This window comes from Brassica napus, chromosome C5 (genome assembly GCF_020379485.1).
Source record: "Brassica napus cultivar Da-Ae chromosome C5, Da-Ae, whole genome shotgun sequence".
NCBI classification, from domain to species: Eukaryota; Viridiplantae; Streptophyta; class Magnoliopsida; order Brassicales; family Brassicaceae; genus Brassica; species Brassica napus.
This window is the reverse complement of record NC_063448.1, coordinates 39,635,458-39,704,933: the sequence shown is the minus strand read 5'-3', so window position 1 is coordinate 39,704,933 and position 69,476 is coordinate 39,635,458. Positions and strand designations below refer to the sequence as shown.

Genomic DNA, 69,476 nt, shown 5'->3' with positions numbered 1-69,476 from the left:
CTTAGTGCTATTGCTGGATGCCAAGTTCTCAATAAGTCTCACAGCCTCTTCTGGATTCCTAGTGTTGAAGTTCCCTTCGTTGGAAGCGTCAAGAGCCATCTGATACTGCACTATGATTCCTCTGAAGAAGGTATTGAGCAATTGTTCTTCATTGAATCCATGGTGTGGACAATCTGTCTTGTAAGACTTGAATCTGATCCAGGAGATTCTGAATGACTCTATAGGCCCCTGAGTAAATATAGCAATCTTGCTCCTCAAGTCTTCAGCACGTGCCTTATCAAAGAAGTTACGCATGAATGCGTTCTTGATGTCGGCCCAGGATGTAAGAGATCCTAGTAGTAGCTGCTTACGCCAATTCGAAGCCTCTCCAGCAAACGAGTACTTGAAGAGCTTGCAAAATAGGTAGTCCTCAGGGACTCCATTGAATTTGATAGCAGATATAAGATCCTCTACAGACGGTCCATAGGATACTTGTGAGATAACCCACAGTAGGGTAACTGTTAGTGCTGAGAATTTGAGTCATTATCCGCGGGCCCTGCCCCGTTTGACCCGCTGCGGGGCGGGTACGGGTCGAGTGATTTGAAAATTTTGATTCGCGGGTGCGGGTGCGGATCGAGTGCTTTTTATGCGGGGCGGGTGCGGGTCAACCAAAATTCAACCGCGGATACCCGCCAACCCGCAAAAGTAAAAAAACAAGATTTTTTTTCTACAAATATTATTTTTAAACAATTATTTTTTTTTAAATATTTAATTTAAATTATAAATAGATGATTATTATTATTTTTAATAAAAAAATATTTAAAATATTATATTTCATTATTGTTTTTAATAAAAGATATTTAAAATATTAAATTTTCTTATTACTTTTAATAAAGATATTTAAATTAATAATTTTTACTATTATTAATATTATCCGCGGGTCTAGCGGATTACCCGCGGGTTTAAGCGGGGCGGGTGCGGGTTTCATATTTTCTTCTTGCGGGTCAAGCGGGTCAAATTTTTTAGGCCAAAAAAATCATTCAACCCGCGGGTTGACGGGTCAAGCGGGGCGGGTTTGATCCGCAACCCAGCTCTAGTGTCTGTCCCATGAGTGTGTAGTACTACGGTTTCAACTCGAAATTGTCTCTCTGGATAGCTGGAGGGCGAATAGCTGATCTGTTGGCATAGAACTGATCCGGACGATTGTAATCATCCAACGTGATGGGTCGAGCAGCCTCATCTACAGGTTGAGCAATTCCTATAGCATCAGTATCGGGCTCAGGGATTACAGTCCCGTGAGCATCTATCCTCTGACCTGCTGCATTACGCAGATGACCCTCCTGGTTATGCATGTCTCCATTCTCATCTCGCACAAGAACCAATGTAGCAACCATGTCTTGCGGCTCAGTATCGATCGATGTTCGGATTGAAGTATCAATCAATGTCGGATGGAAGATATCGGTCGACGGAAGAGTGGCTTCGGTCGACGGTAGTGAGCGAGTGTCGGTCGACAGAATCGGTGTCTGGGTCGACGGTGGTTGGCGAGTGTCGATCGACGAACTAGTATCGATGTCGATCGATGAGGAGCGTCTTCCTTTGCAGATCAAACGTTCCAAGCTTGCGGGATCTGATGAGAATAGCAGTTCAGTTTCCTTGTTACTTCTAATACTGCTGGGCATGCACCTGAAAAGAAAAGAAAAAATTTTATGTCAGAAAGTGGTTTAAAGAAGTAACCTAGACTAAATCATACTAAATCTATAGGCAATCAAAGCTCTCCGGCAACGGCGCCAAATTTGATCTCACTCAAATTACCTTAAGGAGTGAATTACTCTCTCAAATAAGAGGTTTTATCGTAGTACTTAGGGATCGAATCCACAAGGAGCTAGAGAACCTAATAGATCTAATCAGAGTGATTAAGCTAGGTTGATTATGTTTAAATGTAAATAAGCAGGTTGTGAGCAAGGTAGTTGCTCGGTTGATTTGATTGGGTTTTTGGTACTTAGATGAAATAGCTAGATTTAGGGTTTCTATTTATGTAATCAGGATTATAATCTTATTGATGCTTAATATTTGTATGCATGATATTATAGAGCTCAAGTTATTAATAACAAACCGATCGGCATTTGCTTTCTAGGTTTGTCTATTGACCAGATGAATTGTCGATCGATGATTCTATAGGAATATCGATCGATACACCTTTCGCATTGTCGATCGATTATTCTATAGGAATATTGATCGAAGAGCGTTAGTCAAGCTTTACGCACGAGTTGAATAATGCTCACTAGGCTTCCTAGATCAGCTTTCGCCTTACTCTAGCATTCCTAGCTCAGGACGGATTCAGGGTGAGATACAAGTGATCACTTGAGTCTACAACTCCTAGGTCAAGTTTTAGCTAGCTAAACTAGAAACATGCATTACTGACAATCCTAATGATGAATATCACCACTAGCAATCTATAGTTGGGGCTAATCTATCATAACCTATTTAAACCATAAACCTAATGATAGAACTACTCAGACATATTAAGCAATTCATAATAGCAATGATAAGGTAAGAACATTGCATAGATAGATAGATAGATAATAATGGAGTTCCAATCACAAATCTCTTTGGATCTTCTCTCCAACTCTACTAAAATCCTAGAAAACATTTGCTGTAAAAATAAGAAAACAAGAAAGCACCATTTGCCTCTAACATGTTAGCAAATTATAAATATTAGGTTAAAACTCGTCAGGGGTAATCTTGTAAATTGGTGAAGTCTTCGGTTCTAAGTCGGCTTGGACAAAAACGGGCTTCTGCGCGCTTCGCTGTCGATCGATGTCACAGGGTGTGCATCGATTGATTATTTCTTCTAAATGTCGACCGCTGGTCTTGCTCGACGGTCAACTCAGATGCTCTCTCCAATTATCTCCAAAATGCTCCAAAATTATCACTTTCTTCCAAAACACTCATGAACCTATAAATATATTAAAAATACTCTAGAATATAGTAATTAGTTATTAAAACACTTATAAATCATGGGTAAAAGTGGGTAAAATCCATGGCCTATCAGGTGTCCTCCGAAGATAAAGCATTTCTTATGGTAACTCCTCTCAGGGTGTATAGTTGTACTGAAAAATCTAAAAGCAAGAGGAAGATAATTGGATATATGTTGTGCAAAGAAATCAATAAATCATGTGTTCATTGAATGTCTTCCAACACGTCAGGTGTGAGCGTTTTCAAAGATACCATCGAATTCTCATATTTTCCTTCTCAGTTTCTTTTCGCAAATATGAACCATATTTTTTGGAGAGTTAGTCCAAAAATGGATGATCAGCAATTTGCATGGATATTATGGTATATTTGGAAAGGTCGGAACAACAATTTTTTTTAGTAATTTGGATATTAACTCAAGAGATACGCTTAAATTAGTGGAACTAGAATCAACATTTTTGGTGGAGGCACATGTATTTTCTTAAAAGGAACATTTGAACAATCATAATATTCTAATTAAGCTGATTAGCATGTGACAAAGGTAAATATATTGGTAGTTAAATGATTACTTTCTTAGTTTATATTTGTTGATTTCTGAATTATTTATTGATTACAAATCATATATCTTCAGTAAATAAAATATAATTTTGTTGATATATTTTAGTTTACAATAAGTACTATACTACCACACCAAGTTAGAAAATTTGTTACATTTATGCACTATCAAAGGATATGCATTGTACACGTATCTATGTATTAAAATGATCTTTTTTTACAAGTTTCAAAAAAGCTCTCATTTTTATATGTTTAGAATATATCTATATTATTAAAAGAGAAGTACCCGTTTGAAAATGTTATTACTTCATTAATTAAACTCCATATTTTTTTCTTTATCTTTTTCAGTTGCATTTATGAAATATCCTGAAACGAATAAAACTGCCTAATTTATTACTTGTCTTTTCAGTTACATTAATGAAATATGTTTAAATGAATTTAAACTTCCTATTTTATTGTTTTTTTTTTCAGTTACCTTAATGAAATATCCATAAATAAATTTGGATATAATGTCATTTAATCAACAAAAAAAACTCATGAGTTATCCTTACGTGCATAATTTTAATAATGGAGATTTTAAAAAACGTGCATCATTAAAATGTTATATAAAACATACAACACTAATATATAACATGCATCAATAAAACTAGAATTTGACTCACACAACTGTACGTATATTAATTTCAGTTGATTAAATTAAAAAATATTTATTTATTCAAAAAATATTTAAGAATGGCTATGTTTTTAAAAATTATATGGTATTATTTGGTCATAACTCATTTGGCATTTGGTAAATTGTTAGAAATAAAATTTTAGCATAATATAACTCAGTTGTCATTTGCTAAATTTATGGTTTTTATTTATATTTTTTATTATTTAATTATAATATTTTCATTTTATATTTGAAAGAGAAATGAATTTTCTTTCAAACAATATTTTTGTAAATGTATTTTTTTAAAAATAATCAATTTAAATTGTTATTATCATTGAATATAATTATTTTTGACATAATTTGAGTTTTCGTTTACATCAAAACTTATCATATTTTAGGATAATTTTAATTTAAAATGTAATTTTCATATTTTACAAACAAATTCTAAAAATATTTTCTAAATATTTTGTTATAATTTTAAAAAAAATATTGAGTTGCATTTCAAATAAAAAGGTAAAGATATTAAAAATATTCTAATTAAAATATGTAAAATTTAATATAGTTTTAAGAAAATGGTCAAAAAAAAAAATTACACATAAAAAAAATCATGATTTTTGTTAACTGGGCGGATCATTATTTATATGATATCGCAAACGAATGAAAAATTTATGTTTTTACAATTATCTAATTAACTATGTATACTAATTTTTTTATATTTTTTTATATGATATCACACATTCGTAAAAAATAGATAGTTTAAGATGCAAAAAAAAAAAATATTTACTTAATGAATATAATATGAATGAATTTTACAAATACATCATTTAATAAAATAAATAATTAAAAACTGAAAATTCATATCCGCGCTGGCGCGCGGGTCAGGATCTAGTTGGTAGTTAAATAGTGAGATTATATATTGGTAGTTTAATTCATATATTATTTATATTTTTATAATATATACTATAATTATAAAATTTATAAAAATGACTTAGAAATTTTCTATTGTTTTCTAATAAAATTTTATATAAAGTTAATTTATAATAATATTATATTACTAATAACAAAATTAATCAATGCATTAACTTTTAATAATTAAAAAATTTAGTAAGATTTGTTAGATTTTTTTTCAACAAATTTTTTTATAACTAAAAGTAAAATTTAAATTTACAGTTCAAATTGATTAATTATTAATATCCTTATAATTATTAAGATTTTTTTAATTTTATATATTTAATAGATTAATTTAAATAATCAAATTGCTGTAATTGATATATTAGACATAATATGACTTTTTTTATGGTAGATAATAATTTTACTTCTCTTTAAATAAAGAAGATTCTATTATATATGATGATCAACTACCTCCAACGTATGCGTTATTGATGAACAACTTCACGGATAATGATTCCTCGATGAAGCTCTCCCCAAAAACTTGGATCGACGGATAGTTATGCGTATACGACATTCTCGATGGACATGCTCTCTCCATTGTAGACTACTGCAACGAACGGTTCTGCCTGCAATACTCTGGAATCTCCTATAAGCTTTGTATTCTATAATCTGCAAAAAATTGCATTATTTAGGAATCGAACTTTAAATTTGAGTGTATAAGATTTTAAACCTTATATTTGCTAGTTATTTGTTAAGTTTTGAATTTTTGTCTTGATCTCGAATTCACTATCTGTAAATCTCATAATTGTTTCTTTAACAATAAAACAACATTATCGACATAGAGTTATAGATTTTAAAATATTTATGAATGCAGAGGAGAAGGTTGGGTGAGAAGAAATAGTGGATTCGAGATTAGATATTAATTTTGGAAGCCTCATTGATTCAATGGTTTGATTAAGGGTTCATTAATTTTTATGTATTAGGAGGTATGGGTTATGAGAATTAATGAAAAAAAAGATTACAAGAGATTTGCAACATGGTACAAGAAGTACCAATCAAACGTGCATCTCATAGGGCGATGTATCAGCATTAAATGGTGATATCTGAACATAGGGATAGCACACTTGAATATATAAAGTAAATCAATGGAATGTCAAAAGAAAAAGATTGTTATTTTACATAAGTCTCAAGCTTCATTTTACACTTTTGTTAGGTTCTTAATTTAGTCTTCATCTCGAATGCACTCTGTTAAAATCTCCTAATATATTTCTTTGAAAATATAAATTATATTATCTGCATAGAATTATAGATTTTAAAATATTTATGAATCTATACTATATAAAAGTTGAGTTTATAAGCCGTTGAGAACGTCCACATAGGATCTAAAACGATCAATCAAAATATGACAAATCAGTTTTTTTAAATTATTATTTTTAAAAATGTTAATATTTTCAAAAACTGTTTATTTCATAATAAAGTATAAATTCATATCAAATAAGGCAAACTAACAATTCCTTTTTAAAAAATATAGATATATTAACATAATATATATTATAATATTTCGAATTTAACATAAGTAGTTATGAAATATAACAATTAATTTAAAAATGAATTGTTTTTTTAACATTTATAACCAAATAAATTTAAAATATTTTCCTTTCACGTTTATGCTATATGCTATTGAAGATATTCATAAATAACATATACTATATATAAGTTGAGACTATAAATCATTTGGAGTATCTATATATTATTTAAAAGCATTAAAAATATGTAAAATCACCATAATAATTTATTATTTTCGAAAATTTTAATATTTCCAAAAAAAATATTAATTTCAAAATAAAATCGAAATTGATATTAAATAAGGTAAGTTAACAAAAGTAAAACAAAAAAGATTAACTTTATATTCATAATATTTTTTTAAAAAAATAGTTATAGTTGATAAGAGTTACTTTGAAAACAAAAAAAAGGAAAGTCATATTTTCTCAACCAATCATAAACTTTACTGAGATAGGTAAACCAAGGTTCCTCCCCCTCCAAGAACTGTATATGAGAATTTCATCTCGTACAGACCAGTAGACTTGAACCTTGTTCCTACATGACCTGATCGGCCTTTCGCCTCTGAAAGCGTCCTTCCTTCTCAATGCATTTAAGAGAAATAAAGTTAAAAATAAGAATTAATTTTAAAATGTAAGACTTTCAGACAAATATATGTAAATAAATTTAACTCATTATTTTCAAATATTATGATATATATGCTACTGAAATTATTTACAAATAATCATTGAGAATATTTAAATATTTACTTATATTGAACTGATAGAAATTGTAAACAATTTCAGATATAAAAGTTGAGGCCTCATAGAGCGTGCACATCAGCGAAAAATACAGTTTCCGAGAGATGCCACGTGGCATTGTTACAAAAAACAAAAATAAAAAATAAATAAATATACAATATAAGAAAAAATAAATAATAAGTAAATATGCAATGTAAGAAATATAAATATTACATTAAACAATAATAAGTAAATATACAATATAAGAAAAAGTAAAAAAATAAGTAAATATACAATATAAGAAATAGAAATATTACATTAAACATCTATCATAATATTATCATTTGATATAAAACAAGAAAATTAGAATATGTAAATATACAATTAAGATATAAAAAACTAAATTAAACGTCTATCTGAAAAATATATAGTAAAATAAATAATAACTAAATACACAATATAAAAAATAAAAAATTATATTATATATTTATCGAAATATTAGAATAAGTAAATTTAAAATATAAGAAAAAATAAATAATAAGTAAATATAGTATATAAAAATAAAATATTACATTAAATATATATCGTAATATTATCGTTGATATAAAAGCAAGAAATTTAGAATAAATAAATATACAAAAAAGATAAAAAGTAGGTAAATATACAATATAAAAAGTGGAAAACTAAAATAAACCTATATCTAAAAAATGTATAGTTAAATAAATAATAATTAAATACACAATATAAAAATATTACATTAAACATCTATTTTAATATTAGAATAAGTAAATATAAAATATAAGAAAAAATAAATAATAAGTAAATATAGTATATAAAAAATTAAAATATTACATTAAATATATATCCTAATATTATCATTGATATAAAAACAAGAAATTTAAAATAAATAAATATACAAAAAGATAAACAGTAAGTAAATATAAAATATAAAAAGTGGAAAAATAAATTAAATAAATATCTGAAAAATGTATAGTTAAATAAATAATAAGTAAATATACAATATAAAACTATTACATTAAACATCTATTATAATATTAGAATGAGTAAATATAAAATATAAAAAATAATAATATGAAAAATGTATAGTTAACTATACTATATAAAAGTTGAGGCTATAAGCCATTGAAACCGGGACATTTACTAAAACCAACCCAAATATTCAAGTCAAACCTAAAAGTGTACCTCACTTTCAGTCAAATGCAAAACCAACCTAAAGGGGTACTGAAAGTACTATTTAACCCTTATGACCAAACAAAAAAACAGAAATGTATTTTATGTTTCTATCCTTTGGAAGTCTACACGTAAAAAACGAAGTCTACAAATGTTTTGACTTTCTAAAAAGTCTACCTTACAGACTTAGTTTGTAGTCTACACTCTAATTTGATCTAAAATTTTAATTTTGAAAATGTATAAAAATAATTATAGTGATATTTTTAACTAATCATCAATATAATGGATAATATGAACTAAATAGATTAAAATTTCATATAATTGAACAATTTTCAAGAATATATACTAATTTGGTTATCATGTGGTAGACAATGTTCATAGTTTAGAAACAAAAGGTTCTAACATGTTATGTCTTTTAGTGGTTGATTTCATAGGGTTAGATTTTAGATTTTGTTTTTTTTTGTTTTATTAACTTAAATCTGCATATTAATGTTTAGTAGTTTATATTTTGTATAATTGAGACTTTTTGATTATCAAGCAAAACATTTAGGGTTTTAGATTTGTGGTTTAGGGTTTCGTAGACCTACAAAAAAGTCTATTTAGCTGGAGACGTCATTTTCACTCTATTTTATTGGTGTTTACATAAAATCTATTTTAAATTAAATTTACATATTTATGAATAAGAATGTTAAATCATATATTATAAATATTAAAAATAAATAAACAAATTTAGTAAGTTATTTTTTTTAATTTTCGCAAATAATAAAGGGAAAGAAAAAAATTGTTGTAGACTTACAAAGAAGTCCACACATCAAATTTAACCTAACCGGATTTAACGATTATAATATTAACCAAATCGAATTTAAACCAAACCTCTTTTAACCTAACCAGAAAAGTTACCGAGAATATAAATACGATTTGTTAAGCTTTTTGGGGTAAAAAAACCCTAATCCCCGCCGTTCTCTCTCTCATGCGATTTTCGGGGAGATTTCCGGCGAACTCTAGCCACACCGTTTCCGACGCTTAAACTAGTCGTTGTCCACTCCGTCGCTCTGGTAAGTTAAATGTCTTCGGCTTAGTCCGCTCCGTTGCTAAAAGTAACCACCTTTACCTTTTTCTTTTTCAGATCTGAGTCGGCGACTTCTAGCGAACGGTGCTTATCTTCCAAATCTCTGCTTCCTGTCAGTCTCACGGCTTCTACTCTAGCGAGCGAACAAACTGTGTTTCATCTTTCCAGGGAACGAACGGTACTTCATCTCTCTATGTCTTCTCTCGTTTAACTAATAACCTAACTAGTTGACTTATATTCCTGTAACCTCTCTCTTAGTTTGTTAACTAACCTATTAGTTTCTTCTCTAATCCATTTTCTGCTTCCAGTCAGTCTACTTTAAGGTAGACATCATTGTTGATATGTAGACGTCTTTTTTGAATTGTTGTATATTGTTTTTGGCTTCCGTTGAAGGATGACAAATTTAGTTTGGTTAGATGGTTTCGTATTCTCGATTTATGATAGAGTTTGGGTTATTAATTTAGTTTGAATGGTAGAATTCTCGTGTAGACTTCATTTTGATTTATACACTTCTCGGGTAGACTTCATTTTGCATTGTAGACTTCTCGTGTAGACTTCATTTTGAATTGTAGACTTCTCGTATAGAATTCATTTTGAATTGTAGACTTCTCGTATAGACTTCATTTTGAATTGTAGACTTCTCGTGTAGACTTCTTTTATTCGTTTGTAGACTTCTCTTGTGTAATTTTTTGTTTGTGCTTTTTCGTTGCAGGTTTCAAAATGAATAAACTTGATTTCCCACAGAGGCTGTATAGTGTAGGCCATGAACCTTTTCTGAATAAAAGCATTGCCTACTACAGCGATGACAGCAAGCTCTTCCCTGCTCTTAAAGAAGCACTCGAGGCAGATGAATGGGAGGAGCTCAAGAACTCGAAAGTAGGAGTGTTCTTAAAGTTCCACGAAATGAAGTTTGGATGGACTTCAAGGCTGGTGCACTATATACTGTGTTTTCAGCTTGACTGCAAGAAGAAGTTTGAGTTGTGGAGTCTCGTAGGTGTTGAACCATTGAGATTTTCTCTGCATGAATTTGAAGAGATAACTGGCCTGAACTGCGAGTATGTGAAGAATCTCGAGAATCCGTTGGTTGAGGTAACGACTGACATGAAAGCATTTTGGGCGCAGATGGGAGTGAATTTCGACCGAGGGCCAAGTATTGATGAATTAACTACAGCGTGTCAGATGTGCAGAACATGGTCTCGAGATGATCGGCTGCGTTTAGGGTATCTAGCCATCTACGCTGGCTTCATCGAAGCAGCAAGAACCTTGTCACCCACACGGGCTAGCCTGACAAGGTTAGTGATGGATCTAGATGCTTTTGAAGATTATCCGTGGGGAAGAGTAGCCTTTAAATTCTTGATGGAGTCGGTGAAGGGTGTAGACTTGACAAGACATATGCTATTGAAGGCTTTGTTCAGGTTCTTCAAGTCTGGGTCTACTGTTGTCTCCCTGAATTCGGAGCCGGGTTTGGTCACCCTATAGAAGGTTCTCCGACCCCACCTCTACTTTCCTTCTTAGGTGGCAAAGGCAAGGGAAGGCTCCAGGAGAATATGCTGAAACAGGTATGCTTCTTATGTTTATATATGCATTAATTTGATATAAAGTGGTTTTATACTAACTTAATAGTTTCATCTTCTGCAGACTAGGACTAAGAACTTTACTATGAAGGATTACTCTGAAATGTTCCCTCGCTGGGATGGTGAGCTGGAAGATGAGAAGGTTGATAACATAGTGAAGGCAGTGTTTTCTTCAGGCTGGGCATGGGAACAAAGTCACTTGTCTCTTGTCGGAACAAAACTGTGGACAAATGTGAAGGTGGAGATCCATCCGATGAAGACAGAAGCTGGTCAGATGATGCGAAGCTTGAAGACAGTGCCCCCTTCTCGCACACAATCTGATGCAGAATCATGCAAGAAGGCTCGTGAGTCCCCTGGCCTGGATGTTGAGACCATGAAAGGAGAAATAGTTCGTTGGCTAACTGGCCTGACTTCTAATATGGTTGAGGGGCTGAGCAGATGCGAGAACACTCTGAAGACACAATCCCGCATGATTGAGGGCCTTACAACTCAGATGGGAGCTGTTACGAAGATGGTGCGTGAAGGTTGGAAGGAAGACCACACCAAAGCTGATTCATCTACTGATGTACCTGAGGCAAACAAATCTGATGGAGACAAAGCTAAGAAGGACAGCGCTGAAGAAAGCAAAGGTGATGAAAGCGATGAAAGCAAAGGTGAGGGAAGCAGAGCCGAGGAAAGCAAAGCTGCGGAAACAGCTCCCAAAGGAATGACAACAAGAGCCAAAGCTAGAGACACCCAAGCCACTGTGGTTAGTACCAAAACATCTCCCAAACCACTCAATCCGAAAAGAGGAAAAAAAATCAGTGAAAAAGAAATAACTTGTTTGCATTTGCATTTGGATTTGGAACTGTGGAAAAACATGTGCATTTGAATGTTCTCTTTTGGTTTGTATAATATTTGTGGCTGTTATTAATGTGTTCTTTCTACTGAAAACAAATGCAGAGTGAGAGTGAAAATGAGAATGGAGGCATAAGTGTTGTTGTAGTAGATAAAGAACAATCACGCTTTGATTATGGTTCTGTGAAAAAACTGAAACAAGTTGGTAAAGTGAGAGCTGCTCGCATTGTGGCCCGTGCTAAGCGGCAACGTAGGCTTGCTGCAACTCAGCAGTCTCCTTTTGATGGAAACAGCACGGCAAAAGTTATTATACCTAACCAGCCGAAGCAAGGCCAGGGATATAACCCATTTGCTAATTTTGATCGCCAAAAGCTCTCTGCTCTTCTTGATTGGGTGAAACTTGACCCGTAAGTCATCTATTTCCTAAATTAATTGCTCTTTATATAAAGACTTTGTAGTGTTTTATTTATTTAATTTGATTATTGACAGCAAATGGCGACAGAAGGTCAAAGGTTCTTCAAGTCATTGGTTCTACATACTACTAACTCCTACAAAATGGTTGATTGACACGGTATGTAGACTTCTCTCTCATGTAGACTTCTCTCGCATGTAGATGTCTCTGATGTAGAAGTCTCTAATGTTGTAAATGCAGCACATGGATGCTGGCATTAATCTCTTAAGGCTCCGATACACAAAGCACCCTGAATGGTTTAGGTCCGACAGATTTTGCATGTTGGATGCTTTATTTACACAAATGTGGACAGCAAAGTACTCAGAGTTTCTGGCCTCTCCTGCCAATCCTGACGGCTCAGGTAAACTACTCCCTCCTGGCGCCTTAGACTACTACACAGGCGAGGAACCAGCGTATAGCATATCAAATAAGACATGGGCACTGGAGATTGATGATATATATGCGCCATTATTGGTCAAGAATGATCATTGGGTAGCTTCCTGGATATCAATCCCGAGGAGACGCATAGCGATTTGGGATAGTGATCTTGCTTACGCTACTGATGCAGAAATTGCTAAGGCCGTGAAGCCTATTGCACACATGCTGCCGTACATGCTGCGTATGTTATCTACCGGTGCGGAGAGGGAGTTGTACACAGTTGATTTCACACATGAGCATGAATCTGGGGTGCCACAAAACAAACAAAGTGGTGACTGTGGAGTGTATTGCTTGAAGTATATAGAATCTCATGCACTTGGCATGCCATTCCCACCTCATGAGCTGTGTGATAAGAAGATCAAGACAATCAGGTCTCAGATGGCGAGTGAGATATTTGATGAGACCAGGATAAGCGGCACAGAGAAACGTGATTACAAGTATCTCGGTCTCTATGACTAAGGTTAGTCCACTTCTTTGGGTAGAACTGAGGGAAAGTATGAAGTTTTTTGGTGACTTTCTTCATCGGATATATGTAGGTTGATGTAGTAGGCTTTTGTACCAGACTATTGTATTGTGCTGTGAGTAACAGGCTGATGTAGCACGCTTTTGGTTGTAACAAACTTATGTAATTTGCTTGCAGCAGACTTAAGTATTAGTCTTCTTTTACAGAAGACTTTTACAGAAGTCTGCTACTCGACTACTATCTAGACATCATCTTTTTATCAGTATATTAGTCTTTTTTAGCTCATATTCGACCAAAAATACAACTTCGAGACAACTCAGAGACTTACGTATTAGTCTTCTTTTTAAAAAGACTACAAAAGAAGTCTGCGGTAAGTAAAAGAAGACTATAAAAGAAGTCTGCGTTCTGTAAAAGAAGACTACAAAAGAAGTCTGCGTTCTGTAACAGAAGACTAACACATTAAGACATAAGACATAAGACAACATCCAAAGCAATAAGACAACTGATAAGTTCCACACATAAGACATAAGACAACATCCAAAGCAATAAGACAACATCCAAAACAACAATACAACTAATAAGTTCCACACAAGACATAAGACAACATCTAAAGCAATAAGACAGACAACACCGGTTTAACCTGGACAGTTAGGACGAGTGTGACCCGGTTGTTTGCACTGGGAGAAACTATAATCCTTGTGCAGTTTTCGCGGTTGGTTTCCCCTCATCCTGGAAATTTCTAGCCAAGACTGCCACCTCGACTTCTTTTGCCTACCCCTTCCACGCTTGACCTCTGGAGGAAGACATTTACGTGCCTTATCAGCTCCTTCTTCATTAGCAGGTGTTGTGTCATCAGTGTTGGGAGCTTCTTCTTCATTGGCAGGTGATGTGTCATCAATGTTGGGAGCTTCCAAAACGTCACTTTTGGGATATATATTTGCCGCGTATGCTGCATAAAGATAATTCTTTGAATAGGATGGGCATACAAGCGTAGTGACATGAATATTTGCATCCTTTGCAGCTGCAATGGCATGTGAACAAGGTATCTTCTCAATATCAAACACACCACATTGACACCTCCGAAGTTCCAAGTCAACAACACAATCTCGATGTCCTCCTCTCACAACAAATCGCCAACCATCAATACGCTCCACATTCATCATATTTGCATACTCTTCACGCAGAGATGGAAGCACTAATATGGGCAATGGATGTATGAAGAACTTACGGCAGTTTCAGGTCACGTTTGCAACGGATTGTTCTCAATTGGTGAAGATGGTTTCGGAACCAGGTGAATGGCCAGCTTTTGCAAGTTATTTGGAAGATTTGAAAACCCTGAAAGCAAGTTTCCTCCGATCAGAGATTATCTATGTACCAAGAACGCAAAATACCAAGGCGGATAGCCTCGCACGCAGTGCCAGGACACAACCGTCTTTCGTTGTTCACATGGATGCAGATCTCCCGATGTGGTTTACAGAGTCAGTATGAGTCTGTAAAAGTCGATGACAAAAAAAATAAAATAAATCATAGCTAAAATTTATTAATATTAATTAACTTTATATACATGCCAATTCTTTGAAAAGAATCTTCTAAAATATGTTAAAACATAGAAATATCCTATCTATCGAAATAGAATATATATATGTAATTTATATCCATATTGATATAAAATAAGATCAACCTGAGATTTAAATATATAATTTTTTATATTTCTTAAGTAGTTGTATAAAGTATAAATAATCGTCTAAATTTGTTATATACTATACAAGTTTTTGTTGAAAAAAAAAATTAAAACAGTGAATGGTTTCAATTTTTGTTCTTTCTACCTAGCAATTCATTCTTTGGATTTCGTTATATTAACAAAAGTTTAATTTAAAATGATAACTGCAAGTAATAATATTCAACTTTATGTGAGATACATATTGTTATGAATTTGAAATTGTTTCTTTCAGTCAAAAGAAATTAATAAATTTATCTACTCATAAATATTTAAAATTGTAAATGTAGTTGTTAACAATTAAAAAAAAATACATGATGAGTTTTTGTAAATCGATAATCAGATTCACAGATAAAAATATAGGCTCTATATAATAATACATAAACTAAAATTATCTTATATAAGTTTTATTTAATATGTCTAATAAGTTAGTTAAATAAGCCATTGAGATTATCCACATAAAATTTAAAACCACCAGTAAAATAATGACAAATCATTACAAAATTTAACAATTTTCTAAAATGTCAAAATTTCCAAAAAAATAGTTACATCAAAATAATAGAATTCCATAAAAATTAAAGTAATCTAAAAACTCATTAAAATACTAAACTTAATATATGTACTAATTTTGAAATTTAACTTATAAATAATATTTTTTAAGAGAATAAAATTTTTAAAATCAAAGCTATGAAAATTTAAACACTTATATTTTAAAATTTGAAGCTACATAGCACATAATATTTAATATCTACACAAAGAATTCAAAAATATCAAGATTTCCAAAACAATATTTTGAAAACAAATTAATATCAAATATTGTAAAGAAACATAGGAAAAGTTATTTTACAAGATCTTTTTAAATATTAAGGTCATTAAAATAATGAAAATTCTTTCAAATAGCCCTTTTTAAGTTTGTGTCACAAAATAGCCCTCAAGAAAGAAAATGACCAAAATAGCCTTTTTTATTTTGAAAATTTTAATGTTTTTTTTTTACTTTTTAAAATTTGAAATCCTATCCCCAAAACCTCACCCCTTAACTCTTAACCCTAAGTCTAGATTAGTTAACCCTAGGGTAAAAATACATTTTTACCGTTAAATAAAACTTATTTTGGTCATTTTCTTCATTGAGAGCTATTTTTGTGACAAAAACTGATAAATGGCTATCCTAGGGAATTTCTCTTAAAATAAAGCAAACCAAATGATAACTTCTTATAAATCTATAACCCGATTCACGGATAAAAACAATGGACTTCATATAATACATAAAACTAAAATAACCTCATACGAGTTTAGTTGCATAAATATATTTAGAGAATAATGTTTATAATAAATAATTTTAAAATAAAATGTCTAAAGACGCACATCAATAAATTAGATAAATTTTATACACAATTTATATAGAATACCAACAAGAGATTAGAGTATGAATGACAATTTTAAAACAATAGGAAGAATGGTCAATATGTATTTATAAGTATGATAATATAATATATAGAGATGCTAATCAATTTATCAAATAAAAAGATAGGTAAAATGTATAATGATTATATGTAACTATTATCATACATATTATCATACACAATATGAATTCAACAGTGTGCTGACAATTTTTAAATTATAAATTTTATCTAGATTAATCAAGCATCATGATAGGTAATTAATGTATGATTACAATGTATGATACAAATAATAAAATGTATAATAAAAATAAAAACACTTGCAGTATATTAAGCAAGCTACATGATAGGGAAAATGTATGATAAAATACTTACGATAGTGTATTACCAGTGTCTATGCATCGAGAAATTTACATAATATTAAAAAGATAAAAATTATAAATTATAAACAAAACAAATACATTTATAAATATAATTTATACATTTGTCAATTCAAAAAATAAATAGCTAAGAAGAAAATACATTTTTACAAAAAATATTTATATAAATTTCTATTTAAGAACTAAAAATTATTATAAAATATAAGCTAAATTATTAATACAGATTCGCGCTACGCGCGAGTACAAAATCTAGTGCATAAGAAAATGTTGGGTGGAAAGATAGTGGATTCGAGATTATATATTAACTGGAATAACCACTTTACAAAATATTAGCTTCACTAAAATAACTTTTATGGCTTTCAATAAATGATTAAATGGTAATATTACCATAAATATAAGAGTAGTACACTTGTAATATATAAAGCAAGTCCATGGAATGTCAATAAAAATTGTTATCCCCTTCTTATTATTTGAGGACTTATTTTTGGGTTCACCCCCTAGGGTGACCAACCAATAGGATTGTGTTATTTCATATTCGATATCTTTTAAAAAAGGAAACAAAATATTGTCAAATTATATTATCTTTTTAAAATTAAAAGATAAAAAGAAATAAATAAAAAAATAGTAGTAATTACAAAACAAAATATTTTTAACGTCGTCAGCAAAACATTAAACCCTAAATCCTAATCCATAAACCCTAAATCCTAAACCCTAAACCCTTGGGTAAACCCTAAACTCTAGGATAAATTTTAAACTCTAGGATAAATCTTAAACTCTAAATAAAAATCACTAAACACTAAAACACTCAAGGGTTTAGGGTTTAGGATTTAGGGTTTAGAGTTTTAGGGTTTAGTATTTTTATTTAGAGTTTAAGATTTATCCAAGGTTTTAGGGTTTACCCAAGGGTTTAGAGTTTACCCAAGGGTTTAGAGTTTACCCAAGGGTTTAGGGTTTACCCAAGGGTTTAGGGTTTAGGATTTAGGATTTAAGGATTAGGATTTAGGGTTTAGTGTTTTGCTGACGACGTTAAAAAGATTTTTTAAATTTTTTTTTCTGTAGCTGCTATTTTTTAAATTTTTTAATTTTAAAAACATAATATAATTTAATAATATTTTGTTTCATTTTTTAAAAGATATCAAAATTGAAATAATGAAATCCTACTTAACCCTAGGGGGCGAACTCAAAAATAACTCTTATTTGAGGGGAACTTTTATCTCATGTGTGATTCACAAGTTTGTCATTACTTATGTGTCATCACTACAATCTACCTCACATCTTTTTTTAAATAGCCCTTTTTGGCCTAGAATAATTACATGTCATGCTATTGTCAAAAACTTTTAGTATATGTTTCATTATATGCATCTTTATTCTAAATATTTATTCTAAGAATCTTACCAAAAACATATAGTCTCGTTGCAAGAACGTATTAAGTAAATTTAGAATATTTAGAATATTGATACTTTTTAACATCCATGTCATGACACTATTGTATGAAATGTAAACCATGTGGATAATCTAATTTATATGCTATGTTAAGTTATATCGATACTTTTTAACATCCATATCAACTCGAAATAACATTAAGTTTTTTAATTTATATTATATAATTTTTCTCAACTTAGTCAGAAAATTGTTTCGGCCTCGTAAGGTCAAGGAGTCAAACCTATGTATGTATTAACATGATCACAATCGATTGTATAAATAGTTTACTAATAATGAAATGCATTTATTTGCACAATAATCATATATAAAGCGTTAATTATAGACAACAATATACACAAATTTGTGTTCACAGAAATATTTTAGGCAAGTCAGAGTCAATATAACATTCGTATGCAAATTATAATAAATTTGTGGTTTATTAGTTTTTCCTTAAATGTAGTTAAATATATTTTATATACTAATAGTTTCCAATGTATGATTGATAAAACATCAGTACTTCCGTATAAACATCAACCTTTGGTCTCATTCATTTCATCCCAAGCATAAACAGATCATTTTATAACAGCTTGATTTGATACATTTCGAACCGTAATTGGTTTAAAGTGGATGGTCTCGATTTCGTGATTATATGACTGATTGAGTTATTCAACAGGATGTCCATATTAAATTAAATGCAATGCATTAACTCAAAAACCAAGATTTTTAATTTCGAAGTCAACATTAATAGTGACAGACTTTTATTTAGTCAATATATAAAACTCAAATCAATTCAAGTTTATAGTCAATATTATAATTTTCGAAATTATTTCCTGTATTTGTTTTCTTGCAGTTAATATTTTCCAAAATTTGATTTAGGAATCGAAAAATAAGGGATTTCGAAGATTGATTCTCAGATTAAATTGAGCCGGTCTAAACCTTAATAATTGTTAGTATATATATTATACTAGATTTCTAGCTACCGTACTACAACCTAGAACAGAAAAAGAAAATGAGTACCATGAATTTTATCTCAAACTTGAAACCAAAAAAGTTTATGTGGAAGATTAAAGTGAAAGTCATAAGACTTTGAAAATAGTACCTGGCTGATGGTGGAGAGATGAAACGATCTTGGTAGATGCAAAAGTAAGTGGTTCTTTGTTTGATTTTATAGGGAGATAAAATCTATGCATCGGTTAAAAAGTATTTGGTTTGACAGTTTGATCCTTTAATGAATCAAAGATGTTCTAAGCTTCTGTTTAACTTTCCCTTGACACATTCTTCCGGTTCATACGGACAACCAACCATAAATCGAAAAGCCCAAACTGTTTGTTTTAATTTTTTAATAATTATTAATTGAAAATTATAATTTTTTTAAGCCAATTTTTGCGCATATCGTCACTTAGTTTTAATAGTATATATTTTTATTTAAAGGAATAAAAAAGAAAAAGAAAATGAAATTAACAATGAATTCCTTCATTTCTGGTGTGCTGTTTGCACCTTACGAATCGTGTGAACTAAAGTCTAAAGTCATACCTCTCAGCTTTTACATATTTGTCGGCCCTCTTGTCCACAAATAAGTCTCAACCTTCAACTCTTCTCTCCTGTCCTTACGAAGTGTAAACATCTTTTTCTACAAACTGACCTTTTCAAACAAATTTCGTATTGGATAACCAAAAAAATAAACCATATATATAAACATCATATATCAATTCAGTATCCAAATTCCTCTGAGACTCGTCCACAAACATCAATTTGAACGAACCATCTATAAAAAAAAACCTTTGACAAAATAATTCAAAACAATGTACTCTTCATCGTCTGTATCAAAACGCCTCATTTTGATCTATGTCTTGGCCATACAACTACTCCTTATAAACAGTGAATTGTCCTTAAACACGACCAATGACTATCTCAACCACACATGTTTGGTTAGTCAAGGAAAATACAAGACGGGAAGTGAGTACGAGAAACTTATAAAACATATCATGAAAATGTTCTATATAAACAGTATCAGAGGTTACGACCTTTTTGGCGATTCTACTTTTACCGCTGTCCTCCAGTGCCGCGGCGACTCCTACGGGACCAAGTGCCGCGACTGCTTTGTCACCGCCCTCGCTGCGGTAATGTCACATCAAATATTATTGATTGGTTATTTGTTTTTAATTTGTATAAAGCTGCGCACATACGCTTTTGATTACGTTTTAGCATAAGATAAAAAAGACTACGTGTTTTATGTTATTAGTCTCGTGCAATCTCGTTATTGATTGTGGCGTAGATATTTAAAATGTATATTACAGCTTCGTAGGAGATGTCCATGGTACAAGGGGAGGATAATATGGTATGACCAATGTCTTCTCTCGATGGATTCCAAATATTCTGTTGGGCAGATCGATTATGACAATAACTTTTGTATGTCCAACGCGAAGAAGGTGGTAGAAGATAGATCTGAATATATAAAAGTTTGGAATATTCTCGTTGACGATCTGACGGAATTAGCCATCACTGGAGATAATTCTACATTGTACTCTGTGGGGGAGAAGCGGTACAAGGGTGGTGATATGGTATATGGAATGGTGCAGTGTGCGAAAGACTTATCGCGAAAAGCTTGTCAGGAGTGTTTGTGGTATAATAGCTTTCATTTTCAAGATTGCGTGAATTATTTTCGAGGAGCGAGAGTTGTAGGTAGGAGCTGTACTTTTAGGTTTGAATTTTATCCTTTTATTGCCAAGCAGGTCCATAATATTTAAAAGAACTAAAAGTATTAAAAATATTCAATTAATGTTAAATTAATTCAATCATAAGGTTTTTTTCTTTTTTTTTTTGCTGGATAAACTCACTTTTATTAAATAAAAATTACAAAGTTATTACAAAAACTACTGATGAATCAAATTTTTACACATGCACATATTATATATGCCATATGTTAAAGACAATTTAAACAAATAACTAAATTATCGATGCTTTTTTATCAAAGCCTTATGCAAAAGTTGTGCTTTGTGAACCACGCGTTAGTGGTCCAGTGGTGGTTGAACAATCTCGCTCCCTTCCCTTCCTTCGGGAGGTCTCGGGTTCGAGGGCCAACTCTGGCGGATGTTGCTCTTGAGAGACCTTTGGGCCTAATACGGACACTTCCAACTGCGAGTGGCCACTGGGCTTATTACATGAGGATACCCAGCTCCCGTGGATGCCTTCGGCGGGCTCCGGCGGGCCCTTAGTGGCTCAGATTTACTCGGACGGTCTTTAGGTGCTAGTCGGATCCCCTCGGGGCATTCGGATACCATGGTCATCAAAAAAAAAAAAAAAAAAAAGTTGTGCTTTGTGTTCTTTTCTTTGTTGAGACTTCTAATTGCACATTGCATTACAAAACCATTGATTCCATCAATACTTTTAAAAAGTAGACAAGTTGATAACAATCAATCTGTTACAATGTCTTTTTCGCAAATGATGAATTTGAATTTCTTCAGTTTGATATCTACTTGTAAATCTTCCCTAAATATTGGTTCCATGGTGGTTTTTCTTGAGGACGTCCTTTTGACAAAAAAATAATCAATATTTGAACAAAGCGATAGTGGTTTACTTAGCATTTACGACGACCACCGGACTCTATCCCAAAACTAACTATGAATATTAGAACATAAAACTGGAGAAACACAGCAGACCTTCACAAGCCATAGTGCTAGAATTTTTACTTTTGTAAGACAAGAAAAACAACCAAAAGCAATCTAATATATGATGACAAAGGAGAGCCAATAGAAAAGGTTGCTACTAATATATGATGACAAAGGAGAGCCAATAGAAAAGGTTGCTACTGGAAGGATGCCAATAAAGTTTCAGTCAAAGCATATCGATAAACGTTACTGGAACCACCAAATTACGATCAAGACACCATTACTGGAAAAAGATCACCATCAATAATGATAATGATCAAGATGATATAAATTGGATATGTATTCATCCATTCCTCTCACAAATTGGTCTCTCTTCCATCTGTATGTGTCAAATAAGATAAGTAAGTAACAAGATAGCAGATTTTGCTGGTTCTGACTGAAATTCTGATTGAACCCTTTGTTGTTGTTCCCTTGACCACCAATGAGGTTCATATCAGCCTGATCATCTGAATCATTAGCAGCAAGCTCCTGGTTAACCTGATTACTCTGATCTCCCACAAAATGAACCGACTTCTGATCCCTCTTCATAAGCATCTCAATCTTGGCACTCAGCTCTTCAATCTTCTGGGAATCTGACCCAAATTTTTTTTTGAGCCTATCAAACTCGGACCTGTGATTTGCTTGACTTTTTGATAGATTGTCTATCACGATTTAAGCTTCATCTACTGTCTTGGTCATGAAATCGCTATTACTAGCAAAGTCCATGGAGTTCTGATGATTCTCATTGACCCCATTGTAGAATATGTTCAGCAGGTTCACATCAGTGTAACCATGGTGAGAAGAGTCTAGTGTATACTCCTTGAAGCGCTCTCAAGCCTCATGAAAGCTATCAGAACCAAGCTGCTGAAATTTTCCAATCTTACTCCTCAGATATGTGGACTTGGACTTAGTGAAGAAGTGTCCCAGCAAAGCATCTTTTGTCTCCTCCCAAGTACTAAGAGAACCCGATGCTAAAGACTTCAACCATCTGACTGCCTTTTCAGTCAAGGAGAAAGGGAACAGTCTCCACTTCAATGTACCTTCAAGGAGAAAGGGAACAGTCTGCAAATGCAGAGTGAAGTAAACATTAGTAATACGGGATCAAATCCACAAGGATCGATGACCACACGTAAAGCACCACACAAGTTACTAGCTAAAGCGAATAAAAGAGATTGTTTGTTCGGTTTTTCAGTTTCTTAATTCAATAAAAACAGAGAACAAGTGAACAAGAGGCAATTAAAACGAGTTTGTAAACAAGTAAGACAAGCATTGGAAAATGGGAATTCTCAGGGGTCTCTCTTCAGTAATGATCATGCAACATAAAGACAGGGAAACATGTACATCAATGTCTCAAACTCAAATTACAATATTAGAATTAACCTACTTCCGTAGTGCTAACATCCTATGCTCCAAATCCTAAATAGTAGCGTCCATTGTATCTCAGATTTAAAACAAGCTTTTGGTTCAGGTTTGATAAGTTCACAAGGTGCAGAAACATTTGGTTATAGAAACCTTGCTCATCTACTGATATTTCGGGAATTCAAACAACATTTCGGTGCGATGAAATTTCTAGAATCAGAGGCTAGGTGATCAGATAAGTCTCAGCCTTAAGAACATCAGTAGACAAAGATCCAAAATCATATATCCTTAGTCTAACAGTATTCTAGATCAAGACATCGAGAAGTCTCCTATGAGAACCCCTTAATCATATATCCTTAGTCTAACAGTATTCCAAATGAGTATTGAAAAGATACCTAATATAATCAAGTCTTTAGGTTTTGGGATCTTCAAAACACGTCTTTTTGCAAAATTGGAAAGTTGCCCTGCTGTGGCAAGGATCTGGACAAGATATACGGAGCGGGCGCTCCAAGGCAGGGAACAGATGCTCCAGATCACACGGAGCGGGCGCTCTATGTCGCAGTTACAACATAGTTTAAACAGTGGTCCATTTCGCCCCAAAATCCTCTATAAATGCGTTCTTTTCCCACAAGCTAATCTATAAAATATATTGAAGAACAATAAAGGCGCCGAGAAGACTAAAATACCTTCAAAAACCGATAATTATTTGCTCTAAAATGAGTTTTAAAGTATTAAAAACGCAACACATCACTGGACCTTCCTCAAATGCTTTCTCTCCATTTCTCTTATAGAGACCAGCCTGTTCCTATGCTTTTATCAATTTTATTTATATTTTAAACTGTACAAGGCTTTAGATTCTTTTTCTCATAATTTTAAATTTTAGTTTTAGATGAAGTATATGTTTGCAAAGTGCAAATAATCAGGGACTGGAGCCAACAAGGCATTTAATACATCCGTACAAAAACAATCACATAACTATTCTTATCATGATAGTGTTCTTGTGACAGGAATATAACGATGAATCACTTAAGCATGACAACGCAACTAATTTTTCCAACAATAAATCAGTTAACCATCTAGTTGTTCTCGAAAATCCGTCTTAAAATATCAGAAAAATAATTGAAATAAAAATATATTAAATATATAATAAAATACAAAATTTAACTGAAAGTGTTTGTTCTTCAAAATTTATACAAATTAAATTGAATTTTTAGTCAAATTACTGATAGTTAGGTCCTCCTCTTTTTCTCTAAATTCCTCATGGAGAAAGGGATTTATAAAGAAAAGGTTCGCTTTGCAATTCAAATGAGGAACATAATGAAAAAAAAAATCTTATTTTCTTATTTTGTGAGTTCCTCAAATTAAAATTTATTTTTCATTTTGTTCACTTTCCGCAAAGAGCTAATGAGATGAATGTGAAAGTTGGAATCTCGTAACTATAGCTACTTTATCGCGTATCTTCCAAAATATTTTGTACTAGGATAAGACCTGCGCAAGGCGTATGATGAATTTATATGAAAATTATTTAAAAAATATTGTATGAAAAAATAAAATTTATATTCTTGATCGGATTAATATTTTTGGCCCTTAAACAATTTCTTAAATTTTTTTTAATTACATAATTTGTTTACTGATGAGCTAATCCCATTTTTAAAATATTTTAGGTCAAAAAAATCACTTATTGCATAAGAACCTAACGTTTAGGCCGAAGAATCTCAAGCCTACTATTTGGTTACAATGAAACTATGTCAGCTCGGTTTTACATCATGATTTAGCAATTTAAAGTTAATTATGGTTATGAAAAATTTACGTTCACGTGCCAATCCTATCTATCTTCAATATTTTCTCGTTTTTGTGTCGCTTTTTTCATTTTGGTTATTGCTCGATATACATATTTGTTTTTGAGTTTATTATCATTTTGTTGTTTTGTTTTGACCTTTGATTTAAAAAATATTTAAGATTAAAATTATTAAAGAGTTACATACTTAGGTTAAGATCTGCGTTTGTACAAAATAAATATTTTATATTTATTACTTATTTTATATTTTTCTGCATATTATGAAATAATAAAATAATAATTATATATTAAATAACTAAGAAATTAGTTACTATTATGTAATAAATTGGCGTGCGCATATAAATCAAACAACCACTATTGTTTATTTGTAATCATTTTAGGGTAAATAAATCAAAACAATCAATCTTATCTATCGTATATGATATATATAATTAAATTTAAATGATATTAACATAGATATATAGTATACTTTTAATATGGATATTTATCAAATGAAGTTTCTACTCATATGATTTTATGATTATTTGCATATTTGTGTAACAAAATTTTACACCAACGATTTTTTGAATGTGGAATGTTTTGTGGTTTCAATAATTTATACTCATTTTAAAAAAACAATAAAGATTTCAAAATTAAAATATTAACTTTTCAATATATGTTCAACGCATATATCAAAATATGAGTATGTATTTTTATATGATGTATAGTTTAATTTAAATGATATGATATATATATATATATATATATATTAACCTAAACACCTATTAAAATAAAAATATTTATTCATATGATTTTATAATCATTGTATCTTATTATAGAAAACAATTTAAACCTTGATCACAAAAGTTTATGTGAGACTTTTGATAGTTTTAGTAATTTATACTCGTTTTGAAAAATTCAAAATACAACATATACAAAAAAATCTAATTTTTTGTTATATGATTAGTGTAGTTGTGTAATTTATTTTAATAATAAATAATTATAAAAAAATGATAGAAAGTATACAGATTGTTAGCAAATCGTTATTATTTAAAATCATTAATTGTCATATATATATATATATATATATATATATCTTAATCACATTAGATAATTCCATAGGTTTTATTTAAGGAAAGAATATATAATAATTTTAATTTGATAAATGAATGGTCGATAATAGATATACCGTATAATATAACTTTTCTAGCAATATAATTTTGGACTAACAAAATTCTCAATTGATTTTTAAGCCGCCACGTAATTAAAATTAACATTTCAATTACATGACAACTCAGCATGAAACTTTTTTAATTAATACAAATTACGGGTTATAATTTTTTAAATGTTTCTCTAGCTTTCCCTTCTCTCTTTAAATTTAAAATCGCCGTCTTGCTTCCCCCTCTCACCGCTGTTATTGTGAGAGGTCTCTATTTTCCCTTTCCTTTTTAGTTTCTTCTTAACCTTATAGGCTGATCTTCATTCTTACTTGTCCTTCTTGTCAATGGCAGTGAGAGATCTAGATCTCAAGTGAGATTGGGTTGTGCGGCGGTCCATTGGCTGGGCTGAGGATCTGGATTCACAATCCATATCTATGGGGTAAGATATGGGGTGAGATACTCAAATTCCTCCTTGGTTTTCTCCTCTTGACTCACGGTAGTTTTGAGGTTCTCTTTCAAGCGGTGTGGTAATTCTGGCTTCCTTAGGGTAAAGGCGTGACGCGGTGGTGGTTTTTTATATTTAAACCATTGGTCTTCTCCCTTGGTTTGCATGCCTGCTCTCAAAACCGTGGGATAAGCTCGGGTTTGAGGCTACTGGTGGAGGTGAAGGCGAGTCGGTTGTGGGGTAGTGGTTTTGGCCTATCCACACACCGTCTCCGAACTAGTGAAACATGTTATATCTGTTTGCTCCACTTCGCCCACACTCCTCTTCTTTCTTATCGCGTTTCTTTCAGCTGGTTGGCCAACTGTTTCACTAGGTGTGGATTTTTTCTGGTTTGCTGTGCTTTTCTCTTTTGCTCTCCACCCAAAGTTTCTCCTTCCGTTGGCTCGTGTTTCGTTGGCGTTCTGGTAAGGCAATGACTGCAGTCAATGTGGTGGTCTCCTTGATGGGTGGCTCCGATGGGTTAATCAGTGGATAGTGGTGGTTCTATTCATTTGTCTCTCCTTGGCAGTTCCATCTTTTTTGTTTGGTCAAAGATTTATTCTTTTCCATCTATCCCTTGTATTTTAAAAACAAACATCCCAAAAAATTCAATACAAAGGCTTTTTTAAAAAAAAGAAGTAAAAATGACTATTTGACGTGGGAAATCTTTATAAATATTTCTATTGTGTTCGGATATTTGTTTGAGAAAATTAAAAGTAATACTCTTGCGATTTGTTTGGTCAAACACACGTTTAGATCGGCATGTTTGAGTTGGAAGCCATATATGAGCTCTCGTAAGTCATAAGATTTAACCAAAAGTCATGACTTGTTACCTTTCTAAAATAAGATGCTCCAAAGAGATTATATTATAGAAAAAGACAGTTCTATTGGAGATGGATTTCACTCCATTCCAAATCCGGTTAAAGGACCCAGTCTAATAGCTCAAAGGTACACTAAGAAGACAAGAAAGCAAGTAAGAACTAAGGCTCGTCCGAAATCGGATGAGAGTCAATACCGACTTGACCTAGTCAACACAAAATGTAAAGAAGATTAGATCATTAACGGAGGGCATTATATATGCTCGGCGTTACGATTCTCACCCAGGCAAGACATAAGAAAGGACACAAACGAAGGAAAAGGGTGGAGGACCCAAGCTTCAGACATCAAAAATATACCTATTTTAAACCCAAATCCATTTGTACTCAAAGACTCTCTCTTTATCATTGATGTATTAATATTCATTATCAATAAGAAATACTATTATACCTTGAAATCATTCACAAATAGTTGATTTACTCATTACACTCCATATTTAGATTAAACCCTCATCCTAATTTATTAGTGAATCTTGTGATCATTTATTTAGCACTAGAAGGAGGATAAATTAACACAAAATAATTAACCTTTTGAAGATCTTACGTGAAACAAACATCACAGTGATTGGAGTAGATGCATTTGGTTTGGCAGGAGAAGGAAACCTCTCAGGTTCCATCCCGCATAATGCAGTGCAGCAGCTCAACGCATAAGGAAAATTCATCACCACGCGGCTCCGGCAGCACCAAAGATCGATCTGGACGAAACTCTATCTCAGATACCAGCTGATTTACGAAATGTGTTCTCTATTTTGATTCAGTGTGCAGGTTAGGTGGATGTAATGGTACATCGAGCTCTATAATGTTTGGAGCAGCACTATAAAGTTAAATCCCTTGATTTACTTCATTCAAAATCCCTCAATCAAATCCGATAATAATATGTTAAACCAGAATCTCGAACTGGGCATCGGAATAAACAGACCAACGGTCTCAAACACCAATTCAAATCGGATTCAATACTCAACACGCCTGACAACCTGATACACATCGGACTCCAGGGGGAGCTATTGTTGGAGCCGGGTTTCATCCCTCTAAAAACCCGGACCGAGATCTCAACTCGAATGCATCAAAGCCCAAAATCGAGTACCATCAACGTCCAAGGAGGAAACATAGGCTCACAAAGGTCAAGGCCCACCCGGGGCTTGAAGAGCCAAACATACCAAGCTCAGAAAGTCAACTCAAAACATAAAGGAGTCAAATGCATTAAAAGCCATCATAAAATCACCTGATCCATGCTAGAGATCACTCTAAAGATCACAATACTGTTATGATCCGCTGGGAAGACCTATAAAAGAAGAAGGAGAATCCGAATTCTTCCATAGCTAAACTATACTATCTTTGTACCCACACTCCATTGTTGTCAAGCATCAGCTGTAATCCTTGTTAAATCATCAATAAAACATTCATTTTCTAAAGGTGGGTGAGGTAGTGGTGATCGCATATGACCCAAAGAGCTCTCAGAAAACAGAGTATATCCGCGCTAAAGTCTTGTTCTCCGCTGATAACCCTGCTTTTGAGGCGAAGAATTTGAACCTCCCCTCAGGGGAAGTTGTGGTGATCGAATATGATTATAAAAAAAATCCACAAACGATGCTTTGGCTGCCGTCGGTTGACTCATGAGAAGTCAATGTGTCCGTACTCTAAACAGAAGCTCCAGAAACAGCCACAGAAGATGCTTGAGAAGATACCTAATGCTCCTACAGGGGTAGTTCCTACTTTAAACCGTTTGGACGGTCCACCAGGCTTTCCTCCGTTGTTTCCTGAGCTACCTCCAGAAGAAAGAGTGATGGCGATCCAGTATGTATCTCACTCCAATGAAACAGAACGCCAGGCTCGGATCCTTCGTGTTCAACAATCTATTGAGTCAGAAAAATCCAACCCGCCTGCTGTACTGACAAAAATATCCCACGATATTAACAAAGAGAAAGGTCATGTTTTTGGTTATGGAGCTTCAAGCTCTGGCACTGTGGTTGAGAAACCTTTTACTCATACCAAGTCAGCTCCTACTGGGGACCGTATACAATTAACTTCGGAGGTACTCCTCTGGTGAAAGCACAGGTCCCTCTTCCTTTCCTAAAGATTCAATGGTTTTTTTCTATAGGAGCCATAGGTTCCTCTCACACCAGGATCTCGAGGAATAGGAAGAAGGATAGGAAACGTCCCCCGGCTTGGGTCAGACACCTCAGAACAGTGAGAAATGTGAATCACAATTCATCAACGGCGCTGGAACCGTTGGGGGGGGGGGAGATGTGGCTTCTTTTAAAAGAAAAGCAGAAGAGGTTCAGTTGGAACAGGGGAACAAGACATCAAAAACCAAAGAAGATACGGTGGCCTCCAATTTGAGGCTGCTGCCATCCCAATGAGCATATTGAGTTGGAACTGTCGAGGGGCGGGAAACACCGAGACAGTTCGTCGTTTAACGGAGATGCGTAAAAAGTATTTTCCGGATTTCTTGTTTCTCACGGAAACTAAGCAACGAGATACCTACATGCTTGGTTTACAAAAAGATTTGTGTTATGATAAGATGTTTACAGTGGCGTCGGTTGGTTTGAGTGGCGGTTTAGCAGTGTTTTAGAAGGATTGCTTTAAGGTTGAGATTCTTTTTGCTGATAAAAGGATTATTGATCTTCGTGTGGAGTTTAGTTCAGTTATTTTTTTCTTGACTTGTGTGTATGGAGATCCTCTGCGGGAACACATACACATAGTATGGGAAAAACTTGAGAGCATTGGTCTGTCTAGAAACAATGCTTGGATACTTATTGGTGATTTCAACGAGCTGTTGGACAATTCAGAGAAGCTCGGTGGATCTGTGAGGAATGAGTCAATGTTTTGGGATTTCCGAAACATGGTTGAAAACTGCAAGATCAAGGAAGTAAGATCGATGGGTAATGTAATGTCTTGGGCTGGATGGCGTGACAATGTGTGGATTCAGTGCCGTCTCGACCGGAGCTTTGGGAATGATGAATGGTTTCAGCTTTTCCCTAGAGCTAATTTGGAGTATCTGGAGATGTGGCCGTCTGATCTGATCATAGGCCGATCTTGTTATCTTTCTCGCTGGAACCAGAAGACATAGGTCATGGTCGGTTCTACTTCGATAAAAGGATGGTAGGTAAAGTGGGCACTGAAGAAGCTATTGTAAGAGGTTGGGGAGATGGAACCTCTGAATCTTTGTCTTCTATAATGGATAGATTGTCGAGATGTAGGAGAGAACTCTCTCGATGGAAGAAGAGTGCTCATTTTAACTCTAAGACTAAGATTCAACGGCTTCAACATGACTTGGAGAAAGAAATCGCTAAGGTTTTATCGAGTGCGCGAAAGATGAAGTAGTTAAGATTTGAACTGGCTGAAGCATACAAAGAAGAGGAGAAGTATTGGAGGCAACGAAGTCGAGAACAATGGCTTAAGGAAGGTGATAGAAACACATCTTACTTTCATAATGTTGTTAAAGAAAAAAAATCTGAAACAACATATTGATGTTGAAAGATGAGAGGGGCAATGAATATTTCTCTGAAGGAGCCAAAGGACATCTAGCAGTGGAGTACTTTAGAGAACTCTTTATGAGCTCAAATCCTTCTGACCTTGAGACTCTTTTTGATGGCTTCCAGAGTCGTGTGACTCCTGCGATGAATGAGGCTCTGCTCAGGGAGATCACAGATGAAGAGATTAGAGCAGCAGCTTTCTCGGTCAAGGGAAGTAGTGCTCCTGGAGAAGATGGGCTGACTGGTGTCTTCTATCGCAATTATTGGCATATTGTGGGGCCTAAAGTCATTGAGGAGGTGCACAGTTTTTTTCAGACATCTGTTCTACCTGCTGGTTGGAACCACACGCAGCTGTGCCTTATGCCGAAGATAACTAAGCCGGAAACCATGAAAGATATGAGACCCATAAGCCTCTGTTATGTGCAGTACAAGATAGTGTCCAAATTACTATCTGAGAGAATGAAGCCAATTATGGACTCTATCATCTCTGATACTCAAGGTGCTTTTGTAGCAGGCCGCTTCATCTCTGACAATATTATTGTTGCACATGAAATGGTTCATGGCTTGAGGACCAAGAAGTTGATAAGTAAAGAGTTCATGGCTATAAAAACCGATATGTCCAAAGCATATGATCGGGTGGAGTGGAATTTCCTTGAATCTTTGCTGGAAAAAATGGGGTTTGCTCGTCAGTGGGTCTGTTGGGTGATGGCATGTGTGAATACAATGTCGTATACAGTCCTATTGAATGGAAGAACCCACGGGTTCATTAAACCTGAGCGTGGAATTAGACAGGGTGATCCCATGTCACCATTTCTGTTTATCATGGTTTCTGAAGCTTTGGTCAGTGTACTCAACAATGCTGAAGCTAAGGGACGTCTCCAAGGGATCAAGTTGGATAAACAAGGTCCGACTGTTCATCACTTACTGTTTGCAGATGACAATTTATTGATGTGCAGAGCAAACATGATGGATAGTCTCAAGATTCAACGTTGTCTGAAACTCTACGGGGATGCTTCTGGTCAACAAATCAACCCGTCTAAATCCTCTATCATTTTTGGGGATTTTGTGGAAGAAGGGTTAAAAGCAGACATTAAGCAGATCCTTCAAATCGAGATAGAGGGTGGAGAAGGTACTTACCTTGAGCTTCCTGAAGTCTTCAAAGGTTCCAAAAAGAATATCCTGAACTATATTCGAGAAAAGCTCCAGCATAGATTGCATGGTTGGTTTGCTCGAACTCTCTCTCAAGGTGGAAAGAAAATACTCTTAAAATCTATTGGGTTAGCCTTACCAGTGTACACAATGTTTGTCTTTAAACTCCCTAAAGACCTTTGCGCTAAACTCACATCGGCTATGAGGGACTTCTGGTGGAGTAATGGAGGTTCAAGACGGAAGCTACCTTGGGTCTCTTTGGAGACAATGTGTAAGAGCAAAGAAGAGGGTGGTCTTGGCTACCATGATATAGGCCGCTTTAATCAAGCGCTACTTTACAAACAAGCATGAAGAATCTTCTCTAAACCTAACTCTCTAATGGCAAGAGTTCTGAAGAGTAGATATTTCAAAAAGAATTCTTTTCTGGAAGCAAGCATTGGCTGTCGGCCTTCCTATATCTGGAGGAGTATACTCCATGGCAGAGAGGCTTTGAAATCTGGTCTTCTTAGAGTTATTGGCTCCGGGGAACAGACCAACGTGTGGACAGCTAACTGGCTTCTGGATAATGAATCTAGACCTCCTATGTACCGCCAGAACAGTATCGTTGATCTCACACTGAAGGTCAGTGATCTGCGGTTTACTAACTCTTCATGGTGGGGTCCTCAGAAAGTTCATGACACCTTCACAGATGAGGATGCTGAAAGGATACCAAAAATCAAACCGGTGATACTGAACGAAGACACTGATGTGTGGGGTTTACAAAAGATGGTATCTACACTACTCAAAGTGCCTATAAAATGTTGTTTGTCATCCATAACGCCAGCTCCCCCACCCACCACCAGCTCCCCCAGTTGAAAAGCAACTGTGGAAGAATATTTGGAGACTCAAGACTTCGCCCAAGATCCAACACTTTCTGTGGAGAGCCTTGTCTGGCGCTCTGGCTGTGGCAGAACGTCTGCGGTCCCGAGGCTTACACAATGATATAACATGCCTGGCGTGTGGTCAAGAGCCTGAAACTATTTGCCATGTACTATTCTCTTGTCCTACAGCATTGGAGGCATGGAGATTGGCAGGGATTGAACCCCCTACTGATGGTTTCTCGCCTACGTCAACTTTCTTGAACCTACATTTCCTGGTGGCTGGAACCAAAAAACAGAGTTTGGCCCAAGGTAACATTAAATCTTTCCCCTAGATTCTTTGGAATTTGTGGAAAGGTAGAAATGCCCTAGTTTTTGAGAAGAGTCGTCTGTCAGCTTCCTCGTGTGTCTCCAAAGCTCTGGAGGAAGCAGAGATACTGCTCACATCCCTCAAAATTCATGGGTGAAGCCCCCACCAGGTTTCATAAAATGTAATGTTGGTATGGCCTGGGCCAGTGCAGGTCCTCATAATGGAGCTAGTTGGGTTACAAGAGATAGCGTTGGTCGGCCTATTCATCATAGTCTTCGTGCTTTTTGCTCTTCTCCTTGCAAACGTGAATCTGACTTAAAAGCATTCTTATGGGCGGTGGAGGCAATGGATAGCTTGAGGCAAAAGAAAGCTATCTTTGAAGCATCGTCGGTAGAGGTGAGACAAACACTATTGGATCCGAATAGCTTCTGGACACTATCGCCATTGTCACAAAAATTTAACGCTTCTTCACCAGTTTAAAGAGTGGTCGATCTTCCATGTCTCTGACCACAAGAACAGAGTTGCCACAACTATAGCAGAGAGTGTGGTCTCAGGTGCTCGTACACAATCTTATGTTGCGCCTGGGGTCCCCTTTGGCTTGATCAGATGATTCAACATGAGAGGGGAGTTTAGGCCAGATCCATCTTTGTGGCAGGAAGGAACCGAAGTACATCTTTATTCCTTTATTTTTATCCAATTTGCTGTGGTACCTACTGGTATATCTGTATTTGTTTCCAGCAAGTATTTTTTATCGCTTTCTTTTGTTTCGGATGTTTCCCAAACGTTGTTGCTTGGTCCGTTTGGTCCTATCAGTTAATGAAGTATTTCAGTGTTAAAAAAAAACATTCATTTTCTAAAATTGATCATGGCCTAATATTTATTTTTATAGCTAACTTGTCCACAAAGTTTCCATAATCTTAAATCTATTTCTGTGCACATTTTAGGATTCATAAGCACACTTGTAATATAAAAGGAAAATTAATGGGATGTTGTTTTAATAAAAAAAATGTTTTTTTTACATCGAACGACTATTCTATTACTCAAACTTAAGGTGGTTTGGGTAATCAAACCGGAATCAAACAACCAAAGTAACAACGCTCTCTATAGAAAGATCTCGTAGTCCTAGATAAAGAAACCAAAATTCCATTTTGCGTTTTTGGAATGTGAGTGATCTTGAAATCTGGAAAGCATATTTGAAGGGTTTTTATGACCTCCAATTCAGTTGCAAAACTTGGCCACTCATGAGACTCTTTTAACATTGCAATCAGATGCTTTATAAATGTTAATTCATAATGGAATGTTGTTTTAATAAATAAAATGAATGGGATGTTGATTCATAAAAAAAAAATTGTTGTTTTAATATGGGAAATTTGCCGCTATGTACACAAAAAAAATCCAAAGTACACTAACTAATTAACTAAAAACACCTCATCTCTCGTACTTTCTCTTCTTATCTCTCTCTCTACTATCTCTCCAAAAAATGGAACTTCATTTTTTTTTGGTTATTTGGCAAATAAGACCTTTTAATATTATAGATTTTTATTTAAAAAAGGAAGAAAAAAAAAGAAAAATAATTAACAATGAATTCCTTCATTTCTGGTTTGCTGTTTGCACCTTACGAATCGTGTGAACTGATTCACACCTCTCAGCTTTTACATTTTTGTCGGCCCTCTTGTCGCCAAATAAGTCTCAACCTTCAACTCTTCTCTCCTGTCCTTACAAAGTGTAAACATCCTTTTCTACAAACTGACCTTTGAAAACAAATTTCGTATTGGGTAACCAAAAAAAACCATAGATATATAAAAATCATATATATCTCAGTAACCAAATCCCTATGAGACTCGTCCATAAACATCAATCTCAACGAACCATCTATAGAAATTTTTTTGACAAAAATAATTCAAAATAATGTACTCTTCATCCTCTGTATCACGCATCATTTTGATCTATGTCTCGGCCATACAACTACTCCTTATAAACAGCAAATTGTCCTTAAACGTGACCAATGAGTATCTCAACCACACATGCTTGGTTAGTCAAGGAAAATACAAGTTGGGAAGTGAGTACGATAAACTTTTTAAAAACATCATGAAAATGTTCTATAAAAACAGTATCAGAGGTTACGACCTTTTTGGCGATTCTACTTTTACCGCTATCCTCCAGTGCCGCGGCGACTCCTACGGGCCCAAGTGCCGCGACTGTTTTGTCACCGCCCTCGCTGCGGTAATGTCACCTCAATATTATTGATTAGTTATTGTTTTAATTTGTATAAAGCTGCGCACGTACAGCTTTTGATTATGTCTTAGCATATGACCAAAAAAAAACTACTTTATATATGTTAATTAGCCTCGTGCAATCCCGTTATTGATTGTGGCGCGGATATATGTATATTACAGCTTCGTAGGAGATGTCCATGGTACAAGGGGAAGATAATATGGTATGACCAATGTCTTCTTTCGATGGATTCCAAATATTCTGTTGGGCAGATCGATTACGACAATAACTTTTGTATGTCCAACGCGAAGAAGGTGGTAGAAGATGGAGTCACATTTATACAAGTTTGGAATATTCTCATTGGCGATCTGACGAAATTAGCCACCACTGGAGATAATTACACACTGTACTCTGTGGGGGAGAAGCGGTACAAGGGTGATATGATATATGGAATGGTGCAGTGTGCGGTAGACTTATCGCGAAAAGCTTGTCAGGAGTGTGTGTTGTATAATAGATTTCATTTTCAAGTTTGCGTGAATGATATGCGAGGAGCGAGAGTTGTAGGCAGGAGCTGTACTTTTAGGCTTGAGTTTTACCCTTTTATTGCCAAGCAGGTCCGTAATATTTAAAAGAGCTAAAAGTATTAAAATAAGATTCAGTTAGTGTAAACTTTATTATATCATAAGGTTTCTTTTTTTTTTCTGGATAAAATCACTTTTATTAAATAAAAAATTACAAATTATTACGGAAGCTACTGATGAATCAAATTTTTACATATGCACATATATATGCCATATGCTCAAAAACAATTTAAACAAATTAGTAAATTATCATGCTTTTTATCAAAGCCTTACTTGCAAAATTATTACTAATCCGCTATGATCCTTATCCGAAACTGATCTTTTTATGCAAATGTTGTGCTTGGTGTTCTTTTCCTTGTTGAGACTTCTAATTGCACATTGCATTACAAAACCATTGATTCCATCAATACTTTTGAAAAGTAGACAAGTTGATATCAATCAATCTGTAACAATGTCTTTTTCGCAAATAATGAATTTGAATTTCTTCAACTTGAACTATACTCGTAATATTCCTTAAAATATTTGGTGGTTTTTCTTGAGGGCGTCCTTTTGACAACAAATTGATCAACATTTGAACAAAGCTATAGTGGTTTAAATTTTTTGAAAAAATTACATGGACATAGATTCCAAATTTATAAAACGGCCCCCAAATTTATAAAAAAAAAATTTATTGAAATCTTTATTAAATCGCCTATGACACCCAAAATCTTAATACTGGTGGGCCATACAGTATCCCAAAACTAATTATAAACCTGGATAAACACATTACACCTTCACCAGCAATAATGCTAGAATTTTTACTTTTAGAACAAGAAAAACAACCGAAAGCAATCCAATACATGATGACCAAGGAGAGCCAAAAGAAAAGGTTGCCACCGAAAGGATGCCACTAAAGTTTCAGTTAAAACATATCGATAAACGTTACTGGAACCACCAATCACGATCAAGACACCATTATTGGAGAAAAATCATCATCAATAATGATAAGATGAAGATGATGTAAATTGCATGTGTATTCATCCATTCCTCTCACAATTAGTCTCTCTCCCATATGTATGTGTCAAATAAGATAAATAAAGTAAAAAGAATCAAATAACACGACCAAAGCGGTACCGTCACTCTTTGAGGGGACGGGGAGAGAAAAAAACAGTTATTTCAATCAAAAGTTTTTAGCATCAACTGCATGCTACTCTTTTTAATGAATGTTTAAATAGTAAAACAACAATATAATGACCGAGTAAAAGAGTTCTCTCCTATTTAGTTGCTTTAGGCTTGATCTCTTGTCCCAAACCAGGTAACTGGACTTTCATCAAATGCATTCTCTCCATTTCTCTTATAGAAAACAGCCTGGTTCTTATGCTTTTATTAATTTTATTTATATTTTAAACTTTACATGGCTTTGAGATTCTTTTTCTCTTAATTTTTAAATTTATTTTGATTGAAATACATATTTTCAAATACCAAATGATCTGGGACAGAGCCAACAACGTATTTAATACATCCATACAAAAACAATCGCATACTAGTCCAGTTACCCAAACCAGGTAACTGGACTTTCATCAGATGCATTCTAACATCCTGGTTCTTATGCTTTTATTAATTTTATTTATATTTTAAACTGTACATGGCTTTGAAATTCTTTTTCTCTTAATTTTTAAATTTATTGTAGATTGAGGTACATGTTTTCAAATAGCAAATGATCTGGGACCGAGCCAACAAGGTAGTTTAATACACCCGTACAAAAAAACCGCATACTATTCTCATTAGTCCTGTGATTTCGGTTTTCCGAAACTGAACCAAACCAATTTTTTGGTTTTTGGTTTTCGGTTAACCAATAATTTGAAAAATAGTTCCAAAAATAACCGATTAAAGTATTGGTTTGGTTCGGTTCAGAATTCAGTTAATTTTGGAATTAATAAATTTTCGAAAATAACCAATTATGATTATAAATTAATTGGAAATCAAAAATATTCGGTTAATTTTGGTTTCTTGGTTAGTCAGTTATTTTGGTTACTATGTCTTTACGGGTTATTTTGTTATTTCGGTTTGTCGGTTAATTTCGGTTAATCGGATAATCTGTTGAAATTTACAAAACTAAATCAAACACACAAGAAATTAAAACACAATACATTCCTTTTCCAATCCGATACACTCATTCCATTGCTCAAAATTCAAACCAAATACATCTATTTCCCAATCATTAACAACAGTACATAAAACATTTTGAATCTAAGTCTCTTTTCAACAACCACACATTCAAAAAGGCAAAGATATTATAGATTCAAATGGTAGTTTAACCAGAAATAGAGAAAGGAAACCTTAACTTAAATCCAAAAAACAGAGAAAGAGCCAAAAAAAGAACATGCCTTCAACACCCTCACCTCACTCTCACACTCCTACCTGCAATTTATTAAGGTAAAACTCAGTTCAAAAAATACAAAGTAAGTAAAGAGACTGAACACTAAGAAGATGACATTACCTCTAATCCTACTTGGTAGTTCCAGAGTCTATGCATATTAACAAACACAAGTAGCACAAAATACATTATATACTAACAGAAGAAGTGAAAGGTTTACCTAAAGACTCATCAAAATCCAATTCTTCAAAATTCTGAACCAAACTTGCAAGCTTCTCGGCATGTATATTATTTCGAAGCCGTGTGCATATGAGTGCTTGATTTCTGTGTGTTTACCACATGCCAATTAACCTAATGTGCACGCTACCACAGTCGAATGGTATATCGATGAAGCACTTTAGAATCGAATCCACAAGGAACTAATGATCTATAACACTAAGAATACACAAATTAACTTTTCCAATCTAAGCAAATAAGAAGATGGATGATTTGTAACAAGCTAAGACCCTAGAAATATAAACAAGGTGATCTCAAATCCAATCAAGAAATAAGTGCAAGAATTCAATCAAATGCTAATGATGGCTCCATGGACAATGATAATTGATATAAAGTGATCAAGGTTTAATCTAGGATGTTCAAACAAAACAATCAACAAGTTTATAGGTCTAGATCTCATTCAAATAGATTAATCCACTTCCGTGACAATAATTGCTATGCTAATCATGCATTAACCATCAACTCCCATTTGCCTAACACATTCAAGAATGCATTGTGTTCAAGTCTACTAACCATCTAGCAATCCTAACATCAAATCCCTTTGGTTATTCAAGCTAGATCAATACTAAGTTTATTCAAGCATTTTAACAAACATTTTCCGGGCGTAAATAACTTAAGGTCTAGATGAGAGTGATCAAGTCTAATCTATCATTAAGAACACTTAGTAAGCATAAAACAATGTTAATCAAGCAAGAAAAATCCTAATTATCCACCTAATCACCCTAATCTATCTAACCCATGAATCACAAGGTCACACTAATCACTAATCTTCATGAAAAACCTTAACCCCATGTAAAGACCAAGGTTAATCATGTTAATGAGCAAAACAAACACAAATATAAGATGAAGTACTTCCTAAGATTATCAAAACATTCAAGCTTTTACAAAAGTAAACAAAGTCTTGAGAGAAAATGAGATAAAAATCCATGTTTTAGGTCTAAAACTATTTATAGTAGCTTTAAAACTTGAACCGGGTCAACCTGACAAACCCAGGACCCAAAAATAAATGGGTAAGTTATTGCGGTGTCGACCACGGACGGCGTTTGTCCGCTGTGGAATCCTGCGGCCGACCAGCTTCAAGTCACCTTCTCTGCCCGAAATATATGGACGGTTCGGTTCGTGGCCTTAGTCTGCAGTCGACCCATTTCTTGGCTCATTCGTCCAATGCTCAATGTCCACTTATTATGACCCAAGATGGCTCCAAACACTTCTAAAAACTCCAAAAGGATACTCCAATACCTACTAATGACATTTGCATGGGAATGTAACCTAATGATACCTGAATACTAATCTAAATGATCAATATGCATACTAAATGGATGGTTAATTCAATGAAAAATACAAGATATCAATGCTTGGATCATATATGGTGTTAGACAGCTCCGATAAGGATCTAAAATCCTACCACTAGTACTAAATGCCGACTCTGAAGAAACGTAAGAGACCTGGACAGCTAAAACATCCTTCACCAGTTCTGAGAGGATTGCATACTTAGCAGAATTATGACTCCACCATGACAACACATCAAATTCCCTTCCCATCCTATCTGAGGTCCGTGGCACTGATCTTTCCATCAGGTAAATATCAAGCTCACTACTGCCTTCATCATTTGCAACCTTGGATTCCATCTCTGAGTACAGAGAATCCCTTCCCTCATACTCTTCATCATCATCAGAGATGTCAAACATGTTACCAATCTCCGACATTGTCACTAGTGTTACCAACACTATCTCCTTGTTATTGTGGGCACATATTCACTGCCTACTCCTCATACCGATCTTTTATCAATGTCCTAATTGAAGTTCTAAGATGGGTACTCTCTACACTGTCCTCACCATAGAGCTTGTCAAAACAAATGCAAGCAAACTGCATCTTGTTTCTTGGATCAAACACGCTTGCAATGATGATAAGAGGATTCATGTTGATAAGGCCATCCCAAAATTTCTTAAACTTGTTCCTCATCTCCCTTGCTTGAATCTGTAGAAGTCCATATTTGTTGTTGCTCAAACTGATGAGGTTCCTCTCAATGACGACAATCTCATTGTAAAATTTAGTTGAAATCAATGTTTTAGATGCTGAAAACGCCAACGTGCAACCAAAAAAGAACTTAAAGAATTTCACCAACCTCTGCAATTCACCCCACCCGTGAGAAGTTGGAGGTCCAACCTTTTTATGTCCATTCTCTTCTCCTTCGTTGAAGTAACCATTGTACAACATATCTTCTGGTAAAAGCTTTTTCAAAACAACCCTAAACTTTTACGCAACACACATCATCAGATATGTTGCGTTCCACCTCGTAATACAGTCCAAAGACAAGCTTCCTCTAATAAGTTTTCCTGTGAGGACCCTCAACTGAGATGATTGTAGCCATGAACCAGATGATCTTACATACTTGACCGCATTTCTAATAGCCACCACACTCTCTTTTACCTCAGCTAAACCATCCCTCACTATTAAATTTAAAATGTGGGCACATCAACACATATGCAACAACACCCCATTCCTAACTAAAGCATCTGGTCCTACTTGCCTTATCATTCCCTTTAACGTTGTCTACTGTTATTGTGAACACCTTCTCAATTCCTCAATCCTCAAGACATTGAATCAGATGTTCAGCAATCTTTTCTCCTTTATGATCTGTCACTGGGTTGATGCTAATAATCCTCTTCTGCATATTCCAGTTTCTGTCAATCCAGTGAGCCATCACAACCATGTAGTTGTAAGAGGTTCACTACAAGAATTATGTACATTCTTAGCTCACGAAAAACGCTATAATAGGGCTTTCATAGCGTTTTCTCATATGCTATGTCATCGGCAGCCATCATAGGCACCCCATCTACGATAGCATTTTTTAAACGCTATGAAATAACCAGATACGATAGCAATACTTGAATGTTGCTATTAATTTAAATATAGCACTATTTTTTCGTTACAAATTGATTATGATTTATACATTCGTGCTATGATATATCTTTTTATAATAAACTAAAAATAATTATAATTAAAATAAAATAATTGACAATTAAACGGAAAGTTGTTTTATAATTAAAAATAAAATAAATTTTATTTATAAATTAAGATTGGTTTACAAATAAATTCTGGTTTACAAAATTAAACCAGAAATTAAAAGCCAAAGTCAAACTACCACAATTCCAACTCGGTTTAAACTAAACCGAATAAAAAAAAGCTAAACCTAAAAAAAGAAAAGAAGAATCCAGCCGTTTCCTCTCCTCCATGAGACTTCGTCAACTCCATCAGCTTTTTACACCGACACCTCCACCTCCACCAGCTCCGATTGCCATGGCTCAAGCGAAGACTCAGTCTGGTGGTAGAGCCACCGGTGTTACGGCTGAGCGACAAACTCATATGCTTGCCACGCCTTCTCCGCCGTGAGGCTTCTTATGCCCCCACCATCACGATTCTTCTACCTCCTCTGCTGTCAAGCTTCTTCTGACTCCTCCCTCCCGATCTGTTTCCTATCTTCTTCATGTTTTAAATCTGCATCTGAAGAAAGGAAAAACTTTGAGGATATAAGAAATAAAAAGAGTAATCAGGTAGAGTAGTGGAGAACGAGGGGGTGGAAATTGAGATAATTCTGTCGGAGGTGATGGTGGTGGTTGTTGAGAAAGTTTAGATTCACGAAGGAGACATATTGAGAGATAGATTAGAGGATACGAAGAGATCAGAGGAGAGAAAGAAAGAAAGAGATATGAAGAAAAAGTGTATTTTTTATCTTAGTGCATTTTGGTCCGTTGGATTCATTTTTATCAATGGATGTGGTTACACAAAGCATGATCCTCACCCTTCTATGTGATAGGCTACTTTCTGTTGACCAACGAGATGTTATGTATTTGTTTTCCTATTGTCTTTTAACACCATTGATTTCTTATTCTATTTTGTTTTTTTATATATAAAATATTTATGATAAATTTCGTTAATATAAATTATTTTGAGAAAAAAAAATCTAAGATTTAGAATTCACAAATTAAATTGTTTAGATTTAAATTTAAAATTTTAAACTTTGTGATTGATATTTGGGTATAGTATTGAAATTTAATTTCAAAGTTTAAGATTAATTTATAGTATTCAGAGTTTAGTTTAAATTTTAGTGTTTATTATATAAGGTGTATAGCATATATGAGAGTTATATTTAATAAGTATATTTTGATTATATCAGTTAAAAAAAATATTTACTGTTTATGTTTAGTTTAGAGTGGAATTTGAGAATAAAATTCAAAAAATTAGATTTGTAATTTATGTGTTAAGATTTGGTGTTTAAGTTAGAAAATATTAGTTTTACAGGGTAAATTTATAATTTATGGTCTAGTACATAGGGTTCAAAATATATTGGGGTTTGAGGAATAGGGTTTGGGGTTTAGATATAGGGTTTGGAATTTAAATTTTAATCTAGTGGTTATAAATGTTATAATGAATTATTAAATATATTAATTATTAATTATTATTTTAGTGGTGAGACTTAGTTATAAATATTTGTAGAGTATTGAATGTATAGTTTATGTTTGAAGTTAAGATTTATGATAAAGAGTTTGATTAAAGATTAAAGATTTGTGTTTAGGAAATATAGTTTAAGATTAAGAAGATTTAATTTTTAGTTTAATTTTAAGATTTAAAGTTATAGTATGAAAAGATTAGAGTTTTAAGGGTTATCTTTAGAGTTTAGGGTTTGAAACAATGTTTAGGATTTAGGGGTTTAATTAGTTTTTCTTAGCGTTAGAAAAATGCTATTATATGTCTTTGATAACATTTTTGAAGCCGATTAAATAATGTCTTTGTCGCTCTTCCTGATATATATTGGCGGAATCAGTGCTTTTATTTTCCCGCTCACTTAATTTTCAAAATAACATTAATTAAGTGTTATTTTAGGTTTCACTCTATCATAGCGTTTATCTAGCGCTATTATATAATACGGAAAATTTTAAATCATTAACGATAGCAGTTCAGTAAAACGTGCTATAATAATATGCTATCAATGTAGACTTTTTTTGTAGTGGTTGTAGGAGCAACCCATATATTTGTGGTTAGAGAAACTTTCTTCTTCTCAGAACTGAACAAGTTGTTGGGGTCAAAACCGGTTACGACGAAATCAAAGTCTGAAACTTCCCGAGAAATGTCTTTTATGAAAAAAGAAAAATAAAATTCAAAAGAATAGAGAAGCGGAAGAACTAAGTCAAGTTTCGTAGCAGTTCCGAAAAGGATTCACGAAATAAAGTCTTCGAGAAAGGTTGCTCGAGGCCTCGGACAACGGATCCCGAAAAGCGAAAGACCCATCGTCCAACTCGCCAAACGTAAGAGTTGGACCGGCCAAGCCGTCCAACTCGTCAAATGGGCTAGTTGGACCGACCGTCAAACGAGCGAGTTGGACTGACCAAGCTGCCTTCACCCCACTCTCGTAGCTCCCTCTCTGAGATCGGATCGAACTGACTCTTGTTTCGTCTCGATCGGAGTCACCATCGGAACTTTACAGTTTGGAAACCGCAAAGAACTCGTTCTCTTGAAGTAAATTCAGATTTCTCGTGTAAAACGGCAACATTTTACTGAACAACTCGGACTGCCTACGCTATACGAGGAATTTGCATGTTCTTCGAAATAGATGTCGCATCAAGAAACGTTCTTTCGAAGAAATCGTAAAAAACGTTTAAGTCGGAAAATGGCCCAAAGAGGCCTAAAATGCGGCTAAGGGCCCACTTACGGCTTCGTAACGAAATCGAGCCTAAATTGTTATGACGGTTATGCAGGGGAAGATAAAGGTCAAGTTCGGAAGATAAATGTGAAGTTTCCGAAGATAAACATGAAGATCGAGGGAAAATGGAATATTTCCGCGAAGCGATAAACTCGACCGAGGGCAGAAAGGGAAAGAGCAAACCGCCTCTTGGAGAGTATATAAGAATGTCGAAATTGTAGATGCAGAAGGAGGCAATTTTTCTACTCCGAGCAAAACTTAGCACTTATAGCAATTTAGGCAATTTTCCGTTTTTGTTATCGAGCTGCGACTCAACTAGGTTTTCAAGTCATAGGTTGCTAGAATTAGGGATCTCGCTGACAGCTCTTGTGGCCGAAGGCTCTTACCTCATTGTAACGCTCAAACGCAGATTTAGAATAATAAACTTCTTGCTCTCTTTTCGATTCCTTATTTATTTTTCGTCTATACTTTCGTGTTCTGATTGATTGGCGTGTGGTTTAGAAGATATCCGGGACCTCTGGAAAATTAGGGTTTCCCTAACTTTCCTAATTTAAATGGAAATCGACAGTGCGAATTTCGGTCCCCACAGTTTGGCGCTAGAAGGAGGGGGTACGGATCAATTTAACTCTCAGCCACCAACGCTCGATCAGACATGTCAGCTGACGATCACAACAACCAACAAACTCACAACGGTGATGCCGTCGACGACAACGTTGAAAACGCTCCAGCAGCGAACGTTACCGCGGTTAACCTCAACACCGCAGCGTTCGAGGAGGTCCAGAAGATGTTCCCGACTTTCGAAAAGAAGTCAGAAGAATGGGACACGGTAATGAGTTCTCTCGCTAAACAGGTCGAAAACCTAACAGCAAGAACCAGAGCCGTCCTTCCACGCGGAACAACCCGAGTCCGCGGACGAAGACTCGATTTCGCAACTCATTCGGACCGGTCCGGAAACGCGCAGGGGAAAACGTCCGGGCAAAACCCCGACGAAATCACTCCTGCGCCAACGCGGAAAAACCCGGGAGATCTTCCCCCTATCGTGGAAGACAAGGAGTAAGGAGAAATTGGGCGCGTCGATGTGGATTCTTGCAGTCTGTCCGAACCTACTGACGAAGACGCAGACGTGCATCCGCGTCGTACAAAGAGCCGTGCGGCTCAAGATGATTCCCAGTTCGATAATCTTATGACCGAAGAAGAAGAAGCTATATTTTGGGACGAACAGGAAGAACTGGCCGAGGAGCACACTCAGAACCTCCCGGCAAACGCCAACAAAGTCGGAAACCTGCTAGTGAGAAATCCCAGATCCGCGATCTTCGCGATCATCTCATGAAAACGGTTGCAGAAGTCAGAACAGTGAAATCTCAGATTCACCACGCTACTAGCACCACGCCTGATATCGATTTGCTGCTCGAGGAATCTCAAAAAACGCCCTTTACTACCCGCATCACCGGAACAAGGGTTTCAGATCCTGGAAAGATCAAGGTAACGCCTTACTACGGTACGACCGATCCAAGGGCACACTTGCAGGCTCTCCAGATCGCAATGGGGAGAGCCAAATTCAAAGAAAGTGAAAGAGATGTCGGCGAATGCTGCCTCTTCGTCGAAAACCTCCAAGGAGGAGCACTCGAATGGTTCTCTCGCCTGAAGCGAAATTCCATCGGAAGCTTTCGCAAACTCGCCTCGGAGTTCCTCAAGCAGTACTCTATGTTCATAAACCGAGAAACCTCCGATGTCGATCTCTGGAGCATGTCCCAGGGAGAGGACGAACCTGTCCGCGACTTCATAAAATGGTTTAAGATTCTCATGGCTAGAGTCAGTGGAATAAGCGACAAAATACAAGTAGACGCACTCCGTAAGACGCTCTGGTACAAGTCAAACTTCAGGAAAATGATAACCTTGGATAAGCCGCGTACGATTCAGGACGCGCTCCATAAAGCCACGGACTACATAATCATCAAAGAAGAGACAAAAGTCCTATCGCAAAAATAGAGGCTCACGAAGACATCGTCAAAGGATCTCAGGGCGGATCATAAACTTAAAAGGAGAAACCCTCGTAATGACAAAAACATCCATCACGGGGAAGAAGAGACACAGGGAGCGCATAACTACGCCATCAACTCCGGACCGGAGCAAGGCCGGACGACGGGTAATACATGGACCTGGAATCCGAATTACGACGAGAACGCCTTCTGCACTTTCACCAGGCCCGCGGCCACTTGACCGTAAACTGTAAAGTTCTCGGTGCCAGGTTGGCCGCAAAGCTGCTCGCGGGAGAACTCGCCGAAGTGTCTAGCGTAAAAGACCTCGTCCGCGGTTCAGACCACCCTCTGAGAAACGATAAGGCCCTGGAGAACTCTCTCCAAGGGAACCAATCAGGAGAAAAGCGCAGGAGAAGGCATGATGAGAAGGACAACGACAATAGTCGCCGCAGAGTCAATATGATTATCAGAGGATCGCAGTACTGAAGCGATACCATCTCCGTCATCAAAACTTATCAACCCAAGGCTGAGACGAGAGCAAATTTGCTAACCTGGTCTGCGCCTAGCGACTTCTCGAAAAGAGCAATCACTTTCGATGAAGATGAGCCCGGCGGGATCGATCAGCCCCACTGCGATCCGCTCGTGATCGATCTCGTGATAAGAGATCTCGAGGTCACAAGAGTTCTCATCGACAATGGTAGCACGGTTAATGTCATCTTCCGCGATACTCTCAAGAGGATGAACGTCGAGCTAGGAGAGGTAGTACCATCGCCAAGGCAGCTAACCGGTTTCGAAGGCACGACGTCAATGACCATCGGATCAATCAAACTGCCTGTTGCTGCGAAAGAAGTCACGAAGATCGTTGACTTCGCGGTCATCGACCACCCTGCCATCTACAACGTCATTGTGGGCACACCTTGGCTAAATGCCATGAAGGCAGTCACGTCGACTTATCACTTAGGCATCAAATTCCGGACTCATAACGGAATTACTGCAATATGGGGATGCCAGACACAGTCGAGACACTGCTTCCTGGCCGAAGATAGTGAAATCCAAATGGGCGAAGCTAACTCATGCACTAACTGAAAACGCTTCGAAAAGAGACAACACAGAATCGTCGACTCAAACAACGGCCAGGAAACAATCAGTTTCGGAGCCCAGCGCTTCAACCCAACCGGAGGAGAAGAACCCGGTAGAAGATGTCAGTCCTGCGACTAAGGCGACCGACACAAACGCGATAGCCAAGTAGACACACTCGCACAAGCCACGAAACTACGAGATGGCTTGATCTCTGATAGGGGTACGTAAGCAGCTTGTCGAAGGACGATTTCAGCTATCCCCCCTTCGAAAAAGGAGGGGGGGGGGGGAGTGGGTACATATACGAGTGCTCGTATATTCCCACATTCTAAAATATTCGCCTTGTACTCAATATTTTTGAAACTATTTCGGCAATAAAGAGTTCTTTCAAAAATCTCTTATCTTGCGTAACGTCTTGTTATATTTTCGGAAAACATCCATATACGAGCAAAACGATTATCATACAAACCCGGAAAAGGGAAACTTGTAAAAGATCGTCTTGCCTTAAAACGGATCGACTCCACACTAATTTGTCCAACAAAAAAACTTCGTCTCATCAACTAAGGCATCGCCGAAATCAACAGATTTCGCCCACCAAAACTCCTTCGAAACCACATGTCGGTCGTACCATCAAATCCGACTCTCGACCAGAAAAAGAGACCCCAATCTCAGATACATTACTAACATGAAGTGTGTCCTCAAAAAAATAAGCGAGACGTCGCCTATATCTTCGAGAACATGCTCCCAGTCCGTTCGCGACTAAAAATTACAAACGCTTGTCGATTGGCCCCACCAAGCACTTTAGCCGTCCTAAACAAACACATTTAGACTTATCCTAAGGATATGTCCTCTTACATCCGACTAGGATAAAATAACGCGCTATAAAAGAAATATGAAATTTTGGTCAGCACTTTTAGGAGACTTAAAAATTGTCCTCGAAGAGATGCTCAATTCCTACCATACAAATCGCATAAGCCGAAAACATATCGCGGACTTTAAAGCGGACAGAATCAGGTCGAAAACAATACGGGAAATGTAAGTTGAAGTAGTCATCGCACCCCCTAAAGCCGTGATTAGACCAAGGTCTTACCCTAAACCCAACACACTGGTCTCTAACGTCTCAGTGCATGATATCGAAAAGATACGAGATCCTGAAACCATGTCTCTTCGTCCACATCTAAACGCCCTCGAAAATTTGAGAATTTCATAAACATCTCAGACGAGCAACAAACAGGACGATCCACAAAAAGGATAAGGAGCGAGATGACAACTCGAATCCTTCTCCTACACTTAACAAAAACCCAAACATTCTCGAAACCTTTTTCTTATAAAGAGTACGAATTACACAAAGGCCGGTAAACGGCAGGGATTCAAAGCAACACACGGCCAGTCCCACTACATAAAAACACGGCCACACTTGGCCGGAAACAAACCAACAATAAAATATGATACAAGGGAACACTTTCCCGATAAGCCACAGAAGTCCTCACCAATCAACCATCAACATCGAAGTACCCGGTCATGAATCTCCCTATCGAGTAATCGTCGAGATCAAGGGGAACGGTCGGCTGGCTCACTTCGCTCGTCTCGTCAGGAGCTCCTGTCTCAGCTTCCACCGTGTCAAGACAAATAGGAATTGGCTCCCATTGCTCCCAAATCCTCTCCTCGATCCGAGGAATCGCAAAATCTCAGTCTCTCTCATTCATGTGCCAAGTTTGCCTCGAATTCTTGACGTTATACAAATAATCAGCAGCCTGCGTGAGATACAGTCCGCCCTCAGTGCTGCGGCACTCGCAATAATCCCCGAGATCTCGATAACTCTCCTTAAGCTCCACAAACTCGTAAGAGAACTTGTCACGATGAGTCTTCATTACCTCGGCCATCTCTCTCCCTCGCTTGTTGATACACTAAAATTGGATCTTTGCTACTGTCAAGTTAACAGTGTAGTTGTAATATCTTTAGATTCAATTCCAGAGGACCAGTTCACACTTTATCTTTATGGGATCAAAATTTAGCTAAAACGAAGTGGGGCTTTTTAATGAAGTAAATAATGTAAATAACAAGTAACAAGATTATGTGTTTTTGAATTGATTAAAAGTCGCTAGTCTAGGGTTTCTTCTTCGGGTAATGAAATCGCAAGCCAAGCAATTATTCAAGTCCAATTTATAGCAAGTCTAAACTCGGATCACTCCGATTGAATCAACCCACTCTCGTGGTGTTGATTCCTTTGCGAGTCGGTCTTGATGCCTAAACTCTCGTTTGGATTAAGACACGATGGCAAGTCTTAGAGATCAAGTCCGATATGTTCACAATACACCCTAATATCTACTCTCGCTGACTAGGGATACAAGGCTCATTCAAATCGTGTCAAGTTATCAATTAACGGCTAGCTAAATTGATTAACTCTAATTCATGCACTAAGTGATCGGTTCAATGCAAGCAATAAGAACAGATATGAATGTAGACAATCTTAAGATGGCTTATTTATGCTTCAGCTAACGAATCCAAACCCTAGAACCCTAAACTAACTCGGTGACTACTCAGACATAACACAAGGACAGAGAAGCATGAGTTCTGAATAATACTACATATAATTGATAGAAGAAATCAGAGGGTTCAGGATAATCTTCTATATGAGATAGATGAGGAATTCTCCCTTACAAGTAGCAATCGCTAAAATCAAAGCTCTCTCAGGTCTTTTCTTGCGTAAAACTAAGGTAGGTCTAAAGTAATAAATATGAGACTATCTATATTGGAGCCACAGGCGGCTATATGAAAGAAATAGGAAATCTAGGGCAAATCCCGAAATATTTGGAAACTTCTTTTTTTTATCTCTGTCGCTGGAGCAGGCACTCAGGCTGCTCCGGTTGACTATTCTGCGCGAAAAAAACTCCAAATCATTCTTTTCTCTCTTCTTTTCCTCTAGCTAGTCTATTTCCCATCCAATGCAACTTTATACCTGTTATGACTCGAAAATGGACTAAAAAGACTCGATAAAACCTTGAAAACTATTAGTAAGACATACATATAATGTGCCAAAAACACAATATATCAACTCCCCCAGACTTAGATCCTTGTTTGTCCTCAAACAAAATCAAGTACCAAGAACCGAGAGAAAGGTTTGAAAGTGTGGGAACTCGCCTATTCTCAGCAACCATACAATAACCACGAATCTCTGAACCATATAAGCAGTCTAGCTAAAACAACACATACTTACAAAGAACCCCACTGACTGCTGTTCAAAACGGCTCCATACTCTGTATCTCAGACCTGCCAAAGTTAAAACCTTCCAGACAAAACTCCTAATATTCAATTAAGAGTAGCGTGAGCTTCTCATCATAGGCATTAGATAGGGTAACGGTCTAGGTATGAAACATGCCTTTTTGTGTTTAAGTGGAGCTAATCAGTGTCTAGGGGTTACCAAATTTCGTAGAGGATGCAGGATATCGCGCAAAATTGCAAGAGAGGATAGAACCATTGATGTCCACAGCCTCTCCTCGTTTTTGTGTGTTCTTCTTTAGGAACAATCGCTCTGATCTGCATGGTTCTCCTCTCTTCTCTTTATACTCCTTCTAATTTACCTGTGGCATCTGTCTTTTCTTAAGAATCTTCTCCTTCTTCATAACCTTATTCTGAAGTACATAAAGTAAATTTCTTTTTTTTTCTGAATACATAGGTGATGGTGACGAAGCAGGAGGTAACAATTGTGATGGTGACATGCCACTGGAGTTCTTGACTTCACATTCGTTCTTGTTTATCTTCTTTTCTTAGTTAGATCATCGGCGGCGGAGCGGCTGCTCCATGTGCTTCCGCCTATTCTTCAGCAGAAAATTCTGTTGCATCAACGAGTGAGAGTCTGTGTCGATCCTTTCCTCTCCGGCCCTTTTGTGCATATCTGCACATTAAATAATTGAAATAATTAAAATATTGAAGTTTAAGATTTTTAGTTAGAGAATAGGGTATATGATTAATTTGGGGTATATGTATATAGGGTTTAGGGTTTGATTGAAAAGATTAGATTGTATTTTTTTGGTTTATTAGAGAATAGGGTTTGAAGTTTTGTATTAGTTTGGGGTATATGTATATATAATTTAGAGTTTAAGTTTGAAATTATAAGTTAAAAGTATAACTCGCAAAGAATTAGAGTTTATATTTAAAGTTTTCAAATTAAAGGTTTGTGTTTATAGTTTAGGATTTAGTGTTTATGATTAAAGTGTAAAATGAAAAATTTATGATGATATAAGGTCTGAGTATATAGGGTTTAGGGTTTATATCTTTTTTTAAATTATGCTGTGTGGTTTATAATTTAGTTTTATGATTAAAAGTGTAAAATAAAATATCTATGATGATATAAGGTCTGAGTATATATGGTTTATTATGTTTGACATAAACCCTAAAGCCTAAATTTAAACTTTAACCCCAATTTACTTTTGTATTTAGAAAAAACATAATAGATAAAAATAGTTGTTTTTTAAATTATGACATTTGTGAATTGTTATATTATTAATGGCATAACAAATTAAAGTTTGTGTGTTTGGAGTTTAAATTTAAGATTTTGCTATCATCTTGAAGTCTAACGAAGCTTTATGCCAACGGCCTTGTCACAGTCTTGAACACATAAGAACCACACTAAATAACTTGATAAATCAATACAGAAGTTTACGTTTCCAGAACCTAATCTCCAGCAAGAAGCAGATCCAACAATACACAACTAACATCTACCAATATCTCATCCCTTGCAAATCTTGCAAGCAAGTTTGATGTCCGGACTGCACAATCCCCAATGAGAACAATCTTGATGAGGTAGTCTTCACTCTTGTCCTCCTCGGAATGAAAAGCCATCTCCTTGTTATTGTTACATTACATAAGAAAAATGAATACGAAAACAGAGACATATGCAAGTCATAACAAAAAGAGAAGTAACATATTCAAATCTTGTCAAGTCTCCATTAAGATATAAAGCTAGATGTGTCAGAAGCTAAGTTTCTTCACACAACTGATAGCAGATTGGACAAAATAAATGAGACAATACAAACAGCAACTCAATATTAGATAAGTTCTACATGTTCAATCATGTATGTTCACTGAGACCAACTAAGAAACAAATAAATGAGCAAGTACAAGACAATCAAAACTCCGGTGGAGACAAACGTACCTTAGATTGGCGGCCACGAGGTCGAACACGGCGGATCTCGAACACGGCAGATCTATGAAGCGGTGGCGAAAACGGCGGAGACAAAGCAAGACCCGACCCAGAATGTGATGGAACAGTCAACAACCTAAACAACCAAAACCAGTCGTGACAAAGAACACACCACGAACAAAGATAAACTTGTAAAAGAGACTTAGACCTGCCCAAAGCTGCTCCTCAGTGACCTAAGCCCAAAAAAAATTAGTATAAGTGAGAATATCGCAAGCCTGTGGAAGAACCATTGAAGAAAGGTGGAAGCTTTTACAAACCTGTGCAACTGAAACTGATAAAACGTAGGGAATAAGAAGAAGAAGCGAGAGACGGGAAATGTGATGGTGGCGAAGAGCGACGGATGAAGGCGAAGGAGCCAATTCGCCGTGGAGGGAGGAGATTCGGAAAGAAGAAGAAGACGAAGAGTCTACGACGACGAGATCCAGTGGCTTGACGGATTAGGGTTCCTGAATTCGACTTTGAACAAGGCCAATCCATTTGTGTTTTTTCGATTGGAATGGATAGATTAATTCTGAGTAAACAATGAAGAAGAAGATGGAGAGAATGAAATTTTTTTTTTCTTTTGTAAAACGGAAATAACTTGGCAAAAAGTAACTTAAGTTTTTTTTTTTGGTACGAATGTGAAATTTCACTGTTTTTACTTCCAAAATGACATTCCAGCTACGAAATTGATTTTTCCGTTTCCTTTTAATGAAATTTTATCGTAGCGCAAATTTAAAGCTACAATAGAGTTGTGATTCGATTTTGACATTTTTGGTAGCAGTTGGTGAATTCGTGCTACCGCGAACTGCTACCAATACCCATATTTCTTGTAGTGCCACAAAGTTTGGACTGACTCGATGAAGACATCAAAACGACTCAAAGCGGAGTGACTCTAAACATAAAACCAAAAGTAAACGATTAGTAGCAGATAAGCGCCTCTCCCAGACTTACGTCTCACCATCCCTGGTGAGAAAATAATTCATGGAAAAGATAAAATAATAAAAAAGTGCAGGAAACAGAAATAGAAATAGAAATAGTTCAAACGGATATAACAATGGAGATAGAACTAGGAGACTGAATAGTAAGTGTCATCGCTCTCAGACTGGCCCGCGGAACGCATGTTCCTTCTGCGGGGAGTGGCCCATGGAGTCTCTTCGTCACCCCTTGCAGTTCCTGCTGGCTCCTTCCCTGGACGATGACTGCTCGGTGTAGGCTGGTCGTGACGAGGTTCAGCTGTGCTAGGAGCTCCCATGCATCGTCCAGTGATCGCCTTCAGTATCCTCTTCATGAGGCTGTTGTTCTTGCGCTGAGAATCTACCATCCAGCGACGGTAGGCGGAGTCATCTGCGTTGTCATCAAGGGGGCCCAGGTCATATGCATTGTCGCCTCCATCTGTGCGGACAAACTCAACATCGTCCATAGTATCGTCACGCTAGGATGATTTTGGATCGGCGCAGAGAAACTGAGCATCAGGGACGAAACAAATGTTGGTCACATCACTTAGCGAGGTGATGTTCGGTTGAGGCAGCTTGCAGTAGAGGTTTCTCCCATCCCGACTGAGGAAACTGTAGGTGGTCTCGTCGCGGAGAATCTGGCAGTTGATCAGGGAAGGAATATCAATGAACTCCGCTGTCTCGTTGCACTGATAGATGCTGAGATCACACTCTAAGTGGCGGAAGAGAGGAGTTAGCAAACTCCCAGAACGGTCTTTCTTCAAAGAACCCTTAACCACTCTGGCTTTCTTGTCCACAAACATCTGAACAAGCACACAACCCAGACTGGTTGTCATCGGTCGGAATCCCAATGTCGGAGGATTTGAGCTCGTCCTCAACACCGGCACATAGCATCTGCAACTCCCTCGTGTCACCTTTGACGTCTGGTCCTTTGAGAAAAGCAGATTGCTCAGGAGCTTTGTAGTAATTCGCAGAACAGGGTTGCGGATGTGAGATTGACTGGCTGATCGGGATTTGAAATCCCTTGAAGCGATGAATTTCCAGAATGCTTGCTCTGGGATAAACTTCCTGGGGAAGGACGTATGAGTGTACTCCTCGGAGATCTCATAAATCTCAGTCAATGTCTCCAAGCTGATGGAGTGCTTAACACCACTCGCAAAGAAAGTGAAGGAGGCCTCCTCAAAGATTGGGAAACCGGGCCTCTTGAAAGTTAGCTCCGCGGTGGCGAGGACTTGCCTAACCAAATCAGGGTAGAGCGGGTGAGTTCTGTGACAAAGATCAGCTATTCCCAGCACTTGGAGAACCGCATGTAAATCCTCATGGAGGCCTAGGTCGCTTAAAGCCCCAGCGTCGACGAATCGTGTCGGGAAGATGTTGGTGTTGAGAAGGGTGTTGCAGCGGCGCGAGGCTTCCTTATCCCATCTTGACTCAGAAGACTTAGGGATGTTCGGATCTGTGAGGGAGATCTCGGTTCGCTCTTCTCGTGGTCATGGGTAAATTGGAGGAACAGTATAATCCTCCGGTTCACCCCGAGCGTATGGTGGCTTGATCCTAGATGCCGCCTTGGTACGTCTGGGAGCCATCTGCAAAACAAAACCAAAGGAGAAGTTCTTAGTACCGTTCAATTGGGTTTTAATGAAAAAAGTTGGAAGCTTTTATGATTGCGAGTGCTCTTTCCGGACTTTTCCATAACCCAATGTATAAAGAGCAAGCGATTGATAATGGTAAACCAGATACAATCTCGTAGAATACTAGGTACTTAGATCATTTTGCCAATCAACAGAAATCGATTTAATAGATCCTAAAATCTATATCCAAACAATCGATGCATGTGCAATTGAAGAACATTGGCGCAAAGTTTATAACCTTCCATCTATCATAATCGATTCAACCATTCTTATCTCAACTTCTATTAACCATCCTAGCAGCATAAGGAGAGGTCGATTTTGATTTAGATAAACCCTAAAATTGATCTATTCAAGCTCAAAAAAGAGAAGAGAAAGAGGTTTTTAGGCCGAGAATCACAAAGTGATTTCGCCTCTTACCGTTCGAAAGGTGGTGTGAGAGTCCTGCAATCAAACAATTCGAAATCCAAGCAAGTAGAAACCAAAAATCGTAAAACAAGTTGGAGAAGTTTGAAGAGTTTAGGTTTTAAAGAGGGGGAATCGAAGTGGTGAGGGAGGAGGCGGTTTTGGAGGAAGTGGGGAAGAGATGGGGTAAGTTCCCTTTTATAGGCCCCCCACATCGTGCCCCATTTCCCACTTGCTAGGTTTTTTTTTTTCTTTTAAAAATTGTTACAAAAATAACTAAAATTTGAAAACTTTCCTTTTTTTCCGGTTGAGTAACTCGGGGTTTTTGATATTTTTTTTTCTATCCTGCAAATAAGTAAAAAAAAGCACAAAAACAAAATCTAAAAGAATTATTTACACTCACCAGTGGGTTGCCTCCCACCAAGCGCTTGGTTTAAGTCACTAGCTTGACTTGGTTGGCCTATTAGGCTAAGGAAGAATCGCTTAGGGGAATTTCTTCACCCTCTGCGATTGTTGTCTCAGCAAGGTATGGCTTTATGCGTTGACCGTTGACAAAAAATTCTTCCCCTTTGATGTTCAGCAACACAACAGCTCTGTGGGGGCGGACCTCTTTTATGGTGAATGGTCCGGACCATCTAGATCGCAGCTTTCTAGGGAATAATCGTAACCTTGAGTTGAAAAGGAGCACATGATCCTTAGGTTGAAAGTTGCGGCTGATGATCCTCTTGTCATGGTAGGCCTTAGTTCGCTCCTTGTAGATCTTAGAGCTTTCATAGGCGAGATGCCTAATTTCCTCAAGCTCATGAATCTGCATGGATTGTGTCTCTCTGCTGCTGGTTTGATGTCGAAGTTGAGTAGCTTCACAGCCCAAGCTGCCTTATACTCCAACTCAACCGGCAGGTGACAAGCTTTACCATACACCAGATTGTAGGGAGTGGTCCCGATAGGTGTTTTGTAGGCTGTTCTGTAAGTCCAGAGAGCGTTGTTTAGCTTTAGCGACCAGTCCTTGCGACTTGTGTTAACTGTTTTCTGCAGGATGCTCTTGATTTCTCTGTTTGAAACTTCCACTTGTCCACTAGTTTGAGGGTGGTTTGGTGTGGCTACCTTGTGTTGCACGCCGTTCTTCTTTAATAGACCTGCAAAGATCTTGTTGATGAAGTGACTACCCCCATCACTGATGACTACGCGTGGTACCCCAAATCTTGGAAAGATTATGGTTTTGAACATCTTAGTCACCACCTTTGCGTCGTTTGTGGGACTGGCTATTGCTTCCACCCACGTAGAAACGTAGTCAACTGCTACCAATATGTACTCGTTCTTGAAAGATGGTGGGAACGGTCCCATGAAGTCGATTCTCCAACAATCAAATACTTCAACTTCCAAGATGAAGTTCTGAGGCATCTCATTCCGTTTACTGATATTCCCTTGTCGCTGGCATGAGTCGCATCTAGACATGTAGGAATGGGCGTCTTGGAACATTGTTGGCCATCAAAAACCGGCTTGAAGGATCTTAGACACGGTTTTAAATGTCGCAAAGTGCCCTGCATGAGAGGAACCATGACAGTGATAGAGGATTCCTGGAATATCAGATTCATATACACATCGTCGGAATATTCCATCCTTGCAACTTCGGTACAGGTAGGGTTCGTCCCAACAGTAGTGTCTTGCTTCTCTTAGAAATTTTCGTTTATCATTGCCAGTGAATTTGATAGGTTCTTTCTCAGCAGCCAAATAGTTGGCGATCTCAGCAAACCATGGAAGACTGTGATATTGCTTTTTGATTGCACAGACAAGGTGTTCCAGAACACTGGAGGAAACTGGATGGAGCGGTTGTTCTACGAAGCTTCCCAGACTGATAGAGTAGACGTGCTCGACTGGAAGGCTGTCATCAAGTGATGTGTCTTCATCTATCTTCATTCTGGAGAGGTGATCTGCAACGCCATTCTCAATGCCTTTTTTGTCCTTGATTTCTAGGTCAAATTCTTGGAGCAGTAAGATCCATCGGAGTAGCCTTGGTTTCGCATCCTTCTTCGTCAGCAAATACCTCAATGTTGCATGATCCGTGTGCACTATCACCTTGGAGCCAACTAGGTAGGATCTGAACTTTTCAAAAGCGTAAACAATTGCTAGAAGTTCATTTTCTGTAGTTGCATAGCGACATTGAGCTTCGTCTAGTGTCCTGCTCGCGTAATAGATCACGTGAAGCTTCTTATCCTTTTGTTGGCCTAGCACAGCTTCAACCGCAAAATCGCTTGCGTCTATCATGATCTCGAAGGGGAGCTCCCAGTCTGGTGGTTGCACGATGGGCGCACTGACAAAAGCTCCTTTGATCATGTGGAAGGCTGACAAACAATCACTATCGAACTCAAATCCTGTCTCCTTGCAGAGCAGGCGAGTGAGTGGTCTTACGATTTTGGAGAAGTCCATGATGAGTCTTCTATAAAATCCAGCGTGTCCGAGGAAACTTCTGATTCCTTTGACAGAGTTTGGAGGTTGTAAGCTCATCATCACTACTATCTTTGCTTTGTCAACTTCGATCCCTTTTTCTGAGACTTTGTGACCGAGAACAATCTCATCTCTCACCATGAAGTAACACTTCTCCCAATTCAAAACAAGATGCTTTTCCTCACAACACTGAAGGACCCTGCACAAGTTTGACAAACACACAGAAAAGGAGTTTCCATAGACGCTAAAATCGTCCATGAAAACTTCCATTATGTTCTCAATTAGGTCAGTGAAAATAGACATCATGCAACGCTGGAATGTCGCAGGAGCGTTGCACAAACAAAACGGCATTCTCCTGTAGGTAAAAGTGCCGTAAGGACACGTGAAGGTCGTCTTCTCCTGATCGTTTGAGTGAATGGGAATCTGAAAGAAACCTGAATAATCATCTAAAAAGCAGTAATATAAGTGGTTAGCCAATCTCTCAAGCATTTGACCAATGAATGAAAGCGGGAAGTGATCCTTTCGTGTGGCCATATTTAGTTTTCGAAAATCAATACACATACGGTGGCCAGTTACTGTCCTAGTAGGTATCAATTCATTATTTTCATTTGCAACCACAATAATCCCACATTTCTTAGGAACTACATGAACATGACTAACCCACTTACTATCAGAAATCGCATAAATTACACCAGCTTCTAGAAGTTTCATTATCTATTTCTTGACAACATCTTTTAGATTTGGGTTTAACCGTCTCTGATGTTCTACAGAAGTCATCGATTCATCTTCTAGGTGTATTATATGCATGCATAAATTATGTAAAATACCGGGAATATCATATAACGAATATCCTATTGCCTTGTGGTATTTTCTCAATTCACACATTATTTAGTTCAGAGTTCACAATGACAGGATATGTGGAATTAGGTCCAAGAAACGCATACATGAGTCCCGCTGGAAGGGAATTTAATTCGATCTTTGGAGCCTTGAGTTTGCTCCAGGAATCATCGAGCAGGCTGGTTGGTTTGGTCGGCTTTTAAGGAGCAGTTGCTTCTTCTGGTGAAATCTGATTGCTCATCTCCCCCAAAATTAGAAAAGTGACCGTCTTCTCAATGCTTCCACACGAGTCTAGCATCTTTTCGTACCCGTCAGCATCAACGTTGCATGTGTTATGCTCAGACTCTACTCGTATCAGGGATACTTCCAAAGGATCATTTGCGAGGATTTCTTCGATCATCCCTTGTTGAGGGGTCAAGGCGGCGTTCTCGTCGCTAATTGTGAAGTTCTGACCATCTAGCGTAGGTCGTTTGAGCAGCTCATCCATCTCGAACTTCATCACAATATCTCCCAGTTGGAGATCAATCCTCCCGTTGCAGACATCAATGATTGCACCAGCTGTGCATAGGAAAGGTCGGCCCAGAATGAGAGGGTCTTTTGGTTCATCTTCGAGCTCTAGAACCACGAAGTCTGCCGGAACAGTGGTGTCACCAATTTGAACTTGTAGATCTTCGAGAATACCTACTGGCAACTTGACTGATCTGTCTACGAACACCAAAGAAATCCTGGTTGGCTTGAAATTGGTTAGTCCCATGCGTTTTGCAACTGAGTAGGGCATGAGATTCACACTGGAACCCATATCGCATAAAGAACAAACGAAGACTATTTTTCCAATATGAACAGATAGGACAAATTTTCCAGGATCTTCCAATTTCCTGATTGTTCTGTTTTGAAGGACTGCGCTGCATTCTTTCGAGACCATCATGATGTCGCTGTCTGCAGAGGTCTTCCCAGAGATCAGCCCTTTAAAAGACTGCGCATTGAAGGAATCATCTGAATAGCATCCATGAGAGAGAACTTAACATTCAACTCATCTAGCATCTTCTTGCACTTCATCTCTTCGCAATCTTTGCGTGATTTCTTAGCAGGGACTGGGTAGGGAACTTTTGGAATGTAGACGCGAGTAGGAACAGGTTGATCTTGCGTCGTGGGAGCTATTGGTTCTGTGGCTGTTGGCTGTTCCGGCTCATGATCGTCGTCGTGGACATCCTCAAGCGGAGGTTGTTCTCCCTCTTTTTGCTTTCCCTTCTCTTGAGCAGTAAGTTTCTTGGGTACAGGATCTTATAGATGTCTTCCACTTCTCAGCTCGACTGCGTTACAGTCCTTGGGATTCTTGTATGTTTTCCCTGGGAGTGTTCCATGTTGCCTTTTTATTGTCTCAGCAGTTTGCGCAATCTGAACGTCCATGTGCCTTATGTGGCTTGCTACAGCATCGTATTTGGAATTCAATTCGGTGAACATGTTGTCCATCCGAGTGTTTATCTCGGTTGTAACCTGGTTAAGTGCTTTTCCTTGAATCTGTTGCCCCTGCAAAAGTTGTTGCATCATTCCCTTCAGCTCATCTGGCGGACCGCTCGCGGTTGCAGGAGCAGCCTACGGATTATTCTGCCTTTTCTGAAATTGATTCTAAGCTTGGCTGAAGATGAACATCTTCCCATTCTGATTCTGATTCTGATTCTGATTCTGAAGGTATGGCTTCTGATATCCCGTGTTTTGGAACTGATTTTGCTGAGATCTATCATTGGGGTTGTCTGGATTGGTCTTGTATGAGAACATGTGCGGGTTGTTCCTCACATTAGGGTTTGGGTGGTAGTTTTTGAACTGCCAACCGTGCCCATTGATGTAGCTGACCTCTTGTTGATCTTCTTCCGATGTCTCGGTTTCTGTTGCAGCATCTGTAGTACCTGGTTCCAAATTGGTTTCTTCCATGACAAAGATCTGATTCTGATTGTTCTTGAGTAGCAGATCAACCTTAGCGGCGAGGTCATCAATTTTCCTAGTGTCCATGTTGTTCACCTTCTTTGAACGGTCAGTCTCCTCATTTTTGTTGGACGAACTAGCTGCCATGTTCTCTATTAGCGTGTGAGCTCCTTCTGTGGTTTGAGTCATGAAATCTCCATTGCTCGCTGCGTTTAGAGCATTACGGAACTCCCATTCCACACCATCGTAGAAGATTCCTAGGACATGGTCATCGTCAAACCCGTGATGAGGATACTCTCTGAGGGTATCATTGAACCGTTCCCACGCTTCGTTGAAAGGTTCATTAGCGAGTTGCTTGAAGGAGGAGATCTTATTCCTTAGGGCAGCTGTTTTGGCTTTCGTGTAGAAGTGTCCCAAGAAAGCTGCTCTAACCTGTTCCCAAGAAGTTAGGGACCCTGTAGGTAATGACTTAAGCCATCGTGAAGCCTTGTCCGCTAGAGAGAATGGAAACATCTTGCATTTGATGTAGTCGGGTGGGACACTGTTTGCACGAGTGAAAATCTCTTCAAAAGCTTCAATGTGTTACATCGGTATCTCAGCTGACAGTCCATGGAACATCTTTCTATGGACAAGATTGATCATGCCGGGTTTTATCTCAAAGTCTGCCCTTTGACATGGTGGTGGAGCAATAGTAGAGCGTGTAGCAGGGATGTTACGCGGTAGGTTTCTCTCACCAATTGGGACAGGTGGTTCCCGCTGTGCAGCCAGTTTCTGCGCTACGATTGTTTGCTGCAACTCTTGCATCTGTTGCATCTGCTGTTGCATCTGTTACATAGAAGCGGTCATTTGTTCTGGAGTGCCGAAGTCGGCCATTGTTGCAGTAATTTATTTTTGTTGATGGTTGGTTCTTTCTAAGCTTGCGAGTTCCTGATTTGTAAGCGAAATTAAGTCCCTTGTGTATTGCTCCGAGCATGTCTACTGGTCATGCACATGGGTCATTAACTGCAAAAAGGATTAAAAAAGTTAGAAATTTTAGACTAAATAAATAACCAAAAAATAAAGGTAAAAAGTTAGTCCCCGTCGCAACGGCGCCAAAACTTGATAAACTAAAATGGATCTTCGCTACTGTCAAGTTAACAGTGTAGTTGTAATATCTTTAGATTTCATTCCAGAGGACCAGTTCACACTTTATCTTTATGTGATCAAAATTTAGCTAAAACGAAGTGGGGCTTTTTAATGAAGTAAATAACGTAAATAACAAGTAACAAGATTATGTTGTTTTCAATTGATTAAAAGGCGCTAGTCTAGCGTTTCTTCTTCGGGTAATGAAATCGCAAGCCAAACAATTATTCAAGCCCAGTTTATAACAAGTCTAAACTCGGATCACTCTGATTGAATCAACCCACTCTCGTGGTGTTGATTCCTTTGCAAGTCGGCCTTGATGCCTAAACTCTCTTTTGGATCAAGACACGATGGCAAGCCTTAGAGATGAAGTCCGATATGTTCACAATACACCCTAATATCTACTCTCGATGACTAGGGATGCAAGGCTTATTCAAATCGTGTCAAGTTATCAATTAACGGCTAGCTAAATTTATTAACCCTAATTCATGCACTAAGTGATCGGTTCAATGCAAGCAATAAGAACAAATATGAATGTAGACAATCTTAAGATGACTTATTTATGCTTCAGACATAACACAAGGGCAGAGAAGCATGATTTCTGAATAACACTGCATATAATAGATAGAAGAAATCAGAGGGTTCAAGATAATCTTCTCTATGAGATAGATGAGGCCTTCTCCCTTACAAGTAGCAATCACTAAAATCAAAGCTCTCTCAGGTCTTTTCTTGAGTAAAACTAAGGTAGGTCTAAAGTAATAAATATGAGACTATCTATATAGGAGCCACAAGCGGCTATAGGAAAGAAATAGGAAATCTAGGAAAAATCCCAAAATATTTGGAAACTTCCTTTTTTATCTCTGTCGCTGGAGCAGGCACTCAGGCTGCTCTGGTTGACTGTTATGCGCGAAAAAACCTCCAAATCATACTTTTCTCTCTTCTTTTCCTCTAGCTGGTCCATTTGCCATCCAATGCAACTCTAGACCTGTTATGACTCGAAAAGGGACTAAAAAGACTCGATAAAACCTTGAAAATTATTAGTAAGACATACATATAATGTGCCAAAAACACAATATATCACTTGTAGGCATGCAGAATCTCCGTCGCAACCAATCCTCCCTCACCACGACGAGAACGGTCCATGCAAGCCTCCTTGTTACTCGCATCAAGGGCTCGGTTCATCACGAGAAGGCCCTGCGAAAACTCCCAAAATTAAGAAAAGTTTGCCATAAGAAAAAATGAGTGTTCAAAGCTTACCCCGTTGACCAGACTCGATGCCTTGGTAAACTCCGGCCCCTTGTCGGATAATGTGTTGTAAACCGCATGGTTTGATCCGACCGAACCCTAACCCAAAACGGTTAAAAAGCCACACGATAGTTTCCTAGAGAGGAAACCACAAATGGCATTGCATTAAGTACACTTCAAAACACGTGAAGTAGCCGTTGGGCGGGGACTCAGAGAATTCTCCAGCTACTGGGAGACGAAACTCTACCGACTCCATAAATTTGCAGAAGCTCCGAATGGCGTCGAGCCCGTTTGGACAACTCCTGCTCGGACAACCCTCCACGGGGTTAGCACGGAACGGAGCAGTACGCCATGTCCCGGGCGTAGGATTTTTTGGTTCGCCGCTAGCCGTCCAATACGCATCGATCCCCTCGGGATCAATCGAGTGATCCGAAAACTCCACCTTTGGCGCGATGTTTTCATGTTGCAAGCTGGAGCCATCGGGGATGGAACGACCGCGACGAGACTTAGAGGAAGATTTTCTCCTTGAAGTCATGATCCAAAAGAGACTTTGTACCAAAGGGAGAGAAGAGAGAAAATGATATTTCTATCTTGAGAGAAAGTTTGTGTAAATGAGCAAGTAAAGAAATTGAAAAACTACTCCACATACTTATAAGCAAGAGAATTCACTATTCACCTTCGGATTTTTTGACATTTGATTCCGTCTAACTTACCTGGCACGTCCAAGCCGCTCGCAAGAACATCATGATTCTAACGAGTTGGGGGGGCTAACTGTTGGGGTCAAAACCGGTTACGACAAAATCAAAGTCTGAAACTTCCCGAGAAATGTCTTCTTTAAAAAAAAATTCAAAAGAATAGAGAAGCGGAAGAACTAAGTCAATTTTCGTAACGTTCCGGAAAGGATTCAAGAAATAAAGTCTTCGAGAAAGGTTTCTCGAGGCCTCGGACAACGGATCCCGGAAAGCAAAACACCCATCGTCCAACTTGCCAAACAGGAGAGTTGGACCGGCCAAGCCGTCCAACTCGTCAAACGGTCGAGTTGGACCGACAAAGCCGTCCAACTAGCCCATTTGACGAGTTGGACGGCTCGTCAAATGAGCGAGTTGGACCGACCACGCTGCCTTCACCCCATTCTCGTAGCTCCCTCTTCTGAGATCGGATCGAACTGACTCTTGTTTCGTCTCGATTGGAGTCACCATCGGAACTTTACAGTTTGGAAACCGCAAAGAACTCATTCTCTCAAAGGAAATTTGGATTTCTCGTATAAAATGGCAACGGTTAACTGAACACCTCGGACTGCCTACACTATACGAGGAATTTGGATGTTCTTCGAAATCGACGTCGCATCAAGAAACATTCTTTCGAAGAAATCGTAAAAACGCTTAAGTTAGAAAACGTCCCAAAGAGGCCTAGAACGCGGCTAAGGGCCCACTTACGGCTTCGTAACGAAATAGGGCCCAAATTGTTATGACGGTTTATCCTTCTATTATTTAGGGGAAGATAAATATCAAGTTCATAAGATAAATGTGCAGTTTCCGAAGATAAACATGAAGATCGAGGGAAAATGAAATATTTCCGAGAAGCGATAAACTCGACCGAGGGCAAAAAAGGGAAAGAGCAAACCGCCTCTCGGAGAGTATATAAGAATGTCGAAATTGAAGATGCAGAAGGAGGCAATTTTTCTACTCAGAGCGAAACTTAGCACTTAAAGCAATTTAGGCAATTTTCCGTTTTTGATATCGAGTTGCGACTCAACTAGGTTTTCAAGTCTTAGGTTGCTAGAACTAGGGATCTCGCCGACAGCTCTTGTGGCCGAAGGCTCTTACCTCGTTGTAATGCTCAAACGCAGATTCAGAATAATAAACTTCTTGCTCTCTTTTTGATTCCTAATTATTTTTCGTCTATACTTTCGTGTTCTAATTGTTTGGCGTGTGGTTTAGAAGATATCCGGGACCTCTGGGAAATTAAGATTTTCCTAACTTTCCTAATTTAAACTAAAATCGACAATGCGAATTTCGGTTCCCACACAAGTGCTTCAATGTTGCTTTCTCTCTCAAGAACATGGCAAATATGTCTTTTGTTGCTGTCCTCCTACAATGAACTGTGTACATAGGCAACACATCCTGAAAGAAATGCCTAAACCCTTCAGATTCCACAAAAGCAAACGGAAACTCATTCAACAATGAATCATTTCATTCACAGATATCCTAAACAGGCTAGCATCATACGTCACTGTAGTCACTACACTGCTACTATCATTACCTAGTATTGTCTGGTTCCGATGAAGAGAGAATATTTGGATATATTCCAAATATTATGTTTATATACTTTATTATTATTTAGGTGTTTATCTTAATTAGTTAGAATTATCTTAAGAATTTTTAATAGTTTATTACTTATTTGGCTTCATATAATTAAATAGACTTCTTATGCCTAGAGTTGTATTCAGTTTATGATTTGATTAATAAAAGAAATTTTTCTAAAAAGGTTTCTATTAACTATTGAGAAGAGTATTCTCAAACCCTAAATAGCTTTTGGTTAACCATTGTGAAGAGTATTCACAAACTCTAGTTTCCGGGTATTTTTAGAATCAACGGATCTAATTCTATCCCTAGAAGCTTCCGCTAAATCAGTTGGTATCAGAGCCAAGTTTTCATTAAACACTGTGAAGAGTATTCACAAACCCTAGTTTCCGGGTATTCTTGGAATCAACGGATATAGTTCTATCCCTAAAAGCTTTTGCTACATCAGATTCCCATTCAAATTATAGAGTTCATACAACTTACGTCGAGTTATATGATTCTTCATGGCGCTTGTTCCACTCTTCTTCGATTCACATCTTATATCTTGACCACAATATCGACAGTTGGCTATGCTCGGGTCATCTTCCCTCAAATAAAGTGCTGCCACACTTCTGTTCTGTGAACTTGTTTATTCTTTGTAGGCAGAGACAGTTCAGTACTTGATCTCTCTGAAGCCGGCCTTTTCTTTCCACCAGATTGAGTTCCCATTGATTCATGCCCTTCTCCAAGTTGATCATCATTAATGTTATCTTCACAAGCAGACATCCACTACAAGAAAAAAAAATCAAGTTAGCGAGACTTTGAGACAGTGAATTCAAACCATCATTCAACACTAATCATTAATCCCATATCGATATTAACTTTAACCCTAAATCTCAAAATCGATCTGAAACCCAAACTCTAATCTACAAAATCGAAGACAATCCATCATAATAGATGGATAGAAAGTGAAATCGAATAATCTTAAGTGAGAAACCCAAAATTCTAAATCGATTTTGACCCTAACCCTAAATCCCACAATCGAAACAAAAACCCTAATACCAAATCGTTTTTGAAGAGACCGTATTCATCCCAACCCAAATCATACACAGAAAGAAGATGAAGAAGAACTAACTGGATCATGAAATTATCAATCAGTTTGAGAGAAAGAGATTGGATTTTAGAGATTAGATAGGGATGATTATGTTTTCAAACTACTTAGACTTAGGTTAGGCGATCATTAAGATTAAGAGGAGTACTTATAGGTAGGTTAAATAATTGTTGGGTTTCCGATTGGTTATTCTTAACTGAACCGAACCGAGGGAATAATCAAACAATTTAAAAATCTCCACCGAACGGTTTCCTCCCCGTAACTGAAAAAAAACCAAAATGTTAAAATGTCGGTTCGGTTCTGTTCGGACCGTTCCGTTCGATTCAGAATTGCAGGACTAATTCTCATCATGATAATTTTATTGTGACAAGAATATAACGATGAATCACTTAAGCATGACAGCACAACTCATTATCACTAAATTCTCACACAACAAATCATTTAACCATCTAGTTGTTCTCGAAAATCCGTATGAAAATATGAACAAAATAATTGAAATAAAATATATTAAATGTATAATAAAATAAAAAATTTAACTGGAAGTCATAAGTACTTTTTAAAACAGCTCTTCAATTTGAAATCTACTTGTAATCTACCTTAATATATTGGTTCCATGGTGGTTTTTCTTGAGGACGTCCTTTTGACAACAGATTCATCAAGATTTGAACAAAGATATAGTGGTTTACTAATTACCGGTTTTGGGCAAAGCTGAATGAAACATTCGCTTAGGACCCTTAATTTTTTTGGAAAAAAATACATGGACATAGACTCCCAAAATTATAAAAAAGGCTCCCGAATTTGTATAAGAAATTGTTTTTATTGAAATATTTACTAAGTCGCTTATGGGCCCCAAAAATCTCAATGCCGGCCCACCGCACAGTGTCCCAAAACTAATTATCCCCTATACAATATTTGAGAAGTGATTTTGCCACATGTTCTTTGTACAATCATTTTCAAAAAAAAAATATGACATGGCTAATAAAATTAATGACATGGCTTATAGCTTAATATGACATGGACAAATATATTTAATGTTAATTTGTATTTTTAGTAAACTTTTTAAATATGGTAATAACTCATATATTATATTTAATGACGATTTATATTTTTGGAATTTTTTTTTAGAATATGGTAATAACACATAAATCATCATTAAATAAATATATTCAAATATGGCATTAAAATTTTCGAAATATCATTTAATAATATATATTTTAAATTATACAATTTTATTACTAAAATTTCAAAAATGTATACAATTTTTTTAGAAAATTATAAAATTTTAATCGTAAAATCATTAGTTTCTTATATATCTACAAATTTTATAAATATTGTTTAATTTTAATTTTTGATAAGTATTCAATTTCTTACAAAATTATTTAATATATTTAATTAAAATAAATAGAAAGAAAAATCTATCTAATATTATAATTTTGTATATATACATGCATATTCTTAAATTTAATTTAAAATAAACAAAATTATTTTTATCTTAATTTTTATGTTTAATTAAATCAAATTTATATTAAAATATTGTTAAGAAAAAAGAAAATTTAAAATATTAATAAAATTTTAGTTTTAAATATAATTTATATTTATCTGTTAAAAAATATTTTAAATTTTATTATTGCACATGGTACATGAAAATACCTAGTAAAACTAGAAAAATACAGCATACCTTCACCAGCAATAATGCTAGAATTTTTACTTTTATGACAAGAAAAACAACCAAAGCAATCCAATTCATGATGACCAAGGAGAGCCAAAAGAAAAGGTATGCGAATAAAGTTTCATTCAAAAAATATCGATAAACGTTACTGGAACCACCAAATTACCATCAAGACACAGTTATTGGAGAAATATCAGCATAAATAATGATAATGATGAAGTTGATATAAATTGCATATGTATTAATCTATTCCTCTCACAAATTAGTCTCTGCCCCATCTGTATGTGTCAAATAAGATAAGTAAAGTAAAAAAGAATTGTGTTACAAAAAAAAAAAAAAAAAAAAAAAAGTAAAAAAGAATCAAATAACACGACCGATTTCGCCGACATCTTATGGAAAACGCAATGAAACGGTACTGTACGAACAGTCACTCTTTGAAGGGACGGGAAGAGAAAAAAAAACAGTTATTTCAATCCAAAGTTTGTAGCATCAAGTGCTACTCTTTTTAATGAATGTTTAAATAATGAAACAACAATATAATGACTGAGTAAAAGAATGCTCTCCTATTTTGTTCCTTTAGGCTTGAACTCTTGTCCTAAACCAGCTAACTCCACCTTCATCAAATGCATTCTCTCCATTTCTCTTATAGACAACAGCCCGGTTCTCATGCTTTTATCAAATTTATTTATATTTTAAACTGTACATGGCTTTTAGATTTTTTTTCTCTTAATTTTAAAATTTATTTTAGATTGAGGAACATATTTTCAAATAGCAAATGATTTGGGACCGGCCAACAAGGTATTTAATACATCCGTACAAAAACAGTCGCATAACTATTCTCATCATGATAATGTTCTTGTGATAGGAATATAACGAAAAATCACTTAAGCATGACAACGCAACTCGTTATCAGTAAATTTTCACACAACAAATCAGTTAACCATCTGGTTGTTCTCGAAAATCCGTGTGAAATTATGAACAAAATAATTGAAATAAAAATATATTAAATATATCATAAAATTAAAAAATTAATTGAAAGTCATAAGAGTACTTTTAAAAACAGCTCTTTATTTCTTTTCCACGTTTATAATCAACAGATGAAAATTTTGCACATATAATATAATAAACACA

The 69,476-nt window shown here is 36.4% G+C and overlaps 3 protein-coding genes and 2 non-coding genes across 5 annotated transcripts; 4 read left to right on the top strand and 1 right to left on the bottom strand.

Annotated features, from left to right (window-relative positions):
* The first annotated feature begins 19,897 nt into the window (after positions 1–19,897).
* LOC106405310 (putative cysteine-rich repeat secretory protein 17) lies at positions 19,898–21,483 on the top strand. The gene is made up of 2 exons (XM_013845874.3): positions 19,898–20,388; positions 20,566–21,483. Exons 1-2 carry the CDS (start codon positions 20,071–20,073, stop codon positions 21,013–21,015), a joined length of 768 nt encoding a protein of 255 aa, XP_013701328.1. The 5' UTR covers positions 19,898–20,070; the 3' UTR covers positions 21,016–21,483.
* Positions 21,484–22,702: 1,219 nt separating this feature from the next.
* LOC125588145 lies at positions 22,703–22,809 on the top strand. Its single transcript, XR_007324539.1, has one exon. It is a non-coding gene; the product is annotated as a small nucleolar RNA R71 (small nucleolar RNA).
* A 12,273-nt stretch (positions 22,810–35,082) lies between these two features.
* Positions 35,083–36,321, top strand: LOC106405359 (putative cysteine-rich repeat secretory protein 17). Its single transcript, XM_013845916.3, has 2 exons — positions 35,083–35,585; positions 35,759–36,321. The coding sequence occupies exons 1-2, from the start codon at positions 35,271–35,273 to the stop codon at positions 36,203–36,205; spliced, it is 762 nt and encodes a 253-aa protein (XP_013701370.1). The 5' UTR covers positions 35,083–35,270; the 3' UTR covers positions 36,206–36,321.
* A 15,791-nt stretch (positions 36,322–52,112) lies between these two features.
* LOC106403493 lies at positions 52,113–55,267 on the bottom strand. The gene is made up of 4 exons (XM_048757470.1): positions 55,213–55,267; positions 53,007–55,161; positions 52,702–52,922; positions 52,113–52,391 (listed from the first exon to the last, which is right to left on the bottom strand). The coding sequence occupies exons 1-2, from the start codon at positions 55,265–55,267 to the stop codon at positions 54,164–54,166; spliced, it is 1,053 nt and encodes a 350-aa protein (XP_048613427.1). The 3' UTR covers positions 52,113–52,391; positions 52,702–52,922; positions 53,007–54,163.
* Positions 55,268–61,193: 5,926 nt separating this feature from the next.
* LOC125588128 lies at positions 61,194–61,300 on the top strand. Its single transcript, XR_007324522.1, has one exon. It is a non-coding gene; the product is annotated as a small nucleolar RNA R71 (small nucleolar RNA).
* Positions 61,301–69,476: the final 8,176 nt, after the last annotated feature.

Excerpts from the sequence above, each read along its gene's own strand:
- LOC106405310 (XM_013845874.3), top strand. The coding sequence starts at position 20,071 with ATGTACTCTTCATCGTCTGTATCAAAACGCCTCATTTTGATCTATGTC. Across the intron at positions 20,389-20,565 it reads TTGTCACCGCCCTCGCTGCG|CTTCGTAGGAGATGTCCATG; the intron begins GTAATGTCACAT and ends TGTATATTACAG.
- LOC106405359 (XM_013845916.3), top strand. The coding sequence starts at position 35,271 with ATGTACTCTTCATCCTCTGTATCACGCATCATTTTGATCTATGTCTCG. Across the intron at positions 35,586-35,758 it reads TTGTCACCGCCCTCGCTGCG|CTTCGTAGGAGATGTCCATG; the intron begins GTAATGTCACCT and ends TGTATATTACAG.
- LOC106403493 (XM_048757470.1), bottom strand. The coding sequence starts at position 55,267 with ATGGCTCCCAGACGTACCAAGGCGGCATCTAGGATCAAGCCACCATAC. Across the intron at positions 55,162-55,212 it reads CAAGCCACCATACGCTCGGG|AGCGAACCGAGATCTCCCTC; the intron begins GTGAACCGGAGG and ends GACCACGAGAAG.